This window comes from Mastigoproctus giganteus, chromosome 5, assembly GCF_048544385.1.
Source record: "Mastigoproctus giganteus isolate SK-2022 chromosome 5, ASM4854438v1, whole genome shotgun sequence".
Lineage (NCBI taxonomy): Eukaryota > Metazoa > Arthropoda > Arachnida > Uropygi > Thelyphonidae > Mastigoproctus > Mastigoproctus giganteus.
Genome location: NC_143579.1, coordinates 131,630,615 through 131,702,703, shown reverse-complemented (window position 1 = coordinate 131,702,703; position 72,089 = coordinate 131,630,615).

Genomic DNA, 72,089 nt, shown 5'->3' with positions numbered 1-72,089 from the left:
AGGCAAAGGAATGGGTTTTAATTTCAGAAAAGGAAATTACGATGCCTTAAGGTGCTACATGTTCTCTATTAACTGGGTAGATATCGCGCAGAGAATGAAAACTTTTGAACTGTGGTATGCTTTTAAAACATTAATCACAGATGCCTTGTATGCGTATTTACCATTAAAAAATACTCCACGAGGAGGGTACCAAGTTGGATGAAAAGTGAAGTTGCCACATTACTTGAGCAGAAAAAGGTGGCATGGAAAGGTTACAGAGCAACAAAAAGTATTGAAGCCTATAATAGCTACAAGATGATCTGTAATAGAGACATAGAAAAGGTTCGACAGGCAAAGGCAGTTTATGAGAAATGACTAGCAAAGAGGATAAGGGGGGATAAGCAATTCTTCACATATATGAATGCCAAGAAGAACAGGACAAACCAAATCAGACCTTTACGTAAGGGAAAGGGGATAGTATTAAATACACCAGCTGCCATTGCAGATGAAATCAACAGTTATTTTGCATCGATATTTACGAATGAAAAACCTTTTGTGGAAATGATAAATTGTGGGAGCGAAGTTGAAAAATATGTAATTAATGATATTGAAATTTCGCAAGATTATTTAATGTAAAAATTTTTCAAGCCTACAGGCCAGTAAGGCTCCTCCTAGAGTTGATGGAATATACCCTATAGTCTTAAGGGAAGCGGCAAGTGAGTGCATTGAACCATTGAGGCTAATTATGCGAGCATCACTAGACTCTGGGGAGATTCCCTTGGATTGGAAAAGTGCCAATGTATTTCCCATACATAAGGATGGCTCTAAGAGTGAAGTGGGAAATTATCGACCTGTCAGTCTGACTTCAGTGGTAGGGAAAATCATGGAGGCAATGTTCAAGGGTGGAATTCAGGATCATTTGGATAGAACTGAAATTCTCAAGAATACTCAGCATGGTTTTGTTTAACAAATCTGGTTCGCTATTTTGAAAGGGTCACTCACGAGTTAGATTTCGGGAATAATTTCGACATTGTTTATTTAGATTTCAGCAAAGCTTTTGACTCAGTCCCACATGAGCGGTTGCTTTATGAGCTGGAACAGGTTGGAATCACTGGTAAAATCCTTAGATCGATAGCAGGATGGCTTCAGGGTAGGAGGCAGAGGGTTGTGATAAATGGCTATTCCTCAGATTGGGTTGATGTAAGAATTGGGGTTCCCCAAGGATCAGTATTAGGACCACTGTTGTTTTTAATTTTCATGAACGACATCGATAAAGGGATAGAGGGCGTGATGTCTAAATTTGCAGATGTTAAAATTGGTAGAGTTGTTAATGATCATTGTCAAGCTGAGCTTCTTCAAAGAGACTCCGGAATGGTCAGAAAAATGGCAGCTATGCTTTAATCCAACAAAACAGTAATCCCAAAATAACTATTCACTTGGTGGAGTTCAACTAAACCCAGTACTGGAGGAAAGGGACTTGGGTGTTACGATACGATCTGACATGAAATTCTCCGAGCATTGTAAACAGGTTGCAAGGAAGGCCCATGGTGTCCTATCGATGATCCATCGAACTTTTGCAAGTAGAGATAGGGATGTGATAATCCCATTATATAAGGCTTTTGTTAGACCGCACTTGGAATACTCTGTTCAATTATGGAGACCGCACCTAAAGAAAGACATCGAGCTTCTTGAAAGGGTGCAAAGAAGGGTAACTCGCCTGGTGAGATCGGCAAAAAGGCGTCCTTATGAAGAAAGATTTCGAATATGTGTGTTGCAGAGTTTGGAAACTAGGCACCTTAGAGGAGATTTTATTGAGGTGTTTAAGGCTCTGAGAGGCTAGTTAGTTAGTTAGTTAGTTAGTTGAGTTTTATTGGCGCATCAGCAACTTAGGCTATAATGCGCCAAAACTTTGTCAACAAAATTAGTAAAACATTCAGTGACCTAATGAATTAGGTCACTAAGTCAGAGTATAAAAACAATTGTAAACTGTAAAAGACAAATATCTGTAAACGAGTAACAATAGTAAACCTTAAAATAATAAGATTTTTTTTTTTAAATACGAGTAAAAAGGTTTACTGTTTTTAGGAAACTAAAAATAGCAGACACATGGTCATTGTCGGATAAAATCTGACTGAGTGTATATGGCTCAGTCAGATGGTTAAAAGCGGTATAACGAGCATTTCTAAAATTGGTACAGTCACATAAAATATGTTTGATGGATAAAATGGTGTCGCACTGCTCGCACATAGGAGGGTCATCAGCCCTCAGCAAAAAGGAGTGTGTTAGATGACAGTGTCCTATGCGGAGCCGAGCAAGAACAACTTCCTCTTTGCGATCCCTGCGTAAGCTGGACCGCCATGGATGGATCATAGGCTTAATTCGACATAGTTTGTTTGTAGTAATCAGTCGATGCCACGAATCTTGCCACTGAGATTGTAGGTTACTACGGATCACTTGCCTGTAGTCTGTATAGGGGACTAACAGGTCATCTGAGAGGCATCAATAAAATGAATGAGGACGAAATTTTCAAGATAATAAACGATGCAAAAAACCTGTACAATTTGCACCAACGTACACAGAACAAGGGACAAAACGTTCATCTGCTCATGTTAAAATGTAGATAAATCATTGCATCACAAGAAGATGCAAGTTCATTAGTTCCATTCCAGTAATTGCATCACAAGGAGATGGAAGTATACTATTTGCATTCCAATCATTGCATCACAAAAAGATGTGTTGAGATTAATAGTTGGTATCACACACAAGAAGGACGGAGCAGTTCATCTTGAGCCAGTGCATCGCGACTGCTTACTGTAGGTCAGTTGTAGTTTGAAGAACTGATATCTCAATCATTCATCTTGCACTTTTAAGAATTGGGAGTTCTTCAGGGCTGTCGCTACATCACATCGAGATGTAACAAGAGAGAAAGGCTGTGTTTTCGTCGTCATTCACTATACTGTTTCACATGGGATGCCATTGTAAAAATTGAGAGATACAGGTCTCTCAACGGCTGCCATTTTTTTACCCAAGCAGCTGTACCGCAAGAAAATATAAGGCATAACCTAACCTCCAATTGCACGATTATAAAAAAAAAAAAAAAAAGTCCTGTCCTGTCAGTACATCGACTTAAAATGCATAATATAATGAAACTACGAATAGGTACGCAACACGAATTCATAAGCACTAAGGTAAGCTAATTGGTGCAGAGCAAGCTCCCACCAATAATCAGAATGGTACCGCACTTCCAATGTTTACTCTGTTAATTAAAATTTAAACTCCCGCCTGATGAGCAATCTAAAGATACAGGCTGCAAAATTTATCTCCCAGAATTTGCTCCATCTGCAGTAGCACACCTCTTCTACTGAATAATTTCTTTGCAGACTTGAAACACCTCAAAATTTTCCACATGTCTTGTTACAATTTGGAGTCAAAAAACGCAAATTCTGCAATCTTTCCACTACGTTCAAGCGCTTCAACATTTTCTTCACTAGCCTTGCATAGGGCTAATGATATTAATATTATGTAATATATATATATATATATATATATATAATAATCATACTTGTATCAATTATACAAAACATGCTGCCGATCTTCTGTCATCCTACACGTGAATTGTCTATTGGCGTTACTCTAACATGTTTAATTTACCGAATATAGAACCGTGCCCTGTTAAAACATTGAAAGCAGACTTGCCGACACTCCTATACTCACAGTATTAACCCTTGGGAAGTACTTCTTAGTAATCAGTCGTTTACTTGACTTACTCCATCTCTCCTGACAAAGGCCAACACAATGGCTATATAATGTTTTTTTTTTTCTCTTCCTTATAACCGCAGTCAATTTGTATCACAGTAGACAGCCGTTCGTATGGAAGTCCCCCGCCTCACAAAGTGCCCTGAAAGCAAGGTGAAAATCAAGTGATAGTCTGTCATTAAACATTCGTAGTCAACTTTATATTATCATATAGCATCCGTATGATTACATAAACTTTTAACCCTGAAGGACACCTTGGCAGGGCCTGGCGCCTTAACCTCGGCCATCCTGGCTTACAACTTAATAATTGTAAGCCAGTATTCGATACATTCCTACATGCTCTAACCATTTTCTATAGCTTTACTCGATGCATAGCAGTTGTTTTTCTGACGTTTGCTATCAGTAAAACTGCATAAATATGTAAGAAATTACCGGGTGACCCTAATCTAATAGGTTGCTTTTTGTAAAGATGCATCAAGCCAAATATGTACCCCGTAACTCACAATTTGTAAAATAACACAATCGTAAAAGGCCTAAAGCCTTCTGAAGTCTTCATTCTTTCCTTAATATTCTTACTATATTACGTGCAAACCGTCTAATTTTCTAACTAATATTACTGATATTTGTGACGAAGCGAAAACGCCTGTGCATCTAAATTCCCAGGTATTTTATAGTTTCAACACATTGCAAACCAGTTACGTTCAACAAAGACACTGCTTTCTATTCATTTATAAATTCCTTTTTAAAAACAAGGTCTAAGTGTTGACCAATGTTTGCCACACCAGTTATGTAATGCTAACAGTACTGAATTGGAACGCTCTTCCAATCCAATTGAGACTGAGAGTTTCCTTTCACTAACAATATCAGGTCATCTGCATAAGCTTTCATCTCAATTGTTTGGAAAAACTCGCACCAACTAATCATTGAGGACCAGGCTCCACATAAGTAGTCGAAATGCCGATCCTTTTGGACATCGCCTTATAACATCATAAGTAACGCTTCCACTAGATGGTTTCACTGTTACTCGCCTATTCATAAAATAATCATTTATCACAGAATAGATCTCTGGGTGTGCATCGACCTGAACGCAGTACCATTAAAACCCAGTTCCACTGTATGACTCCAGCTCCTACAAAATCGATTAATATACCTAAACAGTACTTCGATCCGCAGCTTTGTACCGTATTCACCAGTTTAATCAGATCATCATCTGTTCCTCTTCCACGCATAAATCCATATTGTCTGTCAGAGAATTCATAATTTTCTCTCAAAAGACGATTACTATTCGCTCATAAACTTTCCTCACACTCTTAATAATGCTATTAGACAATATGATTCTACTCTGTCTGTTGATTTTGCTGGCCACTTCAAATTGCTTTCAGCAATGCCTCCTTCAAATGATACGGAAATATGCCGTTTCTAACACAGTCGTTAAACAAATTGAGTAGGTCAGAAACAATATCTGAAAATTTAGTTTTTATTAACAGGGCACTTATTCAATCTTATTCTCTGAATTGCAACCTCCAACTCATACAACTGAAAGTCTTCTTCCTCCAATCTCTCACCTTTAAGGTATCCTTTATTTCCTTAATTATTATTATAAACTATTAAAGGAAACCTCATACCTTTTATGTAGGTATAGAATTCTCTCAACACTCACATTAAAAGGATTATGTGATTATATAATTATACGAATAAATGTGCCATATTTAATATTAAATAAAATCAATTACGAAAATTGCATTAAAATTATATAAATAAATGCTTATTAAAAGATTGTCATGCATTCAACTCTCATCCCCAACATAAAGCATCAGGAAAAGCTAGGAGAAGTCGACAGCCATCAATATCCCCAAAAAGCCAAAACCAATACTGCATGTTAACATGATGAGAACTGAAAACAATTGCCAGATTTATCATTTAAAAAAATAGGTGAAAATATCTAAAATCATAAAATTAATTATTATATATTCATCACACCCGTCTAGATCAGTATCTGTTGCGTTTTCCACTCTAATCATATGATTCATTACCACCCTCACACTTTCTTCCCATGTCCTTGAAGTGTGGATAGTAGAAAATGTATCCCCGGCCGGATTCGTCAATTTATTTGTACAAAAGTCCCCCATGGATCAGCCGGCCTAACCAACTCCGGCGAAGTTCGATATTTCTCCTTTGCAATAGTACGTGTATACTTAGCTTCAAATGTTGATACTAATTCTTAAGGTATTCTTGATCACTTCCACCACAGCGTTTGCTTCTTTTGTACAAACTCCCTTGCCATATTCGTATCTCTGCGAAAGGCTGTAAGTTCCATTGCCCGCCACATTATTGAACTCGGTTGTTCCCCACTCGTTTCGGAGACTATCAACAATCACAAACGCAATCACCCTATGATCATTTGAAACACAATCTTACAGCACCTGCTAATTACGTATTTTATTCGAACCATTAAATGTGGGGATTGTAACGTCTATATTAGACTCTCCATTAAGACTCCAAAGGTGAAATGAATATTTCGTTCATTATGCATTACCCACCCACCGCGATTAATATATCCCTCCAGTTCTTGTCGTCTGTTAGTATACTATTCTATATAATTTAATGTTCTTCGCTTTGGAATCAACGCAAAACATCGTCTTCTATCCTACAAGTGATCTGTGTAATAAACATGTTAGTCGTCATCGTATTTAAAATACATCGAAACATAATAGAATTTGGTAACATATGATTCAATATATATGCACAGAGAATGCGACGTGCAGAATCGGGTCAACTTCTTAAAAAAATGGGGGTTAGTCCCCAGTCTTATCAAACAAACATATATTAATCCTCTCCTCAAGAAAGGAAACCGAAACAATCGCAGATATTACCGACCTATTCATAATTTAAATGTCTTAGCATAAATTATTGAGCTCATTTTTCAAAACTAACCCTTTATCATCAGTCATTTTCAATACACTGCAGGACGAAGGCCTCCGCAGCAACTTTCCAGTTTCTGTTTTGTGGAATGGCATCCGTTTACTGCCCACGAACTCTTGAATTTCATCTGTCCATCTCTATTGTTGTCTTCCTGGTTTCTTACCATGTGTGTACCATTCTGTTATTTTCGTAATCCATCTGTCATCATGTCTTCGAACTATGTGTCCTACCAAAGTCCATTTCAGTTCTTTAATTTTGATAAGAATGTCCTAGGCGCCTCCGTAGCCAGGTGGGAAGGAGCAACAGTGCGTAGCACACGCTTCTTGATTAGACCGGGGTTCGAGCCCGTCACCACTAAATACGGAAAGGTCAGGGAATGACCACCGCATATTCCCGGAGCAATATGGCCTTAGTTGCTAATGCTCCTAAAAACCAAAAAACAACAACAACAAGAATGTCCTTTACTTGAGTTTGCTGCCTAATTGCCTTTGCTGTCTTGGATATAACCTCCATGCACAACCATGGGTGACCACCTAGGTGTGAACCAACATAAGCAGGGGTCGAGGTATGGCGCCCACACCACTGGGAGAAATGCCACCCCTCTATGTTAGCAGGCAGTACTAGGTGGTAGATGGCTCTCATCAACCGGTGCAATACCACCACTTTGCTTATTTGGAGGCTTGAAGTGGTGGAACCCATGTTTAGTCCCCAGAGCTAAGTTCCGGTCAACCCTTCCCCCATCTCTTCCATCATGCAGTATGACTGATGATGTTTAAGATTATGATGGTGCTAGTTAATACACCGGCCCGAACCTATTCGTAATTCTTTAGTTGGCTTCCGGATCAGCTAGTGTATAATCTTGCTACCTCTACTCTGCCAGATAGTGACTGGAGGGAATCTGAGTAGTGTGTATGCGGGGAGCATTGTCGAGGCCACGTTATGTCAAGGATCTGGGTATATCCTTATCATGTGTACGCCATATCCAAAAATTTCATTACTTCTTACAGCATGTCTCACCCACTTTTTTCTTACTATTGAATACACCATACATGACAATTAGTTTGACATGAATTGTCAAACTAATAGAGCAAGCTTATCTGCGAAAAGATCTAAACCTCCCAACCACTTCCTAATTCATTTCACAAATATACGTGGTCTCAATTCTAATCTCAACGATGTCCATTTCCACTTGCAGTCTGCCAAACCCCATTTACTTTTCTGACAGAATCTCAGTTATCGGTTGATTCAACTACTGCTCATCTCAGTTGGCCAAATTATTTGCTGTATGATTTCTTTCGCCTCAAAGGGGGTACTTGTGCATATATCCGTTCCGATATTCCCTGTCAGAGACTTGGTAATTTGGAATCTCCTCTTTTCGATTTTCTCTGGCTTAATCTCTCTACCTCATTGTGTCAAATTCATCTGTTGTCTCTACCGTTCTCCCAACTTCACTAATCACTTGGAGCTGCTTGACTTCTTATCTTTACAACTTGACTTTCTCCAGTGCAACTTTGCAAACAGTGAGGTAATTTTCCTTGGTGATTTTAATGTTCACAATTCCAGCTGGCATCCGCTTTCTAGTCACCCCGACCAAGCTGTTCGAGATGCTGAGGCTTTTTGCAATTACTAATGACCTCGCACAGATTGTTCATTTACCTACAAGAATACCGGGCCACCCTAACTGTACAGCCAACACACTTTATCTTTTTCTCACAAACAACCCTTCTAAGTACACGGTCGAAGTGAGTGGTCCTTTAGCAACCTAAGATCAAAACTTGGTGATTGTCTCTTCTCCAATGGAGCCTTTATCTCATGGCTATTCCCAATCTCGTTTGTTTGGCATTGCAAGAATGAAAAATGGAATGACCTGCGTGGTTTCGTTTCTTCTTTTCCATAGTCGGATTGCTGTTTCAAAACTTCTGATCGCAATGTCTGCTCAGGTCATGTCGGTGAAATTATTTTTGTAGGAATGGAATCCTTTATTCCACACCTTACTATAAAATCTCGTCCTTTATCTAAACTTTGGTTTTCCAATAAATATGCTAAGGCTGTTCAAGAGAAGAACTTTGCATATCGTAATTGGCTTGTTTACAATTCTTCAGTTTCATTTTCTGCCTACACCAAAGCTCGCAACAATTGCAAAGCAGTTACTAATCAGGCCAAACTAGAATTTGAACAGGCTAAGAGTAGAAAACTTGCTTTTTGCCCTAATAGTAGCTGAGCATTCTAGTCTCTTGCCAAAGCTATTGGCTGCAACTTTTGCCCATCTCTGCTCCCACCTCTGTCAAAACCAGATGGTTCTGTTGTCACTTCAGCCAAGGATAAAGCTAACCTGCTAGCATCCCATTTTTCTTCCAACTCATGTATTATTGATCTTAGTAAAACACCTGCCACGATTCCCAACACGCTTCATTCAATGCCTCTTTTGGTTTTCCGTCAAAGGATCTAAGCATCAAGATTTTGACAAATCTTGATGCTAAGAAAACTCCAGGTCCAGATGGTATTTTTCCACTTCTCAAAACCTGTGCTCTGAACTTACTAATGTAGTATTTCCCGCCTTTTTTTCACATTGTTATTCCAAAGGTATTTTCCTTCTGCTTGGACTCATATGCAGCCAGTTCCTAAACAGAGTGACAAATATTTCCCATCCAATTATCGTCCCATTGCAATTCTTCTACTCTTTCTAAAGGAATGGAGAAATCAATTAACCGCAAACCCTTAAACTCCTAGAAACCTTCGTCTGATCAACGATCGCCAGTATGGATTCCGTCAGTGTCGATCCACTGGTGATATTCTGGCTTTTGTTACCCATTTATAGACAAATTCAAGGGAAACGTTCGATGAAACACAAGCAGTTGTTCTTGATATCTCAAAGGCTTTCGATCGTGTTTGGCATAAAGGTCTTCTACACAATATGATTAAAAAATTTTCTAAACAAGCTTCCATCTTATGGTTTGCCAACTGGTTTTCGTAATTTGGTATCCAGTTTTTTCTCTGATCGCTCACTGAAGATGATAATATATGACTCTCTGTCTTCTAACTTCTGCACTAATGCGTGTGTCTTCCAAAGTTCAGTTCTTTCGCCCACTCTTTTCCTCTTGTATATTAATGACCTTCTTCCATTGACTGGAAATTCTATCCATATATTTGCCAATGAAAGCACATTACATTCTACTTTCCATTTTCAGAAACCCTTCTCTGCTCAATCAACTTCAACTTCTCGAATATCTGCTACCAATTCCTTAAATGCTGATCTCCAGGTAATTCTCCACTGGGGCAAAGACAACATAGTTGATTTCAATCCTTCTAAAACTCAGTCTTTTCTTGTCTCTCGCAAAAAAGAATTCTTCTGCTCCTATGCTTATCTTTGGTGACACTTCAATTTCTAGGCAAAACGATATATCTCTTTTCGGGATTACCCTGAGTTTAATCTCTCTTGGCACAAGCACATTACAAATATTACTTCCTCTGCATCTAAAAAACTTGGTTTTCTCTTTCGCTCTCGGCGTTACTTTTCTTCCAAACAGCTGTTCACTCTGTACAAATCGCAAATCCGCCCTGGCATGGAATGTTGTTCCCACATCTGGCGTGGTGCCCCCAAAACCTCTCCCAGGCTTCTTGATTCCATTCAGAAAAGGTCAGTTAGGTTAATTAATGATTCATCTATAACAGAGTCTCTCCACTCGTTGTCTCATAGACGTACTGTTTTTGCTGCATGCCTTTTTTACAGATACTTCCATGGACGCTGTTCTTCTGAATTGGGTTCTATAATTCCCGCTCTCCTTTTCAAAACAATCCGAACACGTGCCGCCACCAGCCAACATCCATTCACTGTCCAACTTCAAATTCACAGAAACAACTTTTCATCTTCCTCGTTTATTCATTCAACTGCTGTTTTCTGGAACAACCTTCCTTCGTAAGTATTTCCTTAAAATTACAGTCTACAGAAGTTCAAGTCCAATGTCAAGAAATATCTTCTTTCGTCTTCTCAACCTCCAACCCAAGCACGGTACTCTCAACCTCCAACCCAAGCACGGTACCAACCCAAGCACGGTTCTAATACCTCTCGTATTTTGGGTTTTCATAAAAAAAAGGAAAGAATAATCCATGTTTCTCTCTTCTTATCCTACTGTCTGATTCTTAATATAATTCTTTCCATTCTTCGCTGTGTAGTTTTTCGGTTCTTTTACATACGTTTGGTGAGTTCCCAAGTTTCGCATCCGTAAGTCATGCTGTGGGGTATACATTGGTTAGTCATTTTTCTTTACAGTCAAATTGGGATATTACTCCTCAGTATGGGACTATATTTCCTGAATGTTATCCCTCTGAAATTTATTCTTCTCTGATTTCCAGCCATTTATCATTTTTACATCTAATGACTTGTCCAAGATAAGTATATGAATCCACCTTTTCAATTGTTGCTGTCTTCAATGATTATGTCCGTTCTTGTGGCATACTTGTTCATCATTACTTTTGTTTTTATCTACCATATTCATCTTTAGTACGAAATCCTTTCTAACTCTATATAACCGATAAAGTTTTTCCTCTAATTCTTTGGGATCGTGACTTATGATCCCAATGCCATCGGCATATCTTGTAAATGGTTTAGGTACTCTCCATTCACATTGACTCCTTTCTGCGACCAGTCCAATCTTCTGAAAGCTTCTTCAAGGGCACCAGTAAACAACTTCGGAGATATTGTTTCTCCTTGTCGAACTCCTTTCTTAATTTTAAATTTGCTACTGTCGTTGTGTAGGCTAATGATGGAGGTAACCTTCTCATATATTTTCTTTAAAATCCTAATGTATGGGATGTCTATGCCTTGTCTTTCCAATTCCCGAAACATTGCCTTATACTTTATGGAATCAAATATTTTTTCATAATCCGCAAATGCCAGGCATAATGGCGTTTTATATTTATTCGCTTTCTCCGTTAGATGTGATATCACGGGTAGGTTGAGAATCTATAGTTGAGAACTCTGTCCTAAAGACAGCTTGCTCTTTCTGTTGATTCCCCTCAAGTATTCTTTCTAATCTGTTAGTAACGACCCTGCTGAACAACTTTTAGATGCGGGACAACAAGCTAATTGGTCTGTAATTTCCAATTTCTGATTCATCCCATTATGTAGCAAAATTATGATTCATTATTCCACTGCTTAGGCGTGACACCTTTCCTAATGTATTTTGTGAAGAGTCTTGCCAGTTTCTGCCGTGTTTCTTCCTCCTAATTTTAACAACACTACACTAACTTCATCTTCACCTGAGACTTTTTAATTCTTCAATGCATGTTGTACCTCATCAGCAAGGATATCGCATATGTCCTATGCTTTGCTAATTTGTGATCCATCTTCCCAACTGCTCATAACTTGCTTCTTATATAATAGTATATAGTAGTATTCTGTTATTTGAATTATGCCTTCTCTGATATTTATAATTACACCATTACTATTCTTCAGATTCAGTGTCATTTATCTTTCTGTATTACTGCTCTTGACTGCTGGTTTAAGTCCTTTTTTTTCCTTTAATGCTTGTTATACTCTTATTGTGTGAAATCTTCTTGTCCTCTGAGTCTTCCTAATGGCTGTGCATAACTCACTATATTCAATTATGTCCTGGTCAGTGTTTATCTTGCTCTTCATTTGTCGTTTTCGGTTCATCATGACAAGTGTTTCTTGACTAATTTTTTTCATCTTTGGATTTCTTTTTACCTATAGGTTTCTTGGACTTCATCACTTTCAGAAAGTTGTTGTATTCCCCTTCGATATCTTGGTTCGGAAAGGTCTGTAGAAGTTCAGACTTGTTCCTAAGTTCCAGTACATATTGCCTTTTTTCCGCTTCTGTTATCTCAAAGATTAATTACTTGAGTCAGTTTCAATCACGCGAGTCCAGCAGATAATATTGTTCAAGTTCTCGGAAAAGCGACAGGATGTTTGGTATACTTAAACATTCTTTCGGAGATTTCTGTGACATCAGTTACGTGATGAATATCTAGAAAATGGCCATGGTTCCAATCCTGGATCACGCCTCGATCCCAAGGTTGCCGAGCACTAAGAGCATTGTGAAAGAGTACAGAAGTCGCTTATTAAATATCTGTTCATCAGAAAACACCTAAAATATCATGCTAAGAATTATTAGGAATGGTGCGTATACTTTAAACTTTTCTTACATTAGAAGAAAGAAGAACGCTTTTAGATTTCAACTTTTTAAACAAATTAACTAACAATACGATCCAGTCAATTAAACTTTCGGAAGGAGTAAATTTTTACTGCCCACCTCGACAGGAAAGAAATTCAGTTCTATTTAAACTCAGTTTTGCACATACCAACCATTAGTTTCAACAGTATTTTAATAGGGTAAAGAAATCCATTGACAGAACACACTTTAACCTTTTTCTTAATAAAGTAGAATTTACTGAACTAGTGGAAAAGAAGTTCTACAAAGAATACAAAATTAAATGAGGAAACAGAAAAAAGATTTCTTTAAAAAAATAAAAAAAGACACTGAATTTGTACAGGTAACAGATATATTTATCCCTTTTACTAGAAGCGTATCTGGAATAATCATTCTTACTGGCTTATGGCTGGGATAATCATATCTTTTCACTTTCAAGTGAAAAGATATGATTTATGTTTAATTATTTCAATTTTTGATTGTTGCTTTCAAATAGAATTGTACTTTAGCCATAGTCATTCTGTATTGTGTTGGATTTTTAATAATAATAAAATGCTTTGACACAGTTATAACAGAATTAAATATTACTACTGTATTTCAGCTCGAGTTTGACCTTCATGACATGACGCTATCCGAGTTGACAGTTGAAAGTTCATTAATTTTCTTTCTACTTCAGACAGTCCCTGTATATATGCCAGTCTCCACTCCCTCACTGTTGCAGACAACACATAATTCATCTGCAACAGTCCGCGACCGCTGCCCATTTATTTCAATTATTTTTAGTCCCTTAAACCGAGAATTTGTAATGTTATGTCATAAGAACACAATTCCATGCTGTTTCTGTGCTCTGAGTTCCGATAAGTATCATGTCATCAAAACAATCTGCCGTTGTCAGACCATCCCAGATCTATCTGTTCAATTGTCCACCTCCGCGCCTGACCTTGAAATGGTCATACATTCACTTTGATCAACCAAATAATAATTACCAACAGCTATAAGCTGTTGGTAATTATTATTTGGAGACTGTGTGCACCCTGCTACGTTGCATTTGTTCCCGCACAGAAAGGGATCTTCCAAGATAATTCTCCGTGTCATTAGGCCCTCACTGTGCCCAAGTGGGTAGAGGAAGGAGGTTTAGCTATCATCCATCTTGACTGGCGTCCAACTGAACACCTGCGAGATGTTTTGGAACGGAAGTGAGGCGTATGAACACGCAATTGTCATATATTCCCATACTGTGGAAAACCTGCAAGGCTTTCCACAGTGTAGGAATAGTATGGCTGCAGCTAATAAGATTATTTATTAACATAAATTGTATACAATAGTGATTCACAGAAATCCAGAGGAATCTCACAATATGTTTTTATACAAGCGATTTTTATTAGAAAAACAAATAAATAATAAATAAATTAAATAATAAAATAAATAAATGATAAATAAAAAAAAGAAAATAATAATAATCAAAATGTAATAGGGTAATAGTAAATAAAATAAAAAAAAAAAAAAAAGACTACAAGTTGAGCTTTACATGAAATAACATCGGCTAACCAACACCCGGCACTTAGATAATTGTCCTTTACAAACAAAAAGATAGGCCAAGATGTCATCGCAATATGCCCTGTCAATAGACCACAGGTCGATGTTTGGCGAGTTGAGTGTCCAGAGTCGCATTTTGGACATGTCTCTTGAAATTCTGTAACCTCTGGAACCTTGAGCACAAGGAGGGGTTACTGTGGAGATGTCTGCCTGGTAAACGCCAACCAACCGTGTTCCAGATGTTGATGTGATCATGCTTAGATGAGCACAGATAAAGGAATGCCTTTATTTTTAGCACATGGGTTATATGGTCTGTGGGCGTGTATTGCAGGTTGGAGCAGAGTGCAGATTTAGATGTCGTGTAGATCTGGTGCGACCACAATTGGCTCACTCCAGCACCCAGAATCTGAGGCCCCATAGTTTCCTGAGGCTGGTGGGTGGTACCGCAGACCAAACTTCCACGGCATAGCGACCACACTACAGAAGTAATTGCAAGGTATTTCCTGATTATTTGCTTATCGTGCATTTTGCACAGATCTATTTTCATTCCCCAGAAGGCACTCAGGGTTTTGGAATACTGAGCTTGGATCTGTTGTTTATAGTTGAGGTTGCCATCAAGAATTACTCCTAGGAATTTGACACTGTCTGTGGGAGTCAGAACATTTCCTACTAATTCCGGACGTAGAGAAGATGCAGTATCAGCAGAAGTCATCCGACTTGGAGTAAAGATAAGATAGCTTGACTTCTCTGGATTAACTGACAGGCCAAAAAATTTGGCATATTTATAGAATGAATTTAGGTAGCTGTTTACAGATTCAGAGGAGGTTTGCCTTTCTTGTGAATCACCAACACGAATTTGAATGGCAACTTATTCACTTGGTGGAGTTCAACTAAACCCAGTACTGGAGGAAAGGGACTTGGGTGTTACGATACGGTCAGACATGAAATTCTCTGAGCATTGTAAACAGGTTGCAAGGAAGGCCCATGGTGTCCTATCGATGATCTATCGAACTTTTGCAAGTAGAGATAGGGACGTGATAATCCCATTATATAAGGCCTATGTTAGACCACACTTGGAATACTGTGTTCAAGTATGGAGACCGCACCTAAAGAAAGACATCGAGCTTCTTGAAAGGGTGCAAAGAAGGGTAACTCGCCTGGTGAGATCGGCAAAAGGGCGTCCTTATGAAGAAAGACTTCGAATATGTGGGTTGCAGAGTTTGGAAACTAGACACCTTAGAGGAGATTTGATTGAGGTGTTTAAGGCTCTGAGAGGCATCAGTAAACTGAATGAGGACAAAATTTTCAAGATTATAAATGATGCTAGAACTAGGGGACATAAATTCAAGTTACGCGGGGAAATGTTTAGATTGGACTGCAGGAAGTTTTATTTTAGCCAGCGAGTTATAAATTACTGGAATAAGTTGCCTTCATGGGTGGTAGAGGCCGACAGTTTGGGGAAATTCAAAGGTCATCTGGATAGTACTTTCGGGTAAGGGAAGCGCATAGGATGATAGGATTAATTTCCTTTTTATTTAATTTTTAATTTCATTTTATTATTTTTATTTCTTTATTAATTATTATTATTTATTTATTTAATTTTTGTTTTTATCATTGTTTTGTTCGGATTTTTTTTTTTTTTTTTTTTGGCTGGTGCAGCATAAGCCATAGGCTTTCTTGCACCATACGGCCGTTACTAATACTAATACTAATACTAAGTAGCATACAATATCATCAGCATACGATAGGAATGCTGAAATTTGATCAATTAGTGGAACGAATATTGCAGCAAATAGCAAGGCTGAGAGAGAGAACCACCGTGTGGGATCCATATCCTCACGCTTTTACAGACTGTAATGCCATTGCCTGTGAAGTGAAACATTCTTCTAGATAGCAGATTATTGAGGATCTAGACTATATTTCCAGATATCCCGTAGAATCTTTCAAGCCAGGCAAGAAGGAGTGTGTTTTATTTGGACTGAGTCGAAAGCAGATTTCATGTCCAGAAAAATGTGAAGATCTTCGTTGTCATTCCAGGCTTGAAATATTTTCTGTGATAAGGACTGTAGGCAGGTTACAGTATAGCTATTAGGCATGGCATAATAGGTATGTTCGGGCTTATGCGCAAAAATTGCGAGTGCTGCATCATTATAGATGCACTTTTCGAGGCATTTCAGGAAGGGAGAGGCATTGATATTGGCTTAAGTCAGTCGATGTTTTCGCATTAGGATTTTTCGGAAATGCCACGACTCCGTACGACAACCAGCGTGAAGGCACCTGTGCAAATTTGAGTACTTTGTTGTAGAGTTGAATAAGCTCTTTGCTGATGAAATAAGAAGCGATTTTTAGACTAAAAAGAGGTATTGCGTCAGTTCCTGTGGTGGACTTGTCAGGTAGTGAATTTATTATTTTTATTAGCTTTTCTTCGGAAATTTCTGTATTACTAGAAGGTGAAGAAACGTTAAACGCTTCGTTCCAATGATATGCTTCGGACACACGGTGATCTCGGGACACAGATCCCTGTCCAGGTGGCCCAAAACGGGGTAGGTAGTCACAATTCAGTGATCACTGAGTGTATATACATAGCTTGATTAAAAAAAAAAAAATGTTATCAGAAACAAATAGAAGAATTTCATGTAGGAAAAACTGGAATTATCATCTTTATCTCCATATTTACTCCTCGAAAAAAACGGGTAGAACATGAGGGGATAACGAGATATCCTCCTGAAATCTGCATTAGGAAGAAAAGAAGGAATGACATAGCCAAGTGGTCAAAACGGGATAGAATAGTTGACCATAGTTTGAGCCTAATGATGTTCTTATATCTTGTGTGCCCTCTGACCCTATGTGGCCGTTTCTGAGTATAAAATACAGAAACTTCATTTCATGTAAGAATAATAGGCAAAGGAGCCGTAATTAACAATTTTTGAGACTTGAAGTCTGCTTCGAAATTAATGTGAAAAATATAAATATCGTCAAACCGATTGCTGCGATTTCGCCCATGCTTGTGTAGCCTGAACAGAGTGATAACTTGGGTAGAGAGAACCTCTACAATATGACTTTACCATGCTTTAGATTTATCAGAAACGAATTAATGTCACTTCTGCTACAAATTCTACATGGACGCATATCACTAAAGTTATAGGCGAAGCTAATTTTATGAAAGTTTGGTGAGGGACAAGAGTGAAGATTCTGCTGCTGAAATGCATAACTGAAAAAAGAAATCTTTTTAAGGTAATATAAAACAGGCTATAGAGTATTCCGAATATGAGAAATAATAAAATACTCTACTGAAATTTAGCGAAGAAAATAACGTTAACGGGATACAGAATGAGGTAAACCGGTACTTGCAAACGAAGGAAATTAATTACTATGATCCAACCCGTAACGAAACACAAGCAAAAAGATAACAAATAACAGTTCTGAGAGCAATCGCAAGCAGGATATGAATCAAAAAGAGGGTAATGAAAGCACCCTGTGAGAGGTACAGAAATCATTTTATCGGCATTGATTAGTAAAATATGCTGCAGAAATTTACCGAAGACTTCGATCTCTAGTAATTACATTCTGTGCAACTCCACAACCCACTGCGCATCATTCTGTTCCACTTTTTCCATTGAAAAGCACTCAGCGTGGGTTGAATATTCACCTTCGCTCGAAGCACACTTGGCTTCTCTGGTTTAGTTTGTTTGGCTAAATCTCTTTGAAGATCGATTACTTCGATTAACGAAAAAGACACGTTTCCAAAATGACAATCGACATTAAAAGTGTGCGTGGAAAAAACGTTGCTTGAGAAGCGTTAGAGTTATAATCCTGATTCGTTTCAGAAAGGAATAATTTATTTATTGCTTATTATATTATTTTTTAAAGCAAAACGATTAATTTAAAGAAATAAAATCACATTTTTGGTAAAATGAGGTTGCACAAATGGCTTTAATGAGTTCAAATAGGTGCGGATTAGTGAATGTTTGGAACAGTAGTTCGCCACTGTATTAAGTCTCCCACGGGCTTAGCGTCCTTTGGGGGGGGTTGTTGGGGGAGAGTGCTTTAAGGAAGCATTTGAATATTTCGGAAGTTGAATTATTTAACAGATTAATGAGCTTGTATATGACTGCGAATTACAGAGGAAAATACCAAGGCGGAAGATGGTGGAGCGCCTGAATGGCCGCCCGTCAGAAGGTAATTACGCGCTTTGCACAGGGGAAACCACTGATCGATTTCAGCTCATTACTTCGTCTTTTTTTTTATAAACACGTGCGTGTGAATTCAGTGAGGCGGTCTCACAAGCCAGGTTTTTTTTTTTTCTTAATGGGATTTTCATTTAAATACGATAGGTTACATAAAAAATGATAAACTACAGGACGTTATAGTGAATCAAAGAATGTATTTTATTTTATAATTTCACTTTCCTGAAGTCTTTACTGAAGTCCTCTGTGACAGTGCAGTGGTTTCGCCACTTTTCACTCGTTTGGAGAGGTCCAGGTTCAATTCCCGTCGAAGGGCTGAAAATTTTCTGAATTCTCTTCAAATGTAGTAGTCCAGGCTAGAGTAGTGTCCTTCCTGTGAGTTTTACCGGTCTGCAAATTACAACGTGCATCTTTGAGAACAAAAACTTAATATAGAATAGCGCAATATGGTACAACTCTCTGATATGCCCTAAAACTCATCAACAACCTTTCTTCAAATTAAAGAGGGAAGATAGGAAAAGTAATGAATGTTAATCGTAGTATTATGGTGCAGCTACACTCAAGGTTCCAAGTTCATTTGGGGTCAAAGGGGGAAAGAAATGAGAATTTGTAGACCAGCAAAGGAATGTTTCTTTTGCAGAGTCCTAGCTCTTGATAATACGCTCCTAGTAAAATGATTTTATTTTTCTTTTGAAGTTTTCTGGTGTAAGAAACTAGCTATTAGAAAATATTGCTAGTTGTTGTAGCGCTTTAGGCGCAAAGCAAGTCAGGCCATATTGTCCCGTATATATTATGTCTGTAAATTGCGTGTGTTCTGTAGTAAATTTGGGATGAGAGGTGGCAACTGAAGTTTAACACTGACAAATGTAAAGTACTGAATATGGGTAGCAGAGTAATGTACTAACTGGGTGGTACTACACTCATGGTAGTAAAAAATGCAAAGGAGCTGGGGATAATTGTGCAGTCAGATATGAAGTTTTCTGAGCAGTGCAGACAGGCTGCAGGAGTATGTTACATACAAAAGAAATTAAGCAAAAATTAGGCATTTTGATCGATGAAATTCATTGATCATTCCTTCTTCGAGATTAAAGAATCCCCGAAGAAGGAATAAAAAAAAAAAGTGACTAAAAGTACTCAGATGTCCAACTCAACGTCACAGCCTTACCATCTTGCATTCTTGCTGTAACTGGCTTTATCACCAAGAACACAGGGTGTTTGAATTACAGCGAGTAGTTATTCTTGATGATTTTCGGGTCAAGTAAACTCGAAATATATTGTGCGAATAGGACCAAGCTTTGTCTGCTGGAGGTAAAAGTTAGTGATTACAAATTATCCTTAAATGCAGAAAAGGTGACATTGTTATACATATAGATTGATGATGTTCAGCATAACACCCTTCACGGTTAACACTGCAGTTTAATTACCGTTCTTCTATCCCGTGAGAAAAAATCCTGGGTTGGAATTACGTCTGGACGAAGGAATTCGTATCGGCTATTTTCAAAATGTGGCCAAGTCAGTCTGTCGCGTATGAAGCCTGCATCAATTTATTTCCCGAAAACTGTTCTTTTGTCAGAAACACGGGAAAAGTGACCAGGAATACACGCTATTATAAACACAACATGCCGAAGCCTCGTATCCTTGGGCTGCCGTGAGGCCTTAACATTTATATTTTTAGGGATCCCCGCGGATCCATTCATCCAATAAAATCTAATGAGAGAGCTAGTTTTGTTAATAAAAGTAAACTTCAACCCACGTACAGTAGACTTTCAGAATTTCGGCGATTCAAGGTGCTGTTATTTCGAGCTACCTTAGAGAAAAAAAAAAAAAAAAAAAAAAAAATACTTCGATCAAGTCTTGGTTCCCCAGACTTACCCACTGTCATCATGCAGCTGCACAGCAAAAAAGCATATCGGGATTTTTGGTCATACTACTTCGTTCTAACCTTTATTAACTAAGAAATCTGCAGATTACCTTCAAGAATTCCTTTTATTTTAACGGATTTTATTTTCTTCTAAACGACTCATACTATAAGGTACGTAACGTTCTTATATCTGAAAATGCTTACTTTATATGTGTCAATTTTGCTGTATTGCTTGGAAGCAGCTAATTCTGACTCGCTTGTTTTTCACACACCTTGAAAGGGCAATAATTTTAACCAGGTAGGATGCAAATTTGGTATAAACATTGAAATATTGCGTTCTGGCAACAGACACACAAACCTAGCATTTTTCGTGAGATACTTCACATTGTACTACTGACTTTTTAATAAAAAAATTCCTAAAAATAGCCCTCTGGCACGTTGCCAGAGAAGTTTTTTTAGGAAATATTTATTAACAATTAAAATCTACTTTTTAAAAGTTTCTCAGCGAAACCTTTAATGAGAAAATTAGCTTTTGACATCTAGACACCAGATGGAGCCATACGAAATTACAAGTAGATTACAAAAGGAAAAAAAAACAAACAAATAAAAATAAATAAAAGAACTGGATTGCATGGGTGTCACACGAGATACCTGTACAAGTTTGTATTATGTATTAGCGATATCACATAAACAATCCAGCCAGAATGCTGGGCAATTTTTATAGTACACAATGTACCGTAGTGTTTTTGATTTAATTATGAATAGACCTGAAGAATCCCAGTTTACAGACATAATATATACTTAAAATATGGCCTAAGTTGCTATGAGGAAAGACAGCAATTATTTCGGAGCCTGAAAAGGAATGTTATTAATGCATCGGAAGATACCTCTATTTAAAATGTGCTCCCATCGAACTTACGTCCAAAACCAAGGTCTCATATTTTAGCGACAATGTCTCTGGCTCTACTTCACCGCCATATTTTTTCATCCTGAACAGCGAGTCTTTTAAATTACTTGTAGAATGACTTCCCGATAATAAGATTAATTATAAATAAGGAAAACTCTTGTATGTTTTCAATAGTATTTTACCACATAAACGCAAGAGAAATCAATAGAAAAGCATGTTAATTAGAAAAATGTAGCTTGAGCTACTTTCACAATATATTACGAAATATTTATCAGAAATGTGAATTGGAAAGCTGGAATCTAAAACGTATTTAAAAGTGTAAAAGTTTCTTTTCCTCTGAAATTGTTATACTCATTCTTCCATAATTTGTAAGATTCAACATCCAGATAAAACGAATAAATTCTAGTAGGGAACTTTCAGTCCAAGAACGACGGATGGATTAAACGTCGCTGCTAACGACGTGTGGGGCACGCTGGAGTGAAGTGTGGCCAATAGGGCTAAATGTGCCGCTTGTGCGCGATTGCGGATTCTCCTGTGAACATTAAGCTTAAACGTACATTTTCCAAGAATCTCGGTTAGCTTTCATTACTGTCTTCAGGAATCTGAGACTTCTGAAGAGAGTAGTGGAGGCTAACAGATTTTTATCCTACTGGCCGTTTGCTCATACTTACAACGCCCTCATTTTAACAACTGTTGAATTTTTTTGCAGTTAAAAAGGTGTAATCAGACGATTATGTTGCTTGCCACGGCTAGTTCTGCTTGTTTATGGTATATCTGCTATTGCTTATATTCTTCTAAATACGATTATGAAATTTGGTATACACTAGCTTGTCATCTTAAAACACTTCGAAGCACAGTGGACAAAATTTAAACAGGAGTAAACAGAGTAAATATTTTCAAATCCACAATGACTTCCGTAAAGGTCGAATACATTAACAAAACCAGAACGTCTTTTCAGTGTCTACTTTAAGAGAAAGAGCAGTCATGTATCATATGAACCTAGAACAAGAATGGTGGTCGCTTTACTGATGGTTAATATTATCATCAGGAAATAGTGCAACAGAGTGGTGATATGTTTACTTCAAACGGAAAACTATTCTCAAATGCACTGTTGTTACCAGTCAGATTTTATCAATAACCGCATGATTGGATAAATAAAAGAAAAATTGCCACGCAGATACAGTGAAGGAGCGGAACGGTCCACTTCAGGACGCTACTCTTGCTTGCTCCTAACGGTACTTGTATCATCATATTTTTGATATTATCTGGATCGCTGGCATCGACCAGATGAAAGTTATTCTTTGTAATTTCTCCAATATATTGATGCAGACAATACAGACAGAATCAAACCACGAAACAGGGCGATTCACAAAAGTTACCCTACAAGGAGGGTTTCCAATTAATTAATTGTAAGTCGAAGCATCCAGTAATAGGGAATCAGGTGCAGCGTGTTACGCTCACCTCCTTGCACTTCGTATATATCTGGCCATGGATCGAGTCCCATCTAAACGGGAGAAACGAGTATGGTTTATTATTATGTTATTTTTTTTTCACAAATTGGCTGAGTTATCCAGCTTGGACGAGCTGTGCAGAGCTTTTCTTCAAAAGCTCTGCACAGCTCTTGTACGAAAACACGCATTTTCGCACCCAGCAAACAAGTGTATGGTCAGTTTGCATCCAGCAAACAACAGGTTTGCTGGCTGGCTGAATATTAGCCATGTATTATATTGGCAAATATAATACATGGATGTCTTATGGCAGTGATCCTCAACCTTTTTGGCCGAGGTGTCCCTGGAAGTTCGGCAAGGTCCTCAAACACCTCTAAGGTTATCGTAGCTATAGAATGCTAACGCTAAGGAAGTAGCTTTTTCAGTTTTTTGAATGCGTGTATTGTGTTATAATTGACCAAAAATAATCGCTACTTTTAAAATATTAAACTAAAAAAAAGTATGTTCACTGCCAGACAAAATTAACACAACACGTAGAAAACGTTGTATAACTCGCACAACTTACGATGAAGGGGAACAAATTTTGGTATGGTGGTGTACCATATAATAAAGATTAAATGAGGAAACAGCGAGAAACTTCCGCCAGGTATATTCTGGTAATAGATTCCCTCAGATCAATGGTTGCAGATTCTTTCGTCATATAATTTGAACACTGATTCTCATCATGAATCAAATAGCTATCATGTCTACCCACATTCTCTTCCAAAGTGAATCAGTCCAGAGACAAAGCCATTAAAACGTTCCACCTGCCCAGCAAGCATTATAAGTGGCAACTTTGTTCAAGCTTATTTAATAAGGATGCCATATTATCGCTCAAAACATCAAATACACACTTAAATTTGAGATTATCAGAATCTAATGAAGGAACTTCTGATAAACTAAGATTCTCACACTCCTCCTCCAATAAACATCTAGAAAAAAACACACAGCGATTGCAATAAATAAAATAATCTTACAGGATCCAAACGAATACTACTGGCCAGCTTAGCCTTGACAGTCTTGGCGTCCAAGGTTAAAATTTCATCATTATTATGGAGATCTGCACACTGTTCAGATCGTACGATTAAGTTTTCAGTCTTATAGCTATCATTTAAGTTAGCATATTGAGCAGACTTTATTATTGTAACTTCTCCAGCAGCTACGACGACATCAACTTTTTTTGAAGAACAGCGTTGAACTGCTGTTCATTAGATTCACTCTGACCATCTGCACTCAATTGCGAATTTGATTCTGAACTGCTTATTTCGGGACCTGTAGAATCGGAATGCTACAGAATCAGATTCTACATATCGCTGCCATCTTCATCAAAGGGTCTTCGATCGTTTGATGAAGTCTGATGATCGTCTGGTTCTTCCCTCAAACTTTATCTATATTGGTTGGTTTTCCAGAAGCAGCACCAGAAAACACGCTGCCTTTATTCATATTTTCTCTAACAGAATTACTCAGATTATACCTGCAGAATCGACCCCGAGTGCCAAGCGAGTGATCACAGCGATTTGAGTCTTTTTTTTCCAAGCGACTGATCAGAGTGTGTTAAAACCTTTTCTTTTATAAAGTTATTTATTTTTGGTTCTTCCTAAATAAAGAAGTAAGCTTCCTACCAAGAAAGTAAAGACACCTTTCTATTATATATATAGTTAACTTCTCTAACACACTGACCACTTTTCGCTTGGTCACTGGTGGCACCGCTTCTGCCTCCACGTGGCGGGGCTGGTAACCTGAGTATAATTCCAATATCAGGGCACAAAGGAGCAATTATGGATCCTTTAACACCAACTGTAGAACTTAAGTGCTCACATTAACTCATCTCATGCAAAGAGAATCAAAAAAAGATGATTCTCCACCTGAACTACCTGCTTTCCTAATTCTACATTCATTGTCAACTAAACCTCTTAGCAGCTTATCTCCATTTCTTGTGCAGAAAAGCATTGAGGCCGTAGCAGGTACTCCTAAAATTGTCAAACGACTTCGCTCAGGAGACCTGCTTATTGAAAAATCTAATCCCAGTCATTCTAGGCAACTCCTGAAGCAAACGACCTTCGGAAGCCTTCCCATTTCTGTAACCCCGCACAGAACTTTAAACATCTCAAAGGGGGTCATTTCAGAATGGGACCTCCTTAATGTTCGCGGGGAAGAAATTGCTGAAGAACTTAAGGCACAACGTGTTATCGGTGCTAAGAGAATTATGACCAAACAAGATGGTGTCTTTACACCCATCACAATAAACGTTATCCTTATCTTCAACAGTCCGAATCTCCCAGAATCAGTAAAAGCTGGCTATCCTTCCTGTAAGATTGGACCATATATACCAAATCCGGCGCCTCCGTAGCCAGGTGGGCAGGAGCAGTAGTGCGTAACACACGCTTCTTGATTAGACCTGGGTTCGAGCCCGTGACCACGAAATACGGAGGATGCGGAAAGGTCAGGGAATGACCACCGCATATCCCGAAGCAATTGACCTTAGTTGCTAATGCTCCTAAAAACCAAATAACAACAAATATACCAAATCCACTTAGATGCTTTAAATGCCAGAAGTATGGTCATTTTCGAACATCTTGCCAAGGTAACGCCATTTGTCCCCTGTATGGCTCATCAGACAACTCCCTAACTGAATGTACAGTAGCAATGCCAAATTTCCAGGGTACTCGCCCCGCATATTCTAGAACTTGCGAATCATGAAAATGGGAAAGAAAGTAATGAAGTACAAGGTAGAGAAAAATGTATCATACCAAGAAGCACGTAAACAGATATTAAATGTTGATGCCTTCCAAATCATATTCCAATGCAGTCAAAAAACACTAAAGAATTTTCAACACAGACTTATATTACTGTTCCTCCTAAATTATCTCTTGCTCAATGCTCTAGATTGATCCTTGCGGATGGTGAGACACTGACAACAAAGACCAAGAGTCCATAAAATATTACTGATACAAAGCCATCCAAGCTACAACAAGATGTTCCCAACTCAGGAACATTATTAAAGGAGAAAGATACTCATCATACAGAAAATAAACCAACTGATCGAAATATGGAAATCGATGAGAAGTCAGATAATTAAGATGCAGTTCTCATGCTGATGATGAGATGGATGTTACTCGCCCAGTCTTTTCAAAACGGGAGAAATATAAACAGGATCGAGGGGAAACCAAACGATCAGACCAATCCACCTAACCTAAAACCCAAGTAATGCAGAAAATTATTCAATAAAATTGTAGAGGACTAAGAAGCAATCTTGACGAATTAAAATATTTAATGCACGAGCATGATACTGCCTGTATTTGTCTAGAGGAAACTTATTTATCATCAAATTATACCCCATACTTCTCACTGTAACGCTATATAGACGTAACAGATGTTCTGAGTCTCCTTAACAGGAGGAGTAGCAATATTAGTTCGTAGTAATATACCATCCAAACCTATTCAGCTTTCCACCAATCTAGAAGCAGTAGCCGTTCGTATTATTCTTGGAATTAATCTCACTCATCTCCATTTATATTCCACCAAACGTTTCATGTTCCACTGCAGAACTTGACCATTTGATAACCATCACTCAACATTGCTGAATACCGGTGTGAATACTTATATCCACTTGCCTACAGGATCAAGCACTGCTCTGGAGCCGACCGGGCTAGCCGAGTGGGTAAAGTACCTGCCCGGCAACCCAAAGGTCGCGGGTTCGATTCTCGCCTCGGGCTTGGATCAAAGTACTGCAAAAACCTTGGGAGGTGCAATATGGCCACAGAAGCCGATGCGCCAACAACTACCAAATCAAAAAAAAAAAAAAAAAAAAAAAAAACTGCTCTGGATCTGTCCATATGTTCCTCGTCCATTTATCCTAGCTTTGATTGGACAGTATTAACTGACCTTCACAACAGTGATCACTTTCCTATAATTTGCAAAATACAGACGGATACAAATTATACATCTAACCAAAGAATTACATGGAATTTTCACCGAACTAACTGGGAGAAGTTTTCGAAAACAATCCAATTTGATAACCACTTGATTCTTAGTGCATCTATTAATAATGCCACTAGACATATGGTAGAAGAACTATTTGGAGCTGCTGCCAGCGCAATACCGAAAGTAAACCTTACGAAACAAAGATATAATAGGTGGTGGACAAGGGATTGCTTTCTTGCCGAAAGAAAACAAAATAAAACTTGGAACATTTCTCGCCGAAATGCTACAATGAAGAACCTTATAAACTATAAACGGCTGAAAGCTGAAGCACGCCGAATTCGTAGAAAAGCTAAACAGGATGCGTAGATTCGATTCAGTTCTACCATCGGCTGAAACACTGACCCCAGAATAATTTGGAGAAAGATCCGTATCCTCAGTGGAAAGCGTCAACAAACCTAAGCCCCAATCCTATCCTGGAAAGGAACAGATATTTCTTCTCCAACTGATATTGCACAGGCATTAACAGAAACATTCGCAGTCACTTCATCATCTGTCTTATGAAGACTCATTTAGACGCAGAAAAACGTACGTGGAAAAATATAAAATTTAACTTTGTTACAAACTAATCTTATTCTTATGACCTTCCGTTCACTATGAATGAACTCAGTAAAGCTCACCAGAATTCTAGAAATAGTTCTGCTGGACCAGATAGAATTTTCTACATAATGCATTGCCACCTCAATTCAAAATCTATACTACTGAAATCTTACAATAGAATCTTTGAGGAGAATGTTTACCCCGATACATGGCATCAGTAAATTGTGATAGCCATAGCGAAACTCGGGAAAGATGCTGCCTCCCCCAATACTTATCGTCTTATATCTTTGACCAGCTGTTTATGAAAGATAATAGAAAAGATGGTTCATAGGAGACTTGCCTGGATTGTTTAAGATCAAGATGCTATAACACGCCATCAATTTGGTTTCCGCTGTAACAGGTCTACAACTGATGTCCACATCAAGGTCGAAGCTCACATTCGAAATGCTTTTCTTAAAAAAACAGCACATGCTAATGATAACTTTCGATATTACCAAAGCATTCGACACAACCTGGAGATATGCAATCCGCCGAGGCTTATACAAACTTGAACTGAGAGGTAACCTACCTAGATTCATTCAGAATTTTCTTCACCTCAGGACCTTTCAAGTAATATTCCAGAATGAGCTGTCCAAAATTCACACGCAAGAAGGAGTACCTCAAGGATCGATTTTAAGTGCCACACTCTTTGCATTACGTACTAATGGCTTTATAAGAGACATCCCAGCTACGGTAGACGTTTATATGTGTGCAGACGATCTTGCTATTTCCTGTCAATCATCGAACATGGCTACCATTGAAAGACAAATACAGATAGCAATAAACAAAATTGAAACTTCGACAAAAAACAACGGGTATCAATTAACCGAGGGAAAAACAGCAGCAATACACTTCTGTAAATTACTATCGCTTCATCCGGCACCTCTATTAAAACTGAAAGGCAGAAAAATACCGATGACCGACTCCATAAGATTATTGGGTCTGAATTTAGACACAAAATTAAATTTTCGTAAACATATAACCTATCTACGAACTACGTGCCTCGAAATTAAACATCCTTTGTGCAGTATCCTCAACATCTTGGGGTGCTGACAGACAGTCATTGCTGAATTTATATCGTGCTCTAATCAGGTCACGATTAGATTATGGAGTTATAATATATGCATCAGCCAAAAACAGCATCTTACGGTCTCTGAACACCATTCCACACAGTGCCCTTCGATCCGCACTAGCGCCTCGCCAGTACAAAGCTTGTACATAGAAGCACACGACCCTCCGCTATATCTTAGAAGACAATGCCTACTCTGCCAAAATAAGAAGCTTTACAACTCACCCCTGTTGGGTGAGTTGAAAATGGGCTCAACCAACCTCTATGGCCAACACTTTACAAATCCAAGCCTAATGAACCCAGACCTGCTGGTATACGTCTTCAAGAAGTAATGCAGAAGTGGAAAATCGATCTCAATAAAATTGCGGAAACTGCAAATATGCCTTTACCTCCATGGAATAGAGATGATATAAACATTCTTCGCTCAGTGGTCAAAAAATACCATTCCATCACTGAACATCCGACAGTTACATGCCAACTATACTTTGCAACACACTGAGAAACTCATAATCTATACGGATGGCTCTAAGTCCCACTCACATGCAGGTGCAGCAGCTGTGTTCCCTTCACATGTAATTTCAAAATCCCTTCCAGTTGAGTGCAGCATACTTTATGTAGAACTGTACGCTACACAGCTTGCATTAAGTGAAATATGTCAACAGTCGTCTCTCTCTGTCCTAATATATTCCGATTCGCTCAGTGCTATCTCAGCAATACAAGATATACAACATTCTCACCATCCCCTTCTACAAGAAATTAGCTTTCTTATCAACCGATGTCAAAAATATCACTCTGAAATAATTCTTTGCTGGCTTCCAGGACACTCTGGAATAGAAGGCAATGAAGAAGCAGACAATGCAGCCAAGTCAACATCAGAACTGCTAAACGAAACAATGATAGTACCATACACTGATTTCAGACCAATTATTATTAGAGCAAGTGAAGATGAATGGGCTCAAATATGGAGAAATCAAACTAATATTAAACTCCAAGAAATAAAACCAAATCCAGAAATATGGAAATCAAACTAATATTAAACTCCAAGAAATAAAACCAAATCCAGAAATATGGAAATCAAACTAATATTAAACTCCAAGAAATAAAACCAAATCCAGAAATATGGAAATCAAACATCAGAAAAAGAAGCAAAGAAGAAGTAATGCTTGCCAGACTACGAATTGGCCACACTCACCTTACGCATTATCATCTACTAGCTAATGAGAATCCTCCCTCTGTTTTCAATGCCAAGTTCATGTCAAACACATCCTGTTAGTATGCCCGCGTTCGGAAATTCCAGACTACTTTGCTTCCAAGGTCTATGTAATAACCAGAATCCATCTACCTCCAACATATATTAAATAACTATGGAAATCTAGAGGAACTGTTTAATTTAATTCGGAAAATCCGATTTGACAAACGAATCTGAAAATAGTTACATTTAAAAAAAAATATATATATATACACCTGGAAAAGACATCTTGGCCTTGATGCCTTCTGTCTTAAAACCCTTAATCAACAACAATAACAACCTGCAGAATCTGAATGTGTTTTTTGGTGTTCAGCTATGTCCTCGAAATTTTTCTATACTGTGCTACCCTCTCCATCAAACAATCGAAGATTAGTGATGTCATCCAGAACAGCTTCCTGACTATTAGTTGGGTTTGAAGAAACATCACGGGAAATCATGCTGCCATCAATCATTTCTTCCATAACCAAAGTGCAAAGGACATGTGTTTTTGTAAATGGCGGCTCCTTGAACGTCAATTCATCTCCGCCTCGTATCTCTGTGTGGTCCAGATATGTGAATGACGTAGGTTTGTGTGTATTATTTGTGTGTTCTGTTGTTGTCTAGCCACTTGGCTACCCAGAGGCATCAATCACTTGGCTACCCAGAGGCGTCCGCACCACGGGAAGGTGGGCCAGCCCCAATAGTGCTCGTCCTGTCTCAATTCGAGACTCTGATCCATCTGATACTGCCAAAAGGTGGGGCAGATTCCTCTGGGGGGCCAACTCCAGAGGAGAAAAAAAAAGGAAAGAGAGGGAGGTTCTTGCGGCGTATTAAAGAGAGAGAGAGAGAGAGAGAGAGAGAGAGACACACACAGTTATGCACAGGTTAAAAAACAATAAGAACCTAAAATTTAGATATATCGCTCTCACTGTCCGATACCCACATAAAATCAAATACCTCCTCCCCCCGCGTATCAACTCTTCATTCCACTGTCACACATTAGGCATCGTCCCATGATTCAATCTTCATTACTCCTCTTCGATCCCTTGAATGGCCTGAGCCGTACAGGTACTTTACCTCAGACCAGGCTTTTTCTTTCATCACCAACTTCTTTTCTCTGGTCATGTTACATGAATTAACGATTCAATAAATAATTACAATAGATTACGAAACGTCCACAACTCCATGATCTAATTCACATTAGATGGCATTTATTTAAGCCTGTGAGGCTTTTTGTACTTGTATATACTAAATCAAGAACTTCAGCTTGAATATTTTGATATTCCTACCTCCTCCTTGCCAGATTCAAACAACCATTCAACTGTCGTTATTGCAGCTATGGGGATTAATAAACAATATTACTCAATTTATCCCGTTTTGCTAGTCGCTACTGAACAAGGTGGGGCGGCACTGTTGTAGTTTTTTTTTTTTTTTTTTTTTAAATCATGAAGAAATCAGATTGGTTAATTTGACCTTGAAATTTCCTATGCTTTTTTATATTCTATGATTGTATGTTAGCCGTTATAGCTGTAGCACTTGAAAAAGACTAGTTTTGAAAAACGTTCTCAATCTGAAAATGAAACCGCCCTTAAGTTAAAAATCTTAGCCCACACTCACCAGCGCTTATTTTATCAAAAACATGACTTCTTTCTGAGCAAAACTCCCTAAAACCTCCTTCATTAACCAACTTTCTACAGCTATGACTTGTGACCTCTCTCTCTCTCTCTCCCCCCCCCCTCCCCGTAGCTGGCGGTACTGACAATGGTCTCATCGAGTTGCAAAAGTTAAAATTCAGACTTACGTCTATGAATTTTACTTTGACTGCCGATCTACATTGAGAAGATTGGTTGAGCAAAGCAAAATTCTTCTTTTCACAGTGTCATTAGAGAGCGACACCTGTTTTATTTTTTCTGATCCGTTGGGTCCGAATGTTGTTTCGCATAGGTCAATAGCGCATGGCGTTATCAAATTTTCATCAGTAGTGCAAGCCTCACCGAAAGCGATAATTCGCTTTCGGTGAGGCTTCTAATAATTCCTTTTTTGCCACTCCCAAATATAGATTTCACCAACGAAGTCTTTTTTATGTAACACTTCTTTTGTCTTCGAAATAAGCAATGGACTTACCTTTCCGGTCTCAATTTCTTTCAAAGTGTCTCATCATTCCAGGGGATTCCATACAGTTATTGCTGAGTTTCTGTTCACATATTAAACTCACAGAGATTTGATTCTGCTCGTCATCACAGTAACAGAAGCCATATTTCAAATATGCATTTCGATAATGCATAGTTTTATTTTATTTATTTATTTATTCTTGGTTATCATCTGGAGCTGATTTGCTCATAGACGAACTTGGTGAATAGTCATGATCACACTAGTCGCTTGATCTGCCATATTAAGATAATCGCGACTCGTCTTCGCATCTTTTCTCAGAATTTTCTGTTCTCTTCGTAGAATTTAACTTTCTCTTTGTTCCTCATACTAAAAGTTTGTTCGTAATTAGACAGTGTGAAATAAAATTAAAAATAGTTATGCAGGAAAACCACCACGTTGCACCAGCACAAACTCACAACACAGCGTTTCTGGGACTCGAACATTCGTATTTTTAATACGGGAAAGCAGCTAAAAATTTTATGTATATTCGCTTCGATATATTTAGTATTCAGTTGTAGAGTAATTTTTGTAGACAACAGGTTTTGTCTGTGAATAATTACTGCAAACACTGTTCCTCCACTTAGTTGGAGATGCAATACAAGTGTATTTCAGTTGAAGACTAATTGCAAACAGATACCTCTAAAGGGAAATACGGCTACTGTTATCAAGTGCAGTGCATTAGGTAGAAAGTAAATTTTTGTTAACAGCACATGACATCTTTTCGTCGACTAAAATTTACACTTAGGATGGCAAAAACTGCTAAGAGATGTAGTAATAGGGTTTCAGGAGCATCAGCGACTGAGTCTATATTGTTCCGTATGTATTGTCTGTAAATTGCCTGAGTTTTGTGGTCTATTTTCTATTTGCTTTACGAAAAACCTGAAACTCGGGAGGAAATACCATGCTACCCTCGCCTGAGGCAGACTAATACAGTCACGTTGTGAAAAAGGCCCATAAAAATCCCTCACGTTTTTAATGTGACTCGAAATCAAGTCTTCCACTCGGTGTGGGGAGGGAAGGACAGCGGTTTTGTACTACCACAAGGGCAAAACTAGACAAACACATTGATGAAGTGATTTATGGAGAAATCACATGACTTCACTTCGGCACTGTGATAGGCTGGTCAATTTGGGTTTCATTTAGTTTTGTCAAAACCCTTTAAATTTTAGGGAATCAAACGAATGCACAGTAAAAGTAGTAAAATTTCGCAATTAGCTGACAAATAGTTTAGTGCACATAGTATTTTGCCAATGTTGCGCATACATCAGAGTACTCAACACGGTTTGTGGTTCCCCAAAAACCACGTTGAGTACTCTGTGATGTATGCCGAAAATTGCAAGGCCAGTCAATGTGGGTTATGTTGAGAGTACTGTGTTGTTTGACTCGCCTCTTAGTTACTGGGAGGTTCGATCACCAAGGAAGAAGCCTTTTAGCATCCGTTCACCAGCACGAGGAGCCGGCCAAGAAGGTGGAAGGAACGTCTGATGGGCTCTCTTCCCACTTGCAAAGCGAGAGAGGCCAAGTTAGAGGAACGAAGCGAGTTGGATAGGAAAGACAAGAAAAAGGGAAGGAAGCAGAAGGCTACCCCCAGCAGAGGGCCAAACGACCAGGTGATCCCACGCCAGTCAGTTGACCAGCGTCAGCAGAACCCCTTCAATGAGGATTCATAGAGGGTGGTTAAAATCCCGCCTGGAGAGTGTCCCAGGCCAACAAAAGAGCCCGAAAGCATCTAATCCCATGCCGATGTAGAGGCGGCTTCAGCATAGGAACTTCAAGGAGAAGAGGTGAACGCAGGAATCCGATTGGTTTATCCCTGAAGAGAGAAGTGTCGGAGTCGGTAAGAATCTCTGGTGGAAGCTTTGTCAAGAGAAGTTGAGAATCACCCGGTGAAGCAGCAACAGAGCACATCTTGGAGAATTGCAGGAGAAGATGAAGTTACTGTGGATGGACAGGAAAAAGTTAGAGGTGGCTCTCGAGTGGCCACATAATAGAGACTTGGTGATGTGATTGCAATGGTGTATCCTGTGGAGTACAGAATCATTACTGGGTTTGGTATATCCTTATGGCTGAGAAGTTATTTAATTTCTTGTGTTACTGGCAGTGTGGAATGAGCTGCGGTAGTCATAGTTTGTTTGTTTGTTATTTGGAGCATTAGCAACTAAGGCCATATTGCTCCGGGATATGTGGTGGTCATTCGCTGACCTTTCCGCATTCTCCGTATTTGATGGTGACGGGCTCGAACCCCGGTCTAATCAAGAAGCGTGTGCTACGCGCTGCTGCTCCTTCCCACCTGGCTACGGAGGCGCCTGGTAGTCATAGGTGTGCCATTTGGTGGTTGTGAGTGATAGCGGCGTCTGTTGAAGATCGCGGTGGCATAGGTCGAGAATGCTTTGTAGGCTTCTTCTGATTCCAAATACCCTAGCCTCTGAATGGATTGTCGGTGCATTGAGGACCAGAAGAAGCTGGTTGCGGAGAAATAGGTGCCTCAGAATCGTGGTCAGAGCATCAATTGTGGAACAAATCGGCCTGAACCCGAACTGGAGGGGAGCTACGAGACTTTAGCTTCGTATGCGGGCTGGAGGCGAAGTAGCAGAGTCTCTCAAACACTTTACCCATTATTGGTAAAAGTGCTATAGGACGATAAGCTGATGTCCTGCCAATGGGATCCTTTGGTAGACGTCTCAGGTTTGCAATCTTCCAGCGTAATGGAAATATGCCATCTTTCAGGCAGGTGTTGAAAAGCTGAATGAGGATAGCAGGAGCGACAGTTCAAAGACGTTTGACTGATTCCCTCTCGATGAGGTCCAGACCAAGAGCCTTGCCATTCTTGATTATGTTGATGGCCACTTTCTCTTCAGTAAAAGGATCTTCAATAGCGGTAGGTTGGAAGTTTTCGTTGTCGATAGTGACTTGATTATGGAAGTTTGTGTTTAGGGCAGCATCATCTTAGTAAATCAAATCATCCAGAATTTTCGGACAAATAGTTTACTAAAAACGAAGCACATGAAAATCTGCCATTTTGAATGGAAACCTAGGGGTACACGTTTCCCCCAGTAGAATCGCGGACTTAACCCCATTTATTACCATGGCGAAAAATCAAGCAAGCAGCAAAGTTTGGGAGCTGAGAGAATCCCATGCTCTTCACAAAAGAAAACAATTTAGCTTTTTAGCTGATTCTTAAATGACTTTAATTGGAAAGATTATAACAACCAATATAACAACTTAGATTGGAAGAAATGTAGAATATTGACTATAAAATGATCAAAGCTGTACAAGAATCCAATCCACCTTTGCTTTTGAGTGCTATTAATGTATTCCCCACCCCAGCTATCAGATTCCAGGAAAACTTAATTCCTCTCGATTAATATCAGCAACTATTATTTTTATACCTCATATTCAATATCTTTAGGAAAGCATACCCTTCTGTTAACAAGTGTAGGTCATTCTAAGAAAAAGCTAATAATCATGAGCTCCTACAGAATAATTGTCAATCAATTCCACCCTCACAGATTGTGCAGGATGGAATTGATTGCAATGCTTTTGTCATAACTTCATTTTATTGCGTCTGAATAAAATTACTAAGAATTAGTCATAATTCTTGATTTTTGTTTACTGAAAATAGTCAAGAATTCTTAAGATTCGAGAAATCCTTATTCAATACAAATATTTTGTCGTACCCTGTTGCATCAAAACATGCTCATTTTAGGCAATATGACTAATTGAATAACGTATAATTACCTCTTCCATTTTAAGCTAATTGTTTGACCTCTTCAAAAATCAAGTGCAGTTCAGTAAGCTATATTATTTAGGATTTAAAATAATTTTGTTTTGAAAAGAAATAAAGTAGACAATATTTTTTTTCTTCAGTGAAACAATAACGGAAAAAATGACTTATCGAAACAAAAATTATATTATTTTTAAATATTTTATAAATATTTTTAGTATATAAGTGTTTTTATAAATATTTCCTTATTTGATTTTCTACGATACCTCTACTCTGCCAGATAGTGACTGGAGGGAGTCCAAGTAGTGTGTATGAGGAGAGCATTGTCGAGGCCACGTTATATCAAAGATCTGGGTATATTCTTACCATGTGTACGCCATATTCAAAAATTTCATTACTTCATACAACATGTCCCACCCACTTTTTCTTACTATTGAATACACCATGAATTGTCAAACTAATAGAGCAAGCTTATCTGTTAAAAGATCTAAACCTCCCAAGCACTTTCTAATTTATTTCACAAATATACGTGGTCTCAATTCTATTCTCAACGATGTCCATTTCCACTTAGTCTGCCAAACCCCACGTACTTTTTCCTGACAGAATCTCAGTTATCGGTTGATTCAACTACTGCTCACCTCAGATGCCCAAATTATTCGCTGTATGATTCCTTTCGCCTCAAAGGTGGTACTTGGGCATATGTGCATTCTGATATTCCTTGTCACAGACTTTGTAATTTGGAATCTCCTCTCTTTGATCTTCTCTGGCTTAAAATCTCTCTACCTCATTCAGTCAAATTTATCTGTTGTCTCTACCGTTCTCCCAACTACATTAATCACTTGGAGCTCTTTGACTTCCTCTCTTTGCAACTTGACTTTCTCCAGTCCAACATTCCTACCAGTAAAGTAGTTTTCCTTGGTGAGTTTAATGTTCAGAACTCCATTTCTCGTTTCCGTTTTCTAATGACACCGACCCAGCTGGTCGAGATGCTGAGGCTTTTGCAATTACTAATGACCTTGCACAGATTGTTCCATTTTCCTACAAGAATACCGGACAATCCTAACCATACAACCCACGCGTTTGATCTTTTTCTCACAAACAACCTTTCTAAGTACACGGTCGAGAAAGGTCATTTAGCACTTCAGATCACAACTTGGTGATTGTCGCTTCTCCAGTGGAGCCTTTATCTCATGGCTATTCCCAACTTCGTGTTGTTTGGCATTCCAAGAATGCAAAATGGGATGACCTGCGAGATTTATTTTCTTATTTTCCTTGGTTGGATTACTGTTTCAGAACGTCTGATGTCAACGTTTGCTCAGATCTTGTCAGTGAAATTATTTTTCCAGGAATGGAATCCTTTATTCCACTTTAAAATCTCATCCTTTATCTAATATCTAAACCTTGGTTTTCCAATAAATGTGCTAAGGCTGTTCAAGAGAAGACTTGCATATCGTAATCGGCTTGTTTCTAATTTTTCAGTTTCATTTTCTGCCTACACCAAAGCTAGAAACAATAGTAAAGCAGTTATTAATCAGTCCAAACTAGAGTTTGAACAACAGGCTAAGAGTAGAAAACTTGCTTCTTGCCCTAATGGTAGCCGAGCATTCTGGTCTCTTGCCAAAGCTATTGGCCGCAACTTTTGCCCATCTCTGCTCCCACCTCTGTCCAAACTAGATGGTTCTGCTGTCATTTCAGTCAACGATAAAGCTGACCTGCTAGCATTCCATTTTTCTTCCAACTCATATATCTTGGTAAAATACCTCCCACCATTCCCAACACGCTCCATTCAAAGCCTCCAGTGGTCTTCCGTCAAAAGGATGTCAGAAGCATTTTGACGAATCTTGATGCTAAGAAAGTTCCAGGTTCCGACGGTATTTCTCTACTTGTTCTCAAAACATGTGCTCCTGAACTTACTCCAATTCTTTGTCGCCTTTTTTCACTTTCTTGTTCCAAAGGTGTTTTTCCTTCTGCTTGGAAATTTCCTCATATCTGGCCAGTTCCTAAAAAGGGTAACAAATCCCTCCCATCCAATTATCGTCCCATTGCAGTTACTTCTACCCTTTCTAAAGTAATGGTGAAATCAATTAACCGCCAACTTTTAAACTACCTAGAAACCTTCCGTCTGATCAACGATCGCCAGTATGGATTCCGTCAGTGTCGATCCACTGGTGATATTCTGGCTTAAGTTACCCATTTGTGAACTAATTCAATGGAAAGGTTCGGTGAAAGAAGTTGCTCTTGACATCTCAAAGGCTTTCGATCGTGTTTGGCGTAAAGGGGTCTTCTAAACAAGCTTCCCTCTTATGGTTTGCCAACTATTTTTTTGTAATTTGTTATCCAATTTTCTCTCTGATCGCTCACTGAGGGTGATGGTCGATGGCTCTCTGTCTTCTAACTTTTCCACTAATGCCGGTGTCCCCCAAGGTTCAGTTCTTTCCCCCACTCTTTTCCTCTTGTATGTTAATAACCTTCTTCCATTGACTGGAAATCCTAGCCATAGTTTTTCCGATGATAGCACATTGCATTCCACTTTCCATTTTGAGAAACCTTGCTCTGCTCAATCAACTTCAACTTCTCCAATATCTGCTACCAATTCCTTAAATGCTGATCTCCAGGTAATTCTCCACTGGGGCAAAGACAACTTATTTGATTTCAACCCTTATAAAACTCAGTCTTGTCTTATATCTCGCAAAAAGGATTCTTCTGCTCCTATGCTTATCTTTCGTCATTCTTCGATTTCTAGGCAAAATAATATATCCATTTTGGGTATTACTCTGACTTCTAATCTCTCTTGGCACAAGCACATTACAAATATTCCTTCCTCTTAATCTAAAAAACGTGGTTTTCTCTTTCGCTCTCGGCGTTACTTTTCTTCCAAACAGCTGCTCACTCTGTATAAATCGCAAATCCGCCCTGCCATGGAATATTGTTCCCACATCTGGGGTGGTGCCCCCAAAACCTCTCTCAGGCTTCTTGATTCCATTCAGAGGAGGGCAGTTAGGTTAATTAATGATTCATCTCTAACAGAGTCTCTCCACTCGCTTTCTCATACACATACTGTTTCTGCTGCATGCTTCTTCTCCAGATACTTCCATGGACACTGTTCTTCTGAATTGGCTTCTATAATTCCCGCTCTCTCTTTCAAAACCATCCGAACACGTGCAGCCATCAGCCAACATCCATTTACTGTCCAACTTCAAACTCACAGAACCAAATTTTCATCTTCCTCGTTTATTGATTCAACTGCTGATTTCTGGAACAAACTTCCTTCATAAGTATTTCCTGAAAATCAGTCTACAGAAGTTCAAGTCCAATATCAACAAATATCTTCTTTCGTCTTCTCAACCCCCAACCCAAGCACGGTACTAAGTACTGTAGGTTCTAATACCTCTCGTGTTTGGGGCTTACATAAAAAAAAAATTCTATATAATATCGGTGTTTAAATACACTATGGTGTATTTAAACACCGATATTATATAGATACCAAACTCTTAAAGTATTATGCCTTGTGCATTTATTTATTTTAAATAAAAAAAAAAAAAACTAAAAGATTATTTGTTTAAAAATGGCATCCCTCATTTTCAATTGTTGTTTTTGTTTAAATATTGTTTCCGTTGTTTTGAAAACATCCTTATTGCGAATCAGCTAGGAACTTATTGGGAAAGTATTTCTGATTCATTTCCCGTTTTATATTAATTATTCATCCGAACAAAGTTAATATTTAATGAAAATAACAGAAGTGAAGTTAATTTCTTTAGAAATGGAGCACTGAACTTTTTTGAAAGGGAACATATATTCTTAGAGCTCAAAAGGTAGATTAATGAGATTTCTAGACTCTTTTAAAGTACTTGATATTAGAGTTCTACTGTATAACGACATTTTTCACTTTGATTGAACGCGAATCGGGTTAACAGACTAAGGTGGAGATAGCGGGTTTCTTTTACGAGATATTCACTGTCTGTCAGCTCGCAATACATGCACGCGAACGTAGAACACACACGGGAACAGACCGTGAAGAACACCAACCTGTGGAACTAGTTGATTTTGTATGGAACTTAAAAGTTGCTCTACTGTGCAATAAATATGTAATTCCGGTGTAATAATTGTCTTTTTTTTTATCTCAGTCCCCTGTATCCAGACTCGATACTTAGCAATGTTTTCGGTTCCTTAGCTATTGGTGTTTAGTTATCCACCAAAATCACTTAAGGACAAAATTTTGTCTTAGTATTTAGTACCATTAACTTTCTCTCCCCAGAATAGTTATTAGTATTTGTAATTAATTTAAAATCGATACCTTGGACAATTTATCATATTCAAAAATTATTAAAACGGAACATAAAGTGAAAGTTTACAAATTTTTTCCCAGTAATTCAAACATAATAAAAAGATAACCCTTTTGAATGTGCTTTACCTTTCTATTCTTCTTTACATTTATAAATGGTTCTGAATTAATTTATGTATCCAAATTGCTGCAGACAGGCAAGCATTTCTGTAATTTATAATAAGAATAAATTAAAATGTACTCCAAAGTGCTGTTTTGTTTGGGTATTTGCATAAAAAAGATTGGTCACGCAAGTTGTTAAAGGACACCTGAATACATGCTTTAATTTTATCAGTGATGCAGTCTCACACAATAATGGTTATTTAGAACCTTAAACAACCCCTTTCCCTCCCACCATAAAATTTAATATTTGATTGCCATTTTAAGTGTATTCGGGCTCTGGTCCTGTGGCTTCCTCTTCACGCAGCGTGAAATAGGTTTTCATCGGAGTTTTTTTTCGCCATAAGTGCCTTAAAACGGATGAACACGAGAGACTTCGCATGGCAACTGTGTCAAGGCGCTTTCAAGGGTAATCGATTTGGAAAATTTTCACGAATATTTCCGCTATCATGTTATCGACAGCGGTAATAAAAAGTTAATTACCAGGGGTTGGTGGAAGTTGTCGAAGTACTAATTAGGAAATTATTGCGGACGTCCCGGCAAATGAACACATTTAGTGGTCAGCTAATGAAAAAAATCGGACGCATGACGTGTGAGAGATTAGAGATGTTTATTAAACTCCAACCAGGTAGCTTCGAAATTTTCTACTCTGATGATTTATGTGATAAGTACACTGATTTTCAAGGGGCTTTGGAACAACGAAATACCAAGAGATCTCTTTGATTTCTTTCTCTCTAATCACTCTGTTGAATGTCTATCGATGATAAGCATGAAATTCTTTATTGCCCAGTTTATTCCCATTTTATCATCTTTCAGTTCCGTTCCACACCATGATAATCGTTATGGAAAATGAAATAAAAAAGGTTGGTGTTTTTTCACTCGAGCTACAGGTGTGTCGTTTCTTTTCTGATTCATATTAGTTTTATCGCGAAGACTACGGTTGCACGTTTTTAAACTGCAACTGTATCAGTTGGAATCAGTTATAATTGATTTGTGTGCTTATTCATGCATATTATAATTAAATCCAGCTTTATCTCATCGTAAAATCATTGAATTCGTGAAATTGAGCGTTTCCATTTATGCTGATGTAATGAGTGTGAAAATATTATTGCCTATATTTCAGATCCTCCAACAACAATTTTTTTTCATGATGAAAATCATGGTCTGTAACACTGGAATATAGTGACAGGGGTATTCGAAAAAAAAAAAAAAAAAGATAGATGAATTAACATCCACGAGAGAGAGTTGATGGTGAAATTTAGCGTTTCACTTGTTGACACTTTAGAAAGAGAAAAAAATTGCTTTTAACAGCCCGTAGTTTCGAATTTTATTGGGTTGGGACATGGTGGATCTTTACATTCCCCAGAGATAAAAACCAACTCTGAGCACAATTGCCAGTTTAGAAAATTTACATCGTTGTTTTTTATTATCAAGTATTTTAAAACCCGAAATAAATAGGATTATGCCACACGGCGTATCGTGTGTAGATCTACGGCATCAAATCCAAGTGAAAACGCTTCTCTGTTATAGAGCTCAGAAACTAGAAATTCGACTCCACGTGAGATTTACATTCCCTGCGCACCTCTAACAACCAGTCAAAACCAATCGTCCGAGGACTCCTGCGGTTGTGGATTTGGCGGGATTGTAGTTTCGCCACTTCTGGTACGTTCATCCGTGCAGAAGGAATGGTCCAACAGTTTCTAAATAGTGGGTGGAAGTCAGTCTATATGTGTGATAAGACCATAATCCAATAATGTAAATCCCCAGCAATTTGCATAATATTGCCTTCTGCATCTGAGATTAATTGGACTTGTAGGCCTATTAAATTCAGGAAGGGTCATGTGATAAAGACTAATATCTAGCATGTGAGATTCGGCAATTATATTTTAACTTATTTCTTTCATAAATCGGATAGTAGAAGATTGGCGCTGACGACCCCCTCATTAATATTAAGGGCCCGTCAAGCTCTCAGCTGCCCAACTCAACTCCAGAGCTCACTCCTGGGCATCAGGAAATCTCCAAGGCAGAATGTGCTGGTTCCAAAGGAACTAGTTATTGTTGGTGACTCTATTTTCTGGGAGACGGGGAATATATTGTGTAAAAAGGATAGATGGAACAAGACCAGGGTATGTCTGCCAGGGACAAAAGTTGATGACGTTGTAAAGCATATATCATCGTTTAAGGGCATAAAAAGGTGATATTGTTATACACGTTGGCACCAATGACATTAAGAGTAGGAGATCTGCAGATTTACTTAACAAGTACAGGTCAATGTTGCAAAAAAGTCGTGAGTCAGGGTTAAATTTGAAAGTGTCTGCAATTCTGCCCAGACACGATAGGAGGGAGTGCATGATGAGAGCCTTGTCAATCAATTCAGCCCTGTAGGGAATGTGCTTGGCTCAAGGGAGAGAATTGTTTTCAGTGTGGTCTGTGCATGTTAACAGGAGAGACTGCTTCTACAGGGATGGGATACACTTAAATAGAAAGGGTGCAAGAATATTTGCTGATGCTATCGAGGCAGTGTTAGGTGGGTCGGAAAACTGCTAGCTTGGGGGGATTCACAGACTAAAAGTTTAAAAGTAGCCGCAGGCAGAGGTGAAGATGATTCTTGCATAAGTAGCGACCTGGAGCGAGGGGTGCTGGGCTTTCAGGGACTGATGGCAGTCATCGTGAAACAGGTGGGTATATGGGATGTGTTAGGGTAACTAATAATAAAGATAGGTACATGTATACCAATGCTAGAAGTATAGTAAATAAATTTGATGAATTTGAACTGTTGGTCAAGACATCAAAGGCGGATATTGTTGGGATTGCAGAGACGTGGTGTCACACAGATATAAGGAATGCAAAACTGGAATTTGGGGAGTACAATGTGTATAGACAGGATAGGAAGGGAGGAGGTGTTATGCTGCTAATTAAGAAAAACATAAAATCAAATGAAGTGCATCCAATTGATATAGATGAACAGTGGACTGTTGAGTCAGTTTTGTGTGACATAAGCACTACGAAAGCAAAAATAAGAGTAGGAGTGTGTTATAGGCCTAATTGAGTACAATGAGCAGTACAGAAAATGAGTACAGAGAAATAGTGGGCTAGTAAATCAGAATGTCTTATAATGGGGAATTTTAACTTCCCAGATATTGACTGGAACTTGCGTGTTGGTCACTCGCACACTGCTAAGACTTTTTGTGGATTTATTGGATGATTGTTTTCTGCAGCAGCATGTTCGAGGGGCAACCAGAGGGGATAATACTCTTGGTCTGGTTATCAGCAGCGATCATTCGTGTATTAATAATTTGCAGATAAAGGACCCACCAGGTGGCAGTGATCATAGTGTACTGATATGGAATTTACTTAAAGATATAATTACCATCAGGGGTAAAGGAAAGGGTTTTGCTTCCGTAAAGGTGAGTACAGCGGTCTCAGACAATTTTTAAATACAAGGTTTTGGCGCATTATAGCCATAGTTGCTGATGCGCCAATAAAACTCAACCAACCAATTTTTAAATTCTGTTTTTTTTTTGTTTTTTTTTTTTTTTTTGTAGTTGTTGGTGCATCGGCTTCTGTGGCCATAATGCACATCCCAAGGTTTTTGCAGTACTTTGATCCGAGCCCGAGGTGGGATTCGAACCCGCGACATTTGGGGTACCAGGCAGGCACTTGACCCACCTGGCTAGCCCGATCGGCTTAAAATCTGTACAGTGGGATCAACTGACGATCTTACCAACAGTAAATTCTAAGTGGGAAGCATTCAAGGAATTATTCGTGGATGCTACCAGAAGTTTCATACATATTAAGAAATATTGTTCAAGGTTTAGGCCTAAATGGTTATCAAATTAACTAATGAGACTCGTGACAGAGAAGAAAAATGCATGGGATGCATATAAATTATCAAGCGACTCAGAATAATCAGGTCACAAAGGAGGTTAGGCAGGCGAAGGCAGATTACGAGAAATCTTTGGCAAAAGATGCGAAGAAAAACAGCAAGCGTTTCTTTACTTATATAAACTCTAAAAGGAAGGGGATGAATCTAATTGGTCCACTTGATGTCGATGGTTCGACTGTTGATGATCCTGCTCAGATAGCAAACAAACTGAATGAGTATTTTGCATCTACATTCACACGTGAGGAGTTAAGGTTTGAAAATGGCAGAAGATTATGAAATTGTAGCAGGGTGCTTAATGATTTTTTAATAACTGAGAGCAAAGTGGAGGAGAAATTGTTGAAGTTAAACATAAGAAAGGCACCTGGGGTGGATGGGATCTATCCAGTTATATTAAAGGAGGCGGCAAAGCAACTAAGCAAACCGTTAGCCATAATTATGAGAGCATCCTTGGACTCGGGGGAGGTCCCCACCTACTGGAGATGTGCAAATGTATCCCTAATTCACAAAGGGGGATGTAAGGGTTACACGAGTAATTACAGACCAGTTAAACTTCTGTTCCGTGTAAAATAATGGAGTCACTGGTTAAAGATGCAGTGCAGGATTATCTAGACACGACTGCAGCAATAATTCGGACACAGCGTGGGTTTGTTAAGGGAAAGTCTTGTCTGACAGATTTGATAGGATATTATGATGTGGTTACAAAGGAACTGGATACAAAAAATAATTTTGATATCATATATTTGGCTTTCAGAAAAGCTTTTGACACTGTTGCGCATGGAAGACTATTGTATAAATTGGAGCAGAATGGTATTAAGGGTAAGTTGCTACAATGGATAAAAGGATGGCTGAGTGGGAGAAGACAGAGGGTGGTAATCAATGGTTGCTGCTCTTTGTGGACTAATGTTATTAGTGGAGTCCCACAGGGTTCGGTGTTGGGTCTACTGTTGTTTTGTATATTTATCAATGATATTGATGAAGGTATATCAGTATCATTGATATACCTTCATCTAATTGAGGTGTTTAAGGCCTTGAATGGGTTGAGCACGCTGAATTCTAATGGGATCCTTCCACTTGTTCAGATTACGAACCTAAGGGGGTATAAATTTAAATTAAGAAAAGACAGATGTAGAATAGATGTGCGGAAATTTGCCTTTAGCCAGCAGGTGGTTAATTGCTGGAAAAAACTTCCATATGTCGTTGTGGGAGTTGATAGGTTAAATAAATTTATTTAAATTGTTAAATAGATAGGTTAAATAAGGAGGAAATGGACAGGTATTTGGAGGGAATGGTGTGATTTTTTTTTTTTTTTTTTTTGTATGATGCTGCATAAGCTCATACACTTGATTTCTTGCATCACATGCCACTACTACTAGATTATACAGGCTTGATGGGAATGCCTTACCTTTGCATTCCGCGCTTGTTTTTTTTTTTTTTTTTTTTTTTTTCCGTTCCTCTGTGTTTATTGACCAATCTGCATATTTCCTCATACCTTCTCCGCCTAAACTCCTAACTCATCCTCAATTGAAAAGCCCTTTAGAAATGCTACTCTGTGATAGGACGGGAATAAATAAATAAATATAAATAATGTTTATTGTGAACAAAAGGATGTATACAATGTACCCTTAACGGCAGATTTTCCAGGGACTTCACGTTGGCTGGTGGACAAAGGCCTTGAGGACGAGGCCCACATCGAAATTCGGGTTCATCCCCCAAGGCAGAAAATATAATAAGTTTCAGTTAAATTATTCACAATATATTCATAAAGATATTATAGGCTGTATTTTTGACATTAATGTATATACAATATTATACAGACATCCTTTTTTAAATGTATTATACTGCGACATTACTGTGCAGTTTTCCTGGTTGAGTTTAGGTCATCAATGATCTCTCTCTCTGGTATATGCGATCCTTCACAAATTTGTAAAGGTTGCCTTCGATTTCTTGGACTATGATAAGCATCTGCTTGGGGAGAAAGCGGTTGCTAAGGGCTAGTCTATTATGGTTGGCTGTAAGTGTTGGAGCTGACCTCAGTACGGGTTGGGGGAATTCTCCAGCTGCACAGTTCCCATATGTTTGGCTCCGATATTATTCCAGTGGTCATTTTGGCAGTTAGTGTGAGGTGTCTTTCCATTATAAGGTGTAGCAGTCGGGCAAAGTTCAGTGCGGTTGCCATTGCTGTTGTTCTTTGCTGGGGTTGACGATGATGTTTGTGTGATCCAACGAAGGAGCCAGTATTCGGAGGAGTACACACACTTGATATTCGTGGGGGCTGCAGATGCCCATATTTCGGAGGCGTATAACACGACGGAGTATACATAGGTGTATACGTACCGCCGAGTCACATCCAGATCCTTAACGTGGAGTAGTTTTATGGTAATCCACCGCATTTTGCAGAATTTTGTTATGAGCTTGTAAATGTGGGGCTTGAAGGTCAGTTTGCAATTGAAGATGACTCCCAAGTCCATATGTATCTAGATCCATACCATCTAGTATGCCATCTAGAGAAGCTTGGACTTCAGTGGGTTGGTGCTTTAAAGAAAAGTAAATTGGGCTGATTTTGCAGTATTAATAAGTAGTCCAAATTGATGGAGATAGGATTCTAAGTCGTGTAGCTTTCAATTGATCTTTTCATTAATTTTTGAGATGTTTGCCGGAGTTAATCTCGTTGTGTAGCTTAATATCGTCAGCATAGCAGATTGTCTTCTCTCTTGCACAAACGGAATAATGACTGCAGTAAATAATGCTCCGGAGAGGACTCCGCCTTGGGGAACTCCCGCAGTGATTTTTCTTGAGATTATATCTTGATCCGTTGTAAGAACAATGATTCTGTCTGATAGCAGGGTTGTGATAAACCACAACATGTCACCTTTTATATGGAAATAATTTTCTAGGAGGTGAACGAGCGAGGAAATGCTGATTGATCGAAGGCAGCTTCCAGGTTGACGTACGTGATGGCAAGTTCTGCTTTAGCTTCTGGTGCTCTGAGAATGGTGCTGGTTATGGATGTTAAATTGGTGACTGTGGATCTTCCAGAAATGGCATATTGAATTTGTGAGGCATGATTTGTTTGGTCATGGTTCAAAGTAATGCCTTCTCCATAAGTTTTAAGAAGCTGGAAGAGCGAGAGATTGGCCTGAACTGTTTAACGTGGGATGCAGATTGGCATTTAGGATGTGACCTCACAGCATATCTGTTCAGAGAGGGGGAAAGTAGTGCTGCTTTAAGACACGGTTGAAAATTGATGAGTAGTGGATCGATGATAAACGTGCTGAGACACTTGATCATGAATTGTGGCACAAGGTCGGGGTCTGCGGTTGCGGTGGATGGCAATCCATTTATAGCAGTTATAAGCTGCTTCCTGGTGATGCAAACAGTGGCGAGTATATCCGTTGGGACGTTGTTGACAGATAAGTTGCCTGGATATGTCGGAGCCACATTGTTCGAGAACCGTGCAATGTGATCCATCCACAGTTCATTTGTAGTGATATTGTTCTTCACAGAGATACGAGGCGGAGTTGAACTGACGTTCTAGGAACCGCCCCTTACATAAACACATGTCCACATCCACAGTTCTTCAAGGTCCAGTGTTTTAGAAATTCCTGTGTGCCGAGAGTCATAAAATGGTTTGCCTTTTTGTAGGGTTGCTTTTAGATGTTATTTGATTGCCGATGATTTCTGACGATTGAACACTGCCCTTGTTCTGGAGAAGGCAATCCGATCTTGTACAGCGCCTGACTCTTTCCATCTGTTATGCAGATTTGGTTTTTCTTGGAAGGTTTTGTTCAGTGCAGGTGTCCACCAAGCTCTTGAACGGGAGTAATGCAGAGTCTTTGTCGCTCCGTAATTGGCAATGGTCTGGATCCACCTGGTCATGAGGTCCACAGCCAGCTGGAGATCGCGATTGTTGAGAACTTTCCAAGGGATGGAGGATGCTGCTTCGAGACATCGTGGTGGATCAGTGAATTTAGGGGATGTTATTTCTTGTTTGGGCCTCAGATATCGAAGTTAGGTGCGGCTAAGTGCAGAAGTATGGCAATGGGTTCGTGATCGGATTGAAAGAGATTGTGAGGGTTGTCTTCGAGGTCGCATGGTGCTGAGGAGAATACCAAATCTAAGAGATTGGATTCTCTCGTGGGGTGATAGTTGAGTTGAATCCAGACCACTTGCAACAAGTAGCGAAACCAATATACTGCCACGGAGGACTATCAATTTCTAAGGTCCCCAAATAATTAAATCTGAAGAAACAAATCATCTGGAAATACCTGAAGTCAGTCTTAACAAAAAATTGATGAATAAAAGTTGTTGCGACTTTGAATTGCTTGCAAAAGCAATCTATGGGGCAAAAAAATATTAATTTTGGTGAAATTAAAGTTTTCCGATGTGCGCAAAAGAAAATTAGTAGTTCAATATATATTTTTTTTATTTTCATATAGAAATTTTCTTCCAACTACGTAATAAATTATCTGCAGTTCGGGTCTTTGTTTTTTATTCTGGCTCGGAAGTAACTCAGGACTGTTACTTCTTCATTTATGCCAAAGTAGTTCACTGAAGCAGTGTTCCCAGATAGGAGCTAAAGGGGCTGTAACTCCCCGTTTTTGATCATAACAATGGGGAAATTTTTACTCAAATGATGACTAAAGCTCAACGATTCCCGGAACACTCTTTTAGCCTCTCTCTCTCTTAAGAAAATATCGGGACCGCCACTGTCTCATTGTGTGCATATATAATTAAAACATTCCTAATGTAGTACTGTGGAAACTTTCAGAAAAGTTAAATGCAAACATAATTATAAAACTTAGTGCTTGAACTTTTCTCTCAGCTACGCTTGTATTCAAATTGTTTCGTTTCTGTTCCTGGCTGCACAAAATTGCTTCACTGAACTTCGCTGATCTTAGTAGACATCCTCTGGTGCAGTTTTTATTCATACCTGTCGCTACAACTGTTCGGAATGTTTGTATCGCAAGCGTTACACTGAAAGAAATAAGTGATCAACGTCAAGACAAATAGCCAGCCTCAGTTGCCACCGGCTAACTGTCTTGACGTCGATCCTCTTGCGTACCGAGGAGAAGCTGCTAAATCGGGCGAAACGACTAGTTAAGCTACGGATGCAGACGTCTCGAGTACTCTGCATCTTTTATTTGACTTCCTGAATAACATTTTGAGTACACTATGAAGTAAAAATAAATTCCTAATAGGGTTCTTACTAGGTCTTCTTTATTTTTATTCATTATGTTGACAATAATAAACTGTTTCGATGTGACTGTATTACATTTCACTGTTTAAAATGTTTATCCGTTAATACTGCAATAACACGTAATTAAAATAAGGGAAATCAATAAATAAGAAAAAAAAAAAATATATATATATATATATATTGTAGAGTTGACTTCACTTTTTAAACATTTTGGTGTAGAAATCTTTTTCCAAATAGGCGTCCAAATGGTTTGCAAAAATGAGCAAATCTCAAATGTCTCTGCTTAGCTTAACAAACACTTAGTCTTTGAAATTCTCGGATGCACCATAACACGAAATGGCCATAAACAACAACAAATTCTTCAACTAGCCCTCGGTTCTGCTACTCCAACTATTAGAAATAAAATGTGTTTTCCCCCCATAAGCAATTATTATTGGATTGCTATTTATTTCAAAATCCTCGACGATACATGAACCGAATTTTTTTCCCTTCTGCAATATTGTCTAGATATACTTTTTAACACTGAATAATACCATAGGCTTTTTAGTGAATTTGCTGTCAAATTCAGATCAAGAATTCCTTTTGGTTCTAATGCTGTCAGCAGATAAGCTGCTTAAATTAAACATCAAGCTAAAATGTAGCAGCTTATTTTTATATTGAGGGTAATTCCTAATGTTTGCCCCAAAAATGCATTGCCATCATTTTTTAAGTTACCGTTTAGTAATTTTGGAAAAACATACAAGGAAAGAGGGGCAGTGACAATCAAAAGTTTTCGGTCACACACACACCATAATCGAAACTTAGTTTAAGTAAGTCAACGTACTTGGCAATTGATGTTGGGATTATGCTCTTTCTTCGACTTGGCGCACTATGGTCATAGTTGCCGATGCACCTAATAAATCCCGAAACAAACAAACTTTCTTCGACTAGTCAATAATTTGTATTTCTCTGACTGTGCTCAGTAAATTAGGTTGCGAAAAGGTAAAAAAAATTGATCTAGATTATATTCAAGAACAGTTATGTCCCTTGTAGCCAGGTTCAGGGATATATTTCTAATATGGCTGTTGGGGAGGTAAGTTCAGTTGGAGACAGCTAGGTTGCGGTTTCTGATATCCTTGATGACTTTACATATTGGTAATTGCTTAGTGTCACTTCTGGAGCTCCATTTCACTCCAGTTGCTATACATTGTGATAATCGCATCATGATGCGATTGTCGCAATGTATAGCCAAGCGCTATATGATAACATATCAAGAAGACAAATTCTACATCTATTTGATAACATACCTAACCTAAGCCACACTCAAATGTTGACGGATAATGAAATAATTGGGCTGGCCTCATTAAGGTCCTCATTGCGGCATTGCTTTTTAAAATTGTGATCATCACGTGTTCCCTCGTTTAACAACAATCTTAAGGTGCTCCGTTCCATTCGCCCATCATGTGCAGTCTCCTTCGAGGAGATTAGCTAGCAAAGATCTCCACTCTTTTCACCCAGCCTTATGAGTTCTTTGTATTTGGACTCTCCGTTAGGAGATATGTCCTTTCCAGGACAAGAAGACAGCAGCAACTATTCGAAACATCTGCCAGGATGGTGTATCTCATCAAAAATAGTTTTCGTTAGGAAAGCACTGCTCATTCGCAGTGCACAGTACAAATTCTGGGATAGCATGACAACCTGAAAGAGAAATGCCGTTGTTCAAGAAGTTGTTTATTTTATTAAAGGAAACATACACAGTTGTGCACCCATTGATAGTTTATGCGTAAACAGCCAGGTAAAAAGGAGTATCAATAGATAAAAAATGAAAAAGATATATAATTCCAGTGGAAATACGCATGCTACTGTAAGTCGTCGTTAATTATTTCAATAAAGGGTTTCAATAATGAGTGTCGGTATCAATTACCTTAAAATTGAGCATGGCATACCTTACTCTCTTTTCATTATGTGAACCTAATTTTAATATTAACTTTTATAAATGTTCGCGTGGATGCTAATTGCCAGGATAGAATTGAGTGTAATCAGATTTTGTCAACGTTATGGGGTGGATGGATGGCTGTTTGTTTTTGTATCAGAGCGATTATGGTCATGAAGCGGCAGTATGTATTGCGTTGCTAACTTGTGTGTATTCTATAATCAGTTTGCATGCTTTTCCGGATACTAAGTATCAATTTCCGTGGTAAGAAACGATGCACTTTTATTTTCGTCACTTGTCACTCGTGTGGTGGAGAGGTGTGGATTCGAGACCTATCATGGAATCGAACTTCTAAAAGCCTCTTTAAACGGGAACAGTAGTTCACCGATCTCAAGCGGAGGGAGTAGGGTTTCTTCGTGAGTTATTTCAAGGTTTTCAGTCCACGCGATGTGAAAATAGGTCAATGAGCACACTTTTATGCATATAATACACTGGTGAGCTAAGCTTAAGGACCAACACTATTTCTAAACGTCACAACCACATCTTTACTTAAGACACTCTTTACTGATGAGAGTAGATTCAGTCTCAGCAGCGATTCTGGACGTCAGCTAATCTGGCATGAGGTTGGTACATGGCATCACCCCGCAAAATCACTGAAAGGGATCGATATGGTGGTCGAGGTGTTCTCGTCTGGGGAGGCGTTATCTCGCACAGGAAAATCAGTGAGAGCCCCATACGCTGAATTCACACGGCAGGTGCACAGAGGCTGTCCACAGGGCTCAATGCTCGGCCCCATGTTATGGAACATGATACTTGACGAGTTTCTGCAAAAAGACCTAGGAAACGTTACATCTTTGGCTTATACTGATGACCTGGCCTTGATGCTTGCTGCAGGCACCAGGACACAACTGGAAGCTTACGGAAATAGAGCCCTCGAAACCATACACGAATGGGCAACTGAACACAACCTACAAATCTCTGCCGCTAAAACCTGCTCAGTCTTACTAAAGGGACATCTGCACCTAAACCAACCACCACAGATAAAGATTCAAAATAAAACAGTTCGAATGGATACCCAGCTTAAATACATGGGTCTCCTGCTGGATAATAATCTTACTTTTAAAGGCGCCTCCGTAACCAGGTGGGCAGGAGCAGCAGTGCGTAGCACACGCTTCTGGGATTAGACCGGGGTTCGAGCCCGTCACCACCAAATACGGAGGATGCGGAAAGGTCAGGGAATAACCACCGCATATCCCGGAGCAATATGGCCTTAGTTGCTAATGCTGTTAAAAACCAAATAACAAACAAACCTTACTTTTAAACCGCACCTCAAGTACCTGCAGAGGAAAATTAAAAACTATGCTTTACTGTTTGCCAGGATTACCAGGAAAGACAGGGGGCCCAAAAGGAGAACCCTCAGTCTATTCTACTTTCTATCCGCTATTACATATGCCGCTCCAGTCTGGTACAACAAAACCGAAATGGTCTCCAATTAACGGAAGCTAGAAACTATCCAGAGGACAATATTACTGACAACTTCTCAAGCCTACTGCACGGTCAGCACCCACGCCCTGCAGGCCCTAGGGGGCTCTTCCGCTGGACCTGGAGGTAGTGCGGGCTGGCATCATAACCAACCTGACTATTGGAAAGGCTATCACCTTCCAAGACTTCACCTCAAACACAGTAAACAACCATAAAATGGAAACCCGACGTATGACCGAATATTTACATGACCTCTGGCAGCAACGCTGGAATGACAGCATAAAGGGCGCCATTACCAAAAAATTCATTCCAGACTTCAGAAAAACTCATCCAGAAATGCCGGTCTGGCTTTCCCCCAGGCCTACTGTCCTCATACCTACTCCTGGGAAGGGGTCATCAGAGGAATGTTAATAACAATGGGATTAACAGACAACCCCCATATGCTTCTGCAGGCACCCAGAGACCTGAGAGCACCTAATGTATACTTGCCCAATCTACGAAGACCAAATATGTGTATTAATTACCAAAATACACTTTAATCCAAAGGACCAAGAGCATTACCTCTTGGAATCCAGCGAGACCTATAATGCCTTTACTAACTTCGCACAGGAACTCTTTTACAGACGAAGGACCCTCCCACCGCCATAATCTTGGCTTATATTACCACTGTACATCAGAACTGACGACATAGCACAATCCCAACAGCGAATACAAACACAAAGAAAGGACTCTCCATATACGAATACCCAAATATGGAACCCCTGATCCCATGAACGTCACATCGGAAGAGTCAAACGTCTACTGGTGTCTGAAGTCAAACATGCAGGGATGGGCTCCCTCTGCTTCTTCCTCCAAAGACTAAAGAATAAACCATTTTAAAAATCACAATATGAAACCAAAGGTGAGACTTCGTCCCAAAGGAAGGCACAGACAGGACGTCTTTGCTCCTGAAGGAATAAATGGCCCACTCCAGCAATGGACAGAAGTACAGAATCTTGTTTTTCCCACGGAAGACTGGACTATCCCCGAACCTAACCTCACTACTATTGACTCTCGGACGGGACTCCCCGGTCTCCCCCCCCCCAAATGGACAAGACAGGGATTACTATAGTGGCCTTGATATAGAAACGGCCTATTAGCGACTCTTAATCCACTCTGCCTTGAGCGGTTCTTTCCTTCCAACTCCCCCGGGTGGGAGGAGAGGTTTCCCGCTTCTCGCCTCCCCAAATTTTTTCATTCTGGTGGGGCATGGGCGTGCCCGACTGAAGAAAAAAAAAAAAAACGGGGGTTCCTTTACTATCGACCCCCTTCTTCCTACTTCAACCCCCTTCAGTCTTCAGTCTCCCCTCCCAATACTTTCTCTTACACAGCGTTCGTCCCACACGTCCAAACTGAAATTACAACAAAATTTTGCCTGACCTTTTAGGCTCCTAGAACTCGTCCTTTCAGCGTACAACCCCACGCAGCGCTCTTTAACGAAATCTTACCTAAATCAACCGCGATCACTTCAACCTTTTTTTTTTTTCAGGTCCTTGCCACTGAAATCCCAGGAAAAGTAGGTGGCAGGACCTGCCAGAGTATCACTTACTGGTAACACCTGGCTAGCCTCCATGTGGCTGGGTGTGGGCAACGTCGGGTCCCAATAGGGGCCCGGCGGCCAATAAGCCAGGGGAACAATGGGCACAACATCTTACACAACCCACGACCCACACACTCTTAAATCTCTGGCTTGATAGTGTTCTGTCTCCGATACAATGTGCATACGCGGAGATGGGAGAAACCCAAGGTGCCGTTTGACACGAATATACCTTATCTTGGATGGACGTACACAACTCCAGATACTGGAAGGCAATACTGTAACCGGTGCACGCTACTGTACTGAAGTAATCCTTCCACATGTGCGTCTGCTCAGAGGTACCATTGGTCCCGAGGTGGTTTTTATTGATATAACTGCACACCCCATCGCACTGCAGCTGTTGACATGCTTTTGAAAAGTGAGGACATTGTTCGTATGGATTGGCATGCCCGTTTCCCGCGGATCTTAATCCCATCGAATACATATGGGACGCTCTGGGGAGACGCTAGCGGCACGACCACACCCACCAGAAAATGATCACTAGCTGAAGATGGCACTGACAGAGGAATGGACGATGTTACCGCAAGAACTTATCAACAACATTGTTTTAAGTATGGACAGGCGGTGCAAAGCCTGCATCGACATTAGGGGTGGCGATATCTCCTACTGAAGATCACCCTTTGTTCCATCTTTGGCAGTGATGCATCTGTATCATGGCAGCCAGTGCTATTTTGCCACTTTTGAATAAAGTCTCTCTGTACCGTTTTGTGTCGGTGTTGTTTCCTTCATCAATTCTGTACCTCACGAGGTTCCTTTGGTATGCTTTTCCGATATCCAGGCCCCTCCTATGAGAAGGTACAGGTGAAAACCTGACTGTTCCTTAAATTTTGCACACCAGTGTAAAAACAGTACAATATGTTCTAAGCCGCTGATGCATCTAAAACTCAATAACAAGAACCGACTTTGTTGTGAAAAAAGCCATAAATACATTTTATGTTGATGGGATTTGAAATTTTTTTTTTCATATGTCATCGAAGGACAGCATTTGTAACTACTGTGCCACCCGCGAGGGTGTGTATGATTATCTTGTAAACTAAGCATATCACTTGTTATACAAATATAGATTATAAATTCTCAGCATGTTCGAGTGTCGAACACTTTATTTCTTTATTTATTTTTCAATTGGTTGTAAGATACAATCGCTCCTTGTACGGCGTGCAAGCCAGAGGGGTGATTATCGCTTAATGTTTAACAAGCCCAACAACTTGCCCATTTTGAGTAACACCCAATGGGAGTCCACAACAGACATCTCAGCAGCCACAAGATCCATTGCCACTAAGATCTCTGACTTGCAAATCCGCGAGGCTTGGACAACTTCCAACCAAAGGGTGATTATTTTTAAACTTCAACGCCCAATAGAACCAGCACCTCCACCTAGAAACAATATCATCCGTTATTCAATTAACAAAGCAGACTGGAACCTCTTTAATTCAACGGTTCAAGCTTCCTTTCAATTTCCTGGAATCACCAACCTCAACCACAACCGGCATTAGAGGAAAATAACATTAATTATAACCACTGTCTATGACAAAACATTTAAGAAGAAAAACCCTTTTCCGAGTGCTGACCCATGGTGGTGCAAGCAACTGTAACATCTCCGCCATCAGGTTCATGCAGCACGGAAAGCAGTCCAACGTGCTCGCCCTACCTGGCCTCCCCATGAAGCTGATACCCTGCGCAATATCTACCGTAGACTTAGAAATGGCTACAGCAGCTTAATTAGAGCCAAGAAGAAACAGTCGTGGGAGACGTCTTCTGCACGACTGGAAACACCACCGCCTTGGGAGTTGTGTATTGCATTGTTATGAACAAGCTCCCCAGAGGCGTCATCTCCTCTACACTCACCCCGCAGGAGAGCACAACTCTCACATGGGAAGAGTCAGTAAACAACATCTTGGACACCCTGTTCCCGCTAAACACAGATCCTCAATACACCGAGCAACAATAAATCTGTGCTGAAAACGCGTCCTACAACATCACTTCTATAGAAGAGATGACTTGATTCACTTAGATGAATTAAAAGTTGCCATGGGCAAAACAAAAAAAGTCCAGGGTTAGACTTCATTGAAGCAGAAGTAATGAAGAAGCTCTTAGAAACGCAATCTCCTCCTCAGTCTGTACAAACATTGCGTGGAAGTTGGACTTTTCCCGGATGACGGGAAAGAGGCCAATCTACACCTCATCTTGAAGAATCCGAGTAAGCCACCAGAGCAGCCAAGGTCATATAGACCCCTACCATTCCTTCGCGTTTTAAGCGAAATATTTGAATGTCTTCTATCCAGATTAGAAAAACACTATGGCAGTCTAAATTTCCACTCCCCAAACCAGTTCGACTTTCCGGCAGGCCGTTTGGCAAAATATGCCCTTCGCCAGCTCATGGACACAAAAATTCAGTCACCAAATACTTAGTAATATCAGTGGATTTTGCCGGGGACATTGACCTGCTCTGGCAGCAAAGTATATTACGAAGATTCAAAGAATCTAGCGTTCTAGCAAATCTTTACAGCTGCATACAGGGCTATCTGCACAGCAGAAGTGTGTGTTGCATTCAGAAACTCGACAAGTCTCCAGAAATGTCTACAGAGGCTTCCCTCAGGGCTCTGTCTTTGGCCAATTCCTATGGAATGTGGTCATGGATGAGTTCCTGAACCTAGACTTGGGCCGTGTTTCCACCCAAGCCTTCGCAGACGACCTGATTCTGGCAGTCACCGGAAACTTCATAGCTTCCCTGGAAGCAAAAGTCAATGAAACTCTAACAAAGCTACAAGAGTGTAGAGTGTGTTTTATGTCAAACGGCACCAGGGATTTTCCCCATCTCTGGGTAGTATACATTATGAGTGTGAAACAGAACAGTGTAACTGGCAGAGGTTTAAAAGTGTATGGATTTTGTATATATGTAGTGTCGTGTGCCATTGTTCCTCTGGTCATTTAGCCCCTGAGTCCCTAATGGGACCCAACGTTGTCCACAATCTGCCCCGTGGAGGCTGACCAGTATTATAGTTATTTACTCTGGCAGGTCCTGCCACCTACATTTCTGAGATTTCAGTGGATAGGATCTAAAAAAAAGCCCGTTATCCAACAAAGCTACAAGAATGAGCCACCTTCCATAAACTTCATATATATCCCCTGAGAAAACCATTTCAATTCTATTCATAGGAACCCGTTGAATAAGGAGGCCGCCGCAGATTAAAATTGCTGGTATAACCATCAAATTGGAAACTGAGCTGAAGTACCTTGAGGTAAAATTTGGACCCCAAGCTCACGTTTTACCCGCATCTAGACTGCTTCCATTGCGAAGTCAGGAACTACACCTCAATGGTAGCGAGAAACAGCAGGTCTGACTGGGGCCTCAATCGCTGCTCCCTTCAAATGCTATACAAAGCTGTATTTATTCATACTGTAATCTACTGTGCAGGCTTCTGATATCATCGTGCATTTATTGTTCGTAATCAAAGGAAGCTTACCTCCATTCAGCATAATATCCTTCTCACTGTCACCTGTGCCTGCTGCACGGTAAGCAACCCAGTGCTCCAAGTCCTTTCGGGAGTTGTCCCTCTGGACCTGCAAGTAATTCGCAAAGGCATGTACTACTGGCTGGCAAACAGGCTCCCTACCACCATCCTGGATTTCGCTACTAACCCAGCAAACTCCATCAAAGAAGAAAAAAACACTCTGCACTCCATCTTCTTAACTCCTGGCAAAACAGATGGAATACCACCCTCAAAGGCTCCATCGCTAAAAAAAATTCTTACATCAAATAGCTGAGATCTACCGTAAAGCTCCAGCATGGTACATCCCAAATTTATACACCTCTTTCCTGATTACGGGCCTTGGAGCCAAAAATTACCAACTTGCTTCTAATAACATTGTGGATTACCCTCGCTGTCTTAGCGGTGAAACCGCAGACTGGGATCACCTATTCCATGTTTTCCCGCTCTACAAGAATCTGCAAACATTGCTTATAACAAAAATGCATGCCTTGTCTCGAGGAAATGAAAATCATTTGATCATTGAGGAAGACCCGTACCACGCTTTCGCCCATGATCTGTTCATCAGGAGAAGATCCCTGGTACAGCGTCCTGGAACTAATGCACACTGATCGACACCCTTTTCTCAGATATTGAACATCTCCACCTCAGATTCGTTCAATTGGACCGTCTTAATCCGACTGTGAATATCTTCACATAAATTGTGACCACTTCCACCTACTGGAATTGAGACTCACATTGCTTGAATTGTTTCTCTCGTGTCTCTCTTGATACGTGACTGTCTTTTCAACCCTCTGGAGAGCCTTCTTCCATTTTCCACTTGGGTGTGACAAATCCCACCCAAACTGCATAGGGTGCCTTCCCTTACATCCTCCGTCGCTCTATTTATACCTCCTTTCCTTTATTATTCTCTTGGCTACATCCTGTACTCCCTCTAATATCTTTTTTTTTTTTTTTTACTTGGTCTCTTTCCAGAAACTCAGGCGACCAGGTGGAGACCAGCTAGAGATTTATGGGCAGCCTGGCTACCTCCTAGTGGTACTTGCGGGAAACATATCTCGCCAGGGGCCCTGCAGCCAAAAGCCAGAGCACCTAACAAAACCCAACACAACACTTTCTGGCTTTCACAGTGATACTGTTTGTTTCCACAGAGTGTCTGCGCGGTAGCACAGCGGTATTGTTACCGTCCTCCCCATACCGGGTGGAAAAGGCCCGGTATGGGGAGGACGTCGAATCCCGTCGATGACGAGAGGAACTTTAATGGGCTTTTTTCACGCCGTGGCTGAGTTAGTCGGTCTCAGGCGTTGGTAGCAAGGTTTCAAGGTTTTTTTGTCCAGCAAAACAGGCAATTCGACCATAGAACACACAGAATTTACAGACACAAATACGGGTTAATGTATTGAATTAAGGGCAACCCTAAAATAATAATTTGATTTCTTTTTTTAAATTTGTCTCCGCAGAGTTTATATGGCGCAGAAACCACTGGAGGCACCTTTCCGCTAACACTATGTCGCACACTCCATAATGAATATTGCAAGTATATGTAGTATTCTTCAGAAGGCACCTAGATGTTCTGTGTTGAAATTTCCGCTATGACATAATCAATATTAGATTATGAGTAAATCTTAGAAAGTGCGTTAGGAGAAAAATCAAGTTAAAAGAACGAAGCATCATATTTTATATGGAGATACTTGTAATTAGATTTCTACTGACGGTGAGTAAGGCATGTAAGGAGAACCTGGATATATAAGTTGTCTTTTAAGGATGTTTAAAGAAACGAACGTTAATGCATGGTACTTAACTTTTGGAAAGTACTTTCTCATAAAAAAAAAAGCTTAATTTCTTGAAAATAAAGTTAAATGTTCTCACGATAGTCACATGAGACAGATTGTTTCCGTACTCCGAAGGGCAGTGATTTAGAATTCGACAAAAAAAGTTGGTTTCCATATTATTTGATAAGCCTCCATCCTATGAATATATTTTCAACCGTTTGAAAAGGATGGATTCAGCTTCTTCAAAGGAGAAGAATATGAGATTTTTTTTTAAAAACTTTCCATAAGCAACTTCTGTTTATTCGAATAGAAATTGACTTTGAGTGCATATCAGAGTAAACGATATCTGGTGGGCGAATGGCCTCATGAAAAACATTGACGAGAGCTTTCGACAAACAGTTTATTGGAAGCGTACTCAACTGTCAGTTGGCAGAAATTTAACACATCCATCATTTAAGGAAACGTATGGGCAATGTTCAGGTTTAAACACCGTTTAAAAAGTCTGGTAATATAAATCCCAGGGTGAAACGTGTCTTCTCCACACCCACTGAACAAGCTGAATGATTTGGACATGTCTCTGAAATCTGTTTCTCAGATTGGAAAGGGAAATTTCGTGCTACCAAAATGTATAGAGCTTGTTGGTAAAACTAATACTGAAAGAAATATTTCAGGTAACATAGGGATGGGTAGCGCCTGTTATTCAGTGCATCAGCATCATTAGCGTTCCTTCTACGACCTCCGAGAAAATGAATGGTTCATCCGAGTATATTCTTAAATCATGATCATTTCGAAAAGGTACATAACAATACCTAATGATACAGGTACCGTCGTTCTCCATTTTGTAAATATAAAACAGAAAAAAAGCTCAACCTTGCATAATATCATAACCTTAATGAACTGAAAGTGCGCAGACTGCTGCTCAACGTTATCAAATTCCTTATTCGATTTGTAGTATAATGCTTTATTCGTTGTAAAATAACCTTCATCTGGACATTTCTGTTGATTTAGTTACTTTAAATAAATATTTTTATCTTATATAAAAATGGGAGTTTCCTTACTTCCCTTTACAACGTCTACATTATTCTAAAATTGGATTTCGAGCAAATTGAAAGATCTCTATTGACGTTATAAATTATTCAAAAATTTCACGTTCTCTTCTCATATTTCGTTTCAGTCTTCTGTGCAGTCTTCGCAAAGATTAATGAGGTACTCAAGAAGTTCATATTATCGAAATTTCATCGGAAATAAATATGACTGCTGGCAGCTGCTACTCAACTTTACTTCCTTCCGGGTCGATATTTACCTTATTTAATTTAACGGACGGCTTGTGTTTATTTTTCAGATAGTTCCGTCTAGGACTTTCAGCCGAGCGGAGTTGTAATTATTCTTGAAGAAATCAGGGATGGCAAATTATTAACAGTGAAAGACGAAAAAAAAAAAATAAGCTGAAATTGTAAGCCAATTTCAAGTTTCTTATAAAATCTGTTGATTTTTAATCTCTTTTACAGAGTTTTGTATACATAGACCTAGAGTTTGATGCAAAATATTAACTTTTTTTTTTCATAAAAATCAACATTTCAGTCGTCTGAAAGAACACACTTAAATCTTCCCCATTACTTAAAACCTAAAGTTAAAAATGGTGCCATTTCGGTGTAGACTTTCCCTGCTGCCTGCGAATCTATTGGTGTTTATTGAAACTAATGAGACGTTAAAGTAGTTGAGTAAGAAACGGTTAAAATGGAAGTTTGCTTTTGAGAAAATCAAATATATAGAGCAAAATATCAGTGTTGCATCTCAGAAGATAAAATAAAAGTTTGAGGAGTGTCTACTAGACGTATCGTCATTTGGTCTTAACAACAGATTTTCGTCAAATTATTGAAGTTTTAGTTCACATGAACTTGTTGTATTCCTCGTACTCAAAAGAAAAACAATAAAAAGATGGAGAGAACCGAAAGTTGTATTTCTTAGAGAATGCCCCAAACGTAGCTTTCCGATTATAATTGAGTGTTGCACTGTATCAATTAGTTTGTATACATTGATCCTTTAATTATGAAGATTGAAAGACAAAGATTGATTATAAATTTTTAATTCATCCAATTATAGTATCATTTTTTCATTAAATTTAACGACTAGTACTAAAGTCTCCAGTTAATATATCCGTGGATGCTTTTATCCAGAAACTGTTGGAAGAACCTATTTTGATTGTCCGTATACGGCATTGATGAAAATAATGATTTCAGGCTGTTGTCTCTTCAACAAGCGTGGTAAGATTAGTAAAAAGGGGTACTGGATCACCTGCTGAGTAACCTGACTAAATCAACAGGAAGGAAATAATAAGCTGGAATAATTGCTTCCTCTTAGGACATCATTTTTATTTGTTTTTAATTTTAATGAATTTTAATCATTTTGATGGTTTAGTAAAAACAATTTTAGAGGTTTTAATGAGTTACAACAGCCCTTTGGTGAACGCATGAAAGGAAATTTAGTTCTAACATTACAAAATGCAACTCATCGACAGTTGGAAACCTTTCACTTTTATAAGGAAGTCCTATTTTCAAACATGGACTGGAGCAATGGAGATTGACTATATCAGTCTCTGGTAGGGTCAAACCACCGACCTGACTGATATGATTTCACATATCCTTGATTCAGAAAAAAAAGTGGTTTGCGTACCTTGGCCACTTCATTTTAAACTAAGGCATCTTCACATCAAAGTAAGTCGTCAGCAAAGGATTCAGGCTTACGATGTTATAAAGCATTTATTATGTACGAACCGAATTTTTGAAGTTTCAGCAACGTGTGGAATCTCTCACTTGTGGAAAGATTGCATTATTGGAGTGCCAGCTCTTACATTTTGAGCTTAGCTACTCTCCGATGAAATGGCAACAAATATTGAAACGGCCATCTATGTAATGATACTAATTGCAAAGAAATCTTAGGGAGCGATTTTGTTTATTTGAAGAAAAAGTGCTACACAAAAGCGGAAGCTCTCTGGAACAACACAGTATAGTCCCATACTCAAAAGCAGTTTTCAGTAGGCATTAGGTCTGCTGTAGTCTAGGTTGAGGTGGCTTGGACATGTGGAACGAAGAAGTGAGAAGTATGTGGGGAAGAGGTGTGAAAAGTTGGAGGTGATAGGGAAGAGGAAGAGGGGGAGACCTAAGCTGAGATGGAAGGACAAGGTGGCAGAGGATTTAAAAGAGAGAGGAAGCCCAGGATAGGGAGGAATGGAGGAAAAGAATTAAGGACGGAAATGATGACCCCCATATAAACGTGGGAAGAAGGCGAAGATAAAGAAGAGGTCTGCTGTAATCAAAAGGCACCTGAGCTCCTCTTCGCGAAGGCAGATATCTTTACTGTTAAACAGACGATCTTCAGAATCGCCGAAAGTAGCTGAAATTTGTGGTAAGGTTCCCTAGTGGCCTTTCATAACTGAGTTGTGAATACGACATGGTCTCCTCACAATTAATTACCATCGAATGAGATCAACAGCTAACGGCTTAAACATGAAGTAAATTCCGTGCGTTTCTCGAGAGCAGAATAGATCCCATCCTTCACTTCATCCTTACTTGTCTAAGTCGGTTTATCCTCTACCCTCTTCTTCACATTTTAACTCTGGCTAAGCATTTCAGATCGATCTCTACTTCATACAATCAGGCTGCGTAAAAAGTTATTCATCTCTTTATAGTTCATCTTCGCCCACGAATCACATCGAAGTTCTGTGCCCTACCTAGTCACTTTCTTGTAAATAACATTCCGTCAGCTTGGAATTCAGTTTTAAAGTCATTGACTCCAAAGCAGACCTGTCACTGATATCCTTTAAATATTTGCATAAACCTATGGTTTATGCAGATAATGAAGTTGCTTTCGACAGCAAAGCAACTTTCGGTGCCCTTCTGCTACTAATTTAAATATATTCCCATATTCGTCGTACACTTCTAGTAGCTTTCCTGAAATCCTTTTCTAATGAAAAGATCCCAGTATAACCGACAAACTCTCTACATGGCAGAAAAATGACGGTACTTACTACATTACGGGACGTGGTCTTCCAGGGCTTCTCTCTACTTTAATAATAATAAGATTCTTTATTAACATAAATTTTATACAATAATGATTCCGTACACAGAAATCCAGAGGAATCTTACAATTTGTTGTTTATACAAGTGATTTTGTTTTATATAAAAAAATATATATATGTATATATAATAATTAATAGATCAAAGCAAAGATGATAAACAGAATGTAAAATGAATGAAGTAGTAATTACAGCGAAAACGGACTACAAGTTGAGCAGAACATGAAATGACATCGGCTAGCTAAGATCGGCACTTACATAAATGTCCTTTACAAACAGCAAGATGGGAATAAAGGAATAAATAATGAAATACTTCATTATTTATTCCCTTTGTTGTTACTAGAGATGATAATGTGACGCTACTAACTCAAAGCCCACTTCAACTACTCTTCATGCGAAAACTATCTTTACACTACGCTCCTATCCAAAAATTCATCTGAGCCTTCACAAATCTGAAACGATTATCTCCCCCTAAAACTTGCACCTGAGGTCCAATTATTCCATGGTACCCAGTCCATTAACAGACACAAAAATCTTGCAGTTATCTTTGACTCCAAATTGAGGTTCAATTGCGCGTTGACCTGGCTGAGTGACATTTTCTGGTTAGGTCAGTAATGGCTATTCTACATCCCTCACATCAAAACGCCTAAGAGGGACATGAAACCATGACATACTGAAGTTCCCTAAATTACACGCTGTACCACGAAGATTTTGTAACTGCGTAGTTTGTGACATCATTATAATGCATATCCAGTTGTCGTATGCTTTTGTAGAATTGTTTAAAGTCTTCGCAGTAGCACTATGGTTATAATCATCATCATCATCATCATCATCATCATCAGCCATTTTCAATCCACTGCAGGATGAAGGCCTCTCCAGCAACTTTCCAGTTCCTTCTATTTTGAGCACTGGCCATCCATTTACTACTCGAAAACTCATGAATTTCATCTATCCATCTCCGCCTTTGTCTTCCAGGTTTTCTTCTAGCTCCTCTTGGGTACCATTCTGTTATTTTCTTAGTCCATCTGTCATCATGTCTTCGAGCTATGTGTCCTGCCCAAGACCATTTTAGTTCTTTAGTTTTGATAAGAATGTCCTTTACTTGAGTTTGCTGCCTAATCCATGTGTTTCTCTTCTTATCTAACAGTCTGATTCCCGATATGATTCGTTCCATTCTTCGCTGTGTAGTTCTCAGCTTCTCTTCCATTCTTTTGGTGAGTGCCCAAGTTTCACTTCTATAAGTCATGGTGGGGAGTATACACTGATTCATTATTTTACGTTTCAGACAAACTGGGATATTGCTCTTCAGTATGTGACTATATTTCCTGAATGCTATCAATCCAAAATTTATTCTTCTCTTGACTTCCAGCCATTTATCATTATTACAGCTAATAACTTGTCCCAGATAAGTATATGACTCCACCTTTTCAATTACTGCTCCTTCAATCATTATTTCCCTTTCCGTGGCATACTTGTTCATCATTACTTTTGTTTTAGCCATATTCATCTTTAGTCCAAAATCCTTACTAACTGTGCATAACTGATTAAGATTTTCCTCTAATTCTTTGGGATCGTGGCTTATGACCACAATGTCATCTGCAAATCGTAAATGGTTTAGGTACTCTCCGTTCACATTGACTCCTTTCTGCGACCAGTCTAATCTTCTGAAAGCTTCCTCAAGGGCAGCAGTAAACAGCTTCGGAGATATTGTCTCCTTGTCGAACTCCTTTCTCGATTTTAAATTTGCTACTGTCTTTGTCTAGTCTAATAAAGGATGTAGCACTCTCATATATTTTCTTCAAAATCATACTATATGGAGTATCTATGCCTTGTCTTTCCAGTGCCCGAAACATTGCCTTATGCTGTATGGAGTCAAATGCCTTTTCAAAATCCACAAATGCCAGGCATAATGGTGTTTTATATTCATTTGCTTTCTCCATTAGCTGTGATATTACGTGAAGGTGATCCATAGTTGAGAATCCTGTCCTAAAGCCAGCTTGCTCTTTCGGTTGATTCTCATCAAGTATTCTTTCTAATCTGTTAGTAATGACCCTTGTGAACAACTTGTAGATATGGGATAACAAGCTAATTGGTCTATAATTTCCAATTTCTGATTTATCTCCTTTCTTATGCAGCAAAACTATGATTGCATTATTCCACTGCTTAGGCGTCACACCTTTTCTAATGCACTTTGTGAAGAGCCTTGCCAGTTTTTGTGTTATGTCTCTTCCTCCCAATTTTAACAACTCTACAGTAACTTCATCTTCCCCCGGGGCTTTCCGATTCTTCATTTTCTTCAATGCATGTTCTATCTCATCAGGAAGAATATCGGGTATGTCGTATGTGTTGCTACTTTGCAATCCATCTTCCCCACTGCTGGTATCATTCCCTCGCTCCTTGTATAATTCTCTATAGTAGTCTTCTGCTATTTTAATTATGCCTTCTCTGCTGTTTATAAGTACACCATCGCTATTCTTCAGTTTCAGTATCATTTGTCTTTCTGTATTACTGCTCATGGCTGCTGATTTAAATCCTTTGTTTTCCCTTAATGCTTGTTCTACTTTTCTTGTGTTAAATCTTCTTATGTCCTCTCTGAGTCTCTTTCTAATGGCTTTGCATAACTCAGTATACTCAATTTTCTCCCTGTCAGTGTTTTTCTTGCTCTTCATTTGTCGTCTTTGGTTCATCATGACAAGTGTTTCTTGACTAATTTTTTCTTCTTTGGATTTCTGTTTCCCAATAGGTTTCTTGGGCTTTATCACTTTCAGAAAGTTGTAATATTCCTCATCGATATCTTGGTCCTGAGCAGTCTGCAGAAGCTTAAACTTGTTCTTAAGTTCCAGTACATACTGCTTTTTCTCCTCCTCTGTTATTTCAAAGACCTTTGTATTATTTACTCGAGTCAGTTTTTTCCTTTCCTTTCCTACATCTATATCAAGTGTACATCTTACCATTCTGTGATCACTTCCAACATTTACCTTATTCAGGACGGTAACATCATTCACAATATATCTTCTGTTAGTGAGGATGAAGTCGATTTCATTAGTTGTTAATCCATTTGGACTCTTCCATGTCCACTTTCTGTTCACCCTTTTCTTGAAAAAAGTGTTCATTACTGACATTCCTTGAGATTCTGCAAATTCCACAAGTCTTTCACCTCTTTTATTTCTTTCACCAATTCCAAAATTTCCTATAGTTCCTCTTTCTGCGCTGTTTTGCCTTTTTCCAACCTTAGCATTGAAGTCCCCCATGATAATAGTGTAGTGGGTTTTCTGCTCATCTACAAGACTCTCAATTTCAGTGTACATTTCTTCAACCTCTTCATCATCATGGCTCGATGTTGGTGCATAAATCATTATAATCTTTAGCTTGTACCTCTTAGAAATCTTGAGTATTAGTCTTGACACCCTTGGTGATGTACTTTTGAATTCCAAAATGTTGTTTTTAAAATCTTTATGGACCAGAAACCCAACTCCACCTTCACTCCTTTCACTGTTTCCATTGGTGTACAGCTGATTTCCACTTGATAAACTTATAAGTGATTCATTTCTTCTTCTTGTTTCAGCCAAACCGATGATATTCCAATTCACATTTTCTAATTCCTTTTCCAGTTCTAATATCAGAAATCATGGTTATAATCACCGTTTCCCTACTCCGGACGGAAACGCCTGGGTTCAAATCCCGTCAGTGTCGCGAGAAAGTCAGATGGACTGTTTCACACAGTGGCTAAGTTAGTTGGTCGCAGGCGAGGTTAGCAAGCCCCCCCCCCCCTGGAAACTTGGGTTTCTCGTTCAGAAAAACTGGCAAACAGACCAGAGAACACAAACAATTTATAGACACACAGGTAGATGACTTAATTCTCGGGTGGTCCTAATTATGCCAATTTTTTTAACAGTTATTAAATTTACTCCAATGATTTTTAAAAAGACGTTTCTATTCGGAATCAAAACGAGCGACGCGAGATGTAACTTAGAGAAACAATAGCTATATCATTTTATTTTTCATGAATCCATGAAATCCATACCTACGAAAAGATTACTTTCTATCAAAATTATATATAAGAATAATTCAAAATATTACAAATAGCTTTTGAAATGAAAAGCTCAAATTAGGTGTGTTTCTATATAATGGAAACACTAACGTTTGTGCTGTAGAAGATCAACAAAAAGATAAGTTCGACTGGTTCCTTAAGGTAGCAGAATATTATCACTTGCATACTTTCATTCAGATTTTTAGGTATGATAGCATAAGATTCGCATTTGTTGGAAACTAAGATATATTGTCCCTAATCTCATACTCTCCTTAATCTCACCCTACGTCTGACTATGCTCTTCAATTGCCCGGAATATTTTTATAATGTTGAAATCTGTTGTTTCTGATCATATGTCCGTATAGTGAGCTGAAACGTGATCATTATTCCTTGTAGGCGGATAAATCTTTAAGACTAGATTTCTTTCTGGGTAAGTGTCAAATATGTCAAGGAAAAGTGACATAAAATACAAAAGAAATGAAAGCGAGACAAGCCTCTCCAGAATTTTATGTGCTACTTTCCCTCCTACTAAGACAGGCCTCTAAGTAGAATTTGACTTTCTGAAAAAACAGAAATGATGCATTCTTTTGAAAACAGGGGAATAATGCAAAGGACCCTCTGTCAAGCATTTGATCGCAAGTAGTTGTTTGGCAGTCTCAATATGATGCACTTAGTCCGTCATCACTGATTGATGTTTCTTCAATAAAAATTCTTTTGAATAAATAAATATTCTTTGACAGAACATTCCTGTATTTGTATATTTTAAGACTCCAATTTATAGGTGTCATTTTGTCAAAAGAATTTCCTGGAAATAATCAGTTAAATACTTTTAACTTTTAACTCAGTGAAATGTGCATATCAAAATGCTGTGGGTAAGTTTCAAGGCGCAGCAACTGATGATAAAACAAACCAGCCGTAGAGTAATCCTTGATCTTTAGTGTCTGTCGTCGGACAACGTACGCAAACACTGTAGACTGTGTGGCACGGAATGATTGCGTTTCAAGGGTTGTTCGATTAAAAGAAAGTTATCAAACGGTCTGTTGAACCACAAAGTGGTTGAAGTCAGACCGAGCGATAAAACAGTTGTTTTTCTTCAGAAGGATGAATCATTACGTGTCTTAGAGAAGATAAATCCCCATTCTCTGTGTATACCGAGATTTCTTTCGAACTGAGGAAACTACTTGCTAACACTGCAGGGGTTCCTCTGCAGTGTTAGCAAGTAGTTTCAGATACAATTTCAGAAACAGCGCAGATATTTTCAAGCGCGTTTAAAACACGAATTCACTTCTTACAACAGAAATTCTGCACTTCTTGGCCGGAATGATATTTTTATATATTTAGTTGAACGTTTCCATTTTTGGCAAGTTAACTGAAATAGTTTTTCTCATTATTATGGGCACTCTTCAGGATGGCCTCTGTGGGTTGTAATGTGCATATCAAAATATGTGTTAAATTGGTTCTCTTTACATTGAAGACTGTTTGTGAAAAATCTAGAACTTAAGACCTTTTATCTTTAAAAAAAAAACAATCAGGAAAATTATTTTTATCTTCGTTAATTCAATGTTAATTCTGTGTTCAACATTAATGTTAGTTCAATGTTCATCTTACCATCCTAATAGTGATTAATACTTTCTGTGATAGTTTACTTTCTCTTTCATTATTAAGTTTTAATTATTCTAAACGATTCAATGGAAACTTACAAAATAAAAAGAAACCTGGAATAACCAATCTTGATCTGTCCTGAGTCTAAAAACAGGTGCGCACTAAGTAGAATTTTTTTTTCTCTGTTCAATTCCAATGCCAGCAGTTATATCAAAACCATCTTACCAAATAGTCTTGCTTTACTACTGTTTATCTTTCTTTAGAAGCAACATGTAGCCCATTAACGGTGAGCTGTCAGCATTTAATGGTATTGTTACCCTGCATTAAACTTTTAAATTTTATAGTGCATTATAATGCTAAACAAAATTTCTGTTTTGTACTCCGTGATACGATAACATAGGAGAGTAGATTATAAGATAGACAGAGAATATAAGAATCGCCGTATTCACTTATCACAACCACCCCGTCTGGGATTCTCACTGTCAGGAATACCTTCGGGCCTTAGAATTTGCTCGTACGAAGACACTCCACGGATAACTAAAATCTATTAAACTCCTTTTTCCAAGATACTAATAAAATTTTTGTCATACAGTTGGTTACAATAGTGTAGATCAAAGCACAACGCCGTATAAGAGTTCCGAATGAGATCGGGCTAGTTACAACTGAAAACTCATTTGACATTATATGTATTCAGGAACCTTAAATCTCTAGGCACGCTTATGGAAAATCTTCTAAATTCTTGATGTCAATTCATGAACTAAAGAATCATTCATTCTTCTAAAAGAGATGCTAATTCTGTTGTCATTGTATTCGACAAGTGTTATCTCGGGCTTGCATAATCAAAATTCTTACCTTTATTTTATTCTCTACATAATTTCTCGTTGAACTTATTGTCACTATGTTGTCCATCATTAGCAGATGTTAATTTATCGCCCATATAGTAGAACAGGTGTTTTGCTACTTAAACCCCACAAATTTAATAATTACAACTGATTTTAACTAAAAATATTTCTTATGGTTCAGCAATGTTTTGAACAAATGAGGTAGACTTTGCGATGAATTTTATTCACCTACAGCTAAATCTGCATTACTTATGCAACTAATCACATACGTTTCCAAACGCCCATGGAGAATTAAATGATTTAACTATTTTAACGAGGATTTCAGATTATATCCATACATACAGATTACACAAACAGTGACCATCGAGCAATCACCTTTACAATATTTTATCCTTTCAACAACTTATACTGGTCCTCCTGCACAAGATCTTAGAAAATCTTACCCTTAAAACGGGTGCTTTTTAAGGGCAAGTTAGATGATAAGAGCTCCTAATATAAAGAGAGATAAGTGTAAGTATGTGTTGTTGTCATACGGCACCAGGGGTTTCCCCCATCTCCGCGTTGCTTTCATTGTGGTGAACCAGTTCACTGGGAAATACCAGAGATTTAAAAGTGTGGGAATTGTTCATGTGTAGTGTTCTGTACCATTGTTCATCTGGTCATTTAGCCGTTGGCCCCTATTGAGGCCCAACATTGTCCCACTTACGCTCCGTGAAGGCAGACCAGGAACCCAGTAGCCTTAGATTCACTCTGGCAGGTCCTGCCGCTTTATTTCCTGCGATTTCGGCGGCTAGGACTAAAAAAATAATAATAATAATAATAAATAAATAAAATTTAAAAAAAATAAATAAAATAAATAAAGAAAAAAATCTGCGCTATCGTAGGAGTAATATCGCTTTGATTTGCTAGGCCGAGTTTTAGGCGTTAGGTAATTTTATCATGTTAAGATTTTGATGTGTGAGGTTTTCGCTATGATGAAGGTAGAGAGGGGAGGAAGACCGAAGATTGGGGGGGAAAGACAGAACTATAGGTCCAATAGAGTAGATAGCCCCAGTTTTCAGTGGGGCATGCCCCACCAGAGTAGAAGTTTAGGGGTGGAGGAGAGGGAACATAAAACGTCCCCTCCCCCCAAGGAAGTGGGAATAATAGGTAAAGAGGGCCAGGGTGCCCTCTTCAGATCGCAATCAGGCTGTTTGCAGCTGTGCTTCGTTTAGTCTGTTCTCTACTCTCTATGCTGCGTTCTGTTCTGTTTTGTCACACATGGACAAAACAGAACAGAACTGTCCCCTGCGGGTTTCAGTTGTCTGTCACATTTGGCTGCAATTTTTGTCAATCTCTATGTACGTTGCTGTAGATAGCTATCAATGTTTTTCTCCTGATGAATAGGTCTTGCGCATACTGGGAGAGCGCCGTATATTCATCCTCAGTGTCCAGGAAGTGGTGCTCCAGTCCTTTTGGGAGGTATCTCAACCTTATTATTAGTAGCCCTCTGAGGTCTTCATAGTGCTAACAATCATAGACTATGTGGCTCCAGCTTTCGCTTTCTCCACATATGCAGTTGGGGTCCTCAACGACTCCGAAGCCAAACAGCTTCTCCTTGTAGGGTCTGTGTCCGGTTAAGAGTGTTGTCGTATGGTACCCTGGGAAGTACCAGGGTGGCTGCTTTGGGTATATTTTCCGGAGGTCTGGTAGAAATCTTTTTGTTACTTCGCCTTTTATAGTCTCTTGTCCACCTTCTCTGCTAAAGATCTAGGAGGTGGGTCTGTTGCCTAGTTTTTTCGTTTTTTAGGTTGCCCGCCAGGTCAGTCGTGTATCTTTGGTGGGTAGCGGCCACTCCACTGGCCAGCAAAACAGTAGCCCCGCCCGAACAGCCTCCAGGTCCAGAGGGAGCGCTCCAGCAAGTACCTGCAATGCTGAGGTACTTACCGTGCTACAAGCTCTTTGTTGATAGCAGTATGGTCCTTTGGGTCATTTCTAGTGTTCTTTTGTTGACTATCAGTGTCGTTTTTGGATACCACACCGCTGCTGTGTAGGTGATTGCTGGCAGAAAGGTTATTTTATAGTAAAGCATCCGTGTTTTTTTCTTGAGTCCCCAATCTTTCCTTGTGATTCTAGTTACCAGTCCCGAGTGTCCTCTGATTTTTCTTATGTATTTCAGATGCGGCTGGAACGTCAGCTTTTTATCTAGA